Raw genomic sequence first — 57,777 nt, 5'->3', positions numbered from 1 at the left:
ATTTTATAGAAGGGATTTAAGCATCCACAGAGGGTGTCTGCAGAGTCCTGGACCAACCCCCTGAAGACACCGAGGGACAATTGTAGGCCCAGATATTTCCCCCCCTCTCCTTTTGCCTCTCTCCCTCAATCCCCGTGTACCTTGGGAAAGTTACTTTCACCTCTCCCAGGCTGCTTCCTCATTTGTGAAGTGTCTAATGACTCACTTCCAGTTGAGACAGAACCATGCTCAGAAAGTGTTTGGTTCCACGTGGGTTCCAACCTTGGTGTCCGGGGCCACTGTCCAAGCATTTTCTCATGGTCTGTCACTAAGGAATCTTCCCAAGAGCTTTGGAGGAAGTTGGCCCTGTGGTGGCCGTTGAGAGGGTAGGATGTGGCGTAATGTGAGTCAAAGAGCCTGGGCCAGCTGACCACCAACCCCACCCCTTTCCCCCTAGGGCTACGGCGTGTGCTCGGTGGGGCTGGAACGCCTGGCATACCTCCTCGTGGCTTATAGCCTGGGCGCCTCGGCCTCCTCGGCCCTGGGCCTGCTGGGGCTGTGGCTGCCACGCCCGGTGCCCCTGGTGGCAGGGGCTGGACTGCACCTGCTGCTCACTCTCAGCCTCTTCTTCTGGGCTCCCAAGCCCCGGACCCTGCAGCACATCTGGATCCTCTACACAGTAGCCGTGCTCTGGGGTGTGGGCAGTGCCCTCAACAAGACTGGGATCAGCAGTGAGTATAGCCGTGGGCTCTGGGTAGCTGGACAGGGGATCCAGGGGCTCCTCGGGGCAGTTGTGGGAAGCACAGACATCCAAGGGACAAACTTAGGGGCGATGGACACCCTGGAGGGCTGTCATGGGGCCTGTGCACTTGCTGAGGGCAGGTGGGGATCCCTATGTTGGGGGGGGGAAGTCCATGGACACTGCAGGAACAGATGGGGGCTGTGGACACCCTCAAAGCAGGTATTGAGTCACGTGCATGGACATCCTGTCGATTTCCAGGGCAGGCATGGGATTCAGGGTGACATTGTGTGGTTCCATGAGCTGAGTATGGGGCTCTATGGACACCTCTTCAGTTCAGTTCAGTTCAGTTGCTCAGTCGTGTCTGACTCTGTAACTCCATGAACTACAGCACTCCAGGCTTCCCTGTCCATCACCAACTCCCGGAGTTTACTCAAACTCATGTCCATTGAGTTGGTGATGCCATCCAACCATCTCATCCTCTGTCATCCCCTTCTCCTCCCACCTTCAATCTTTCCCAGCATCAGGATCTTTTCCAATGAGTCAGTTCTTCGCATCAGGTGGCCAAAGTATTGGACACCTCTTAGGGACCATGTAAAAAAAACACTGGGGAGGCCTTATTTCATACTAGGAGGCAGGGTCCACCTTGGCATAGTTTCCAGAACATTGGAAACATATCAAGGTCTGTGCCCCAGAGCAGGTCCATTGCATCCCAGAAAAATAACCAGGATGTGTCCATTAGGGGGCTCACCGGAAAAGTCCCTGATGCTTGGAAAGATTGAAGGCAAAAGGAAAAGGGGTCAACAGAGGATGAAATGGTTAGTTAGCATCACTGGCTCAATGGACATGAGTTTCAGCAAACTCCGGAAGATAGTGAAGGACAGGGAAGCCTGGAGTGCTGCAGTCCACGGGATCGCAGAGTTGGAGCCGACTGAGCGACTGAACAACAACGAACCACTAGGGGGCAAGCCAGGACCGGTTTACAACAGCTTTCTAAGCGCTCTTGCCAAGGGTTAGGACCAGCACAGGGCATCTGGGGATCCCCAGAAGGAGATCCGCAGCTCTGGGCCCCACCTGGCCCCTCTCCCCTCTCTGCCCTGCCCTGTCTGCAGCACTCCTGGGAATCCTGTATGAGGACAAGGAGAGGCAAGACTTCATCTTCACCATCTATCACTGGTGGCAGGCTGTGGCCATCTTCACCGTCTACTTGGGCTCAAGCTTGCCCATGAAGGTAAGGGCCATCCCTACTCGACCCCCCTAGACAACAGATACTTTTGAGTGCCCACCCTGGCCTCACAGACCCTGAAAGGCATTCTGGGTCCAAGGGCTAGGCCCTGGGCAAAGCCCACTGGTTGGCCCCACACCCATCACTGGTTTGTTACTTACTGCACCTCCTGCCAGCCTCAGTTTACCCGTGTCTGAAAGGGTTCATAGTTTGCCCTCTCCTTGTGGGCACATCCCAGCTGCCTGGTGGGTTGTTTGGTCACCTGTTCACTAGATGTTGGGCTCTGAGCTGGATGCTGAAGGTCCCTCTCCCTTCTTGACCCTCAAGGGTCCTGGCCAACTTTAAAAACAATTTAAAAAAATACTTATTTGGCTGCACTGGGTCTTAGTTACAGCACACAGGATCTTAGTTGGAGCATGTGAGATCTAGTTCCCTGGCCAGGGATTGAACCTGGGCCCCTTGCATTGGGAGCACAGAGTCTTAGCCACTGGACTATCAGGGAAATCCCTGGCCAACTTTTTTTTTTTTAATGACAGAATAGAGAATAGCAGGGAGTATGCCTGTGAATATGTGTGAATGTACTGCCTTATAATGTAAAATTATTTCTGACTGCCTGTTACAGTCAAACTCTGTACTACCCCGGGAGGCAAAAGGATTATCATTACAGGAAGGGAAACCGAGGCCCTGAGAAGTAGGGTGGCCATAAGGGACAGAGCTGGGGTTTGGGCCTTGCCGGCAGGACGGTACCCAGAGCTTGGCTGGCCCCCAGGAGGAGGGAAGGGCAGCCGAGGAGCTGCGGCGTGCCTATCCGGGCGAGGGGCGGGGCCGGCGGCCGCGGGTCCCCTGCATTTAACCCCTGTTGGCCCAGGCTAAGCTGACGGTACTGCTGGTGACGCTGGTGGCGTCCGCAGCCTCGTACCTGTGGATGGAGCAGAAGCTGCGGCGAGGCGTGGTCCCACGCCAGCCCCGCATCCCGCGGCCCCAACACAAAGTGCGCGGCTACCGCTACCTGGAGGAGGACAACTCCGACGAGAGCGAAGCGGAGGGCGAGCGCGGCGGCTGCGGAGGTGGCGGCCGGGGGGACTGCGCGGAGGAGGAGGTGCCGCCCGCGTGGCCACGACCCGGCCCGGAACCAGCCATTCTCTACCGCCGGCCCTGTCCCTACGAACAGGCTCAGGGAGGCGATGGGCCGGAGGAGCAGTGAAGGGCCAAGCGTGATCTCCGGCCTAGGTTTAACGCGTCTCAGGTCGGGGTCCGTCTGATTCCGCGCGCCAATTTCCGGAAGGACCCTCTGCTTGCCCCGCCCCGGGTTCAGGAACGCCCCTCCCAGAGCCTGGCCACCTGGAGCTTGGGATCCTCCCCGCAGCCTCTTCCAAGGCGGACTGGGTCCTCGAGACCCCTCCGCCAGGCCCAGGGTTCAAGAGACCGCACAGCGGAAACCATCCTCCGACCTTAGGGGCCGCTCTCCACGACCCACTCCCCGGCCCCAGCCCCGGGGCAGGGACCCCGCAGTCCCGCCCTAGCTCCCGGCTCCAGAACTGGGCTGATCGATGTGTCGCCTGCTTTGCACATCCTTCCCCATGGTCCGCCGAGGTGTACGACGACTTTAAGAAAATGGGCAATAAAGAGATTTTTGTATTATCCTGATTGGGAAGCGTGTCGTGGGTGAGCAGAGATGGCCCGGCGTGTGTGGCCGGGTGACCCAGCCGACTGGGGCATTGGGGTCGCCTGCCTTGAACTGAGATTGGGGAGGGAGGGTCCCCTAAGCCCTGCTCACCAGGCTGTTCCCGCTCCTGGAGGTACCGCCTCTGCCCACAGCCGCCGGCTTTTGCCAGTTCCACCCCACCCACTCAGGACAAAGAGGCGCCTGGGGGTCGTCAGTAGGGACCTCAGGGGAGTGTGATGGGGGCAGCAAGCCCCACGTTGGGCTAGAGGAGAGGATGGAGTCCCACAGCCCAGGTCCCTCTGCCCCCTCCTCTAGCATACCCAGCCCTCCTGTTCCACCCCCATCCTTTCCTTACCCCTTGGGCCGCTTCTGCCCACAGCTCCCCAAGGGATTCCTTTTGGGGCCAAGTCCATTTCTGAGCCGTGCGCGGGTCACCCCGTGTCTAGTATGGGCCTGGGGCATTGATGTCTGAGCCCAGCTAAACTTGGCTGCTGATCTTCCGGGGTGACAGCCTACTTTGTGATGTCCATGAGGGATGGGAGGCCCCCTATCCCCCGAGGTCGCCCACCACTGTGGGGAGAGGCAACCGAGATCCTACTGTGAGGAGAGGCAAGGGGACCACAGGAGGGTCCTAGAGCCCCCAGCTGCACCCCAGGAGATCGGTACCAGCAATGCTGGAGCCAAAGCATTCCTCCTCACACCACATCCACCCCGGCTGACTCCCAGACCCTTGTCCACACCCACCTCAGCATCGGTCTCCTAGCTTCTTCCACCATGGCCCTCTCTTCTCTGCCTCCCGCAGCCCGTGCTTGAGTTTGGTTCCAGGAACCTCAGTGAGCCCTGGAGCCAGGCTCTTGACCTCAGACAGGGGGTCAGCCCGTCTGAGCCACTTTCCTCCTCTGTAAACTGTATCTGTGGTGGCACCAAGGTCCCCAGAGCCTGTAGGAGACTCACAAGGGCACAGAGGATATTTTAAATTGTCTAAAATGTGGACATCTCCCTGCTCTGAGCAAATTAACAGGTTCAGTTGGTTCACAATTTCAGTGTTAGATGACACCACAAATCCTTTCATGTCATATCTTTGACAAGGTGGGTTTCCTGTGGTTTCGGGATAAAAAATGGACATGACCATGGAACAAGAAATGAGACCGGGGGTGTCCCATCTGATTCCAGGTTTGAGAAGCTGGCCGGTGCACATAGCCAGTTTTAAATCACGGTGGTTATTGTTGTCAAGTCATTACGTGGTATCCAACTCTTGTGGGACCCCATGGACTGTAGCCCACCAGGCTCCTCTGTCCATGGGATTTTGCAGGTAAGAATACTGGAGTGGGTTGCCATTTCTTTCTCCAGGAGATCTTCCCAACCCAGGACTCGAACCCGAGTCTCTTGCATGTGTCTCCTACATTGTAGGTGAATTCTTTACCACTGAGCTATCAGGGAAGCCCGGTGGTTATTAGAGAAGGAAATAAAAATACCATTTTTTTTTCCTTTCTATTGCTGTGTATTATTCAATATATTTTCTAAGTGACTACTAAGTTATTAGAACATACATACTTATTGATTGGACCTAAAATAATTCACAAATAGAACAGCTAGATATTTCTTTTGGCTTAGGAGCACCATGAATAAATTACTGAGACACTGAGGGTTTCAGGACCAGGGAACACTTGGGCAGCTCTGTGTTAGCAGAGGGCTGGCATGGAGTTACCTACAGGGAGGCCCTCGTTGGACCCTGGGCCCCCCTCCTGCCTTGTCCAGAGAACTGAAGCATCTTTTCTGGCCCCAGCCTGGGGATGGAGATTAAACCTATGGTCTGTGATGCCCCAGACCCTGCTCTGAACCAGCGTAAACTAGTCACCAAGTTGCTTTTGGCAGATTCGAGGATCCTGCCTTTATGGGAGGCAGCAAGGCCCACACCTCTCCACAGCCTCCCCAGCAGATGATCTCTAGACTCAGATAGATGAAGGGGCTGAAAACTGCCTGCCTCATACACAGACTTTCAATGACAATCATACCCAGACTGAGTCATGCGGGGTGACTAGCACTCTGTCCTCCCCGTTCCCAACAGCATCTGGCACGGAAGGCAGTGTTCTCTGATGGCAGATATGCTGACCTCCTTCTGGCAGGAGATGCTTGAGCAACCAGATGCTTGAGCCATAAGCAGGGCAGGGCATCATTTGGGAAAGTGTGGGCATCTGGGCATGCCAGGCAAGCGAGGGGAGGGGAAGACAATGGTTCTACAGCTGGTCACAGTTCCAAGTCATTTCCAGGGATGAGCCCAGGCACGCAGAGCGGCCACCTGAGAGGGAGCATGACTTTCAATGACATCCTTTGCGGGGGGGTAGGCTCCCCATCAGAAGACTCCACACCCCCTCTTACTGTTCCTGGCACATGGACAAGACCCACAGACAGACACATGGAACAGGCCACACCCATGACAAGCAACACACACACATTCACACCCAGAACAAACAGGATTACTGTCACGGCAGCAAGCCCCAGCAGGCCAGCTCTTACAGGGACACCTAATTAAGCCATCAGATGTGGATGCTCCATCCCTTGGCAGCTCCAGGTCTGGTTGTAAAGTACAATATTGATGTCTCTGTCACCTCTGGATAAGGGGACCGGGTGGCCATCTGGACTCCAAAGTGGAAAGTCAGACTCAGCATCATGGTCTTGGCTTCTGTGATTCTGTGTCAATCTGCCTTTGGGTAATTTTAAAAATTATATGATTCCAAGACTCCATAGTGTAAGATTTTAACTATCTTCTCAATAGCAGATGAGAGAGCTTGAAAGTCTCCTTCTAGATTCATCTAGAGATGCTGAATCAGAAGCAAACTGGGTTTGGGGACGTCCCTGGCAGTCCAGTCGTTAAGATTCTGTGCTTTCTAGGGCGTGTAGGTTCAATCTCTAGTCAGGGAACTAAGATCCCACATGCCATGGCATCCCATATGGCATGGCCAAAAAATAAAATTTGATAAATTCTGCAACTGAGGTAGGTCTACATTGGCAGGATACAAAAGTAAAGGTTGCTATTTAGAGGGTTTTAGAGTTTATATTCAGAAAAGTGAAAGTCGCTCAGTCATGTCCAATTCTTTGGGACCCATGGACTATACAGTCCATGGAATTCTCCAAGCCAGACTACTGGCATAGTCCTTCCCTTCTCCAGGGGATCTTCCCAACCCAGGGATCGAACCCAGGTCTCCCACATTGTGGGCGGATTCTTTATCAGCTGAGGCCTCAGGGAAGCCCAAGAATACTGGAGTGGGGAGCCTATCCCTTCTCCAGCAGATCTTCCCAACTCAGGAATTGAAGCAGGGTCTCCTGCATTGCAGAGGGTCAATCTAAATGCAAGTTTGCAAATGTGGACATTCTCCCGAGTATCTTGTTCAAGAGATGAGCCTTTTTTTATGAGAAGGCGGGATCTTATGAGAGTTGTTGAAGCTGGACGATTTGGCACAGGCTGAATCCCTTTGTGTTACATGTTACTGGTCATGAGGCAATACACATCGTGGTTTTGTTTTTACAGTTGGCAAACCCAGCAGCACAGCTCTGGGATCAGGAGCAGTGTGGCTGTGGTCCTGGCCGGTCAGGGTCCTGCTCTGGTGCTGATGGTAGCGCCGACTTCGGCTGGCTGAGAGGCCCGTGCTGCTCAGGGAGGGCCCAGGAGGGGTGGAACTGCTGCTCTCAGTGAAGCCGTCTTGTTTACTCTTATCCTGTGTTATCGCTCAGTCATGTTCGACTCTTTGCAACCCCGTGGTCTGTGGCCCACCAGGTTCCTCTGTCCATGGGATTCGCCAGGCAAGCATATTGGAGTGGGTTGCTGTTGTTTAGGGGACCCCAAACTGGTAATGACTCTGAAACAAGAATGGCCTCCCAGAGCATCACGGTCCTGGGAAGGGACCAAGGCTGAGGGTGGAGGTGGGAAGGGGTTGAGACTACGCCAGAAGACCCAGGTCTGACTTCACACTAGAGATGTCATCTTTACTGTAGCAAGGAGGCTTCTGTGGCCCACTTTCCTGGCCCAAGACATAAGTGCAGGGAATTTCCTCGGCGGCCCAGCGGTTAGGACACCAAGTTTTCACTGCTGAGGGCCTGGGTTCAATCCCTGGTCGGGGAACTAAGATTCCACAAGCCATGTGGCACAACCGAAAAAAAAAAAAAAGCCATTTGGACATTTATGTGGAAAGTGCTGCCAATAAAATATCACACCTGGGTTCTGGGGATCACTACCTGTGACTGAGGGCCTGTGGGCACAGGTTACCTGGGGAGCTCAGCTGGAGCTCACGATTTGTTGTTGTTCAGTGGCTCAGCCCTGTCTGACCCTCTGCGACCCCATGGACTGCAGCACGCCAGGCTCCCCTGTCCTTCATAATCTCCCGGAGTTTGCTCATACGCATGTCCGTTTAATCCGTGATGCTGTCCAACCACAGAGTAGGACTTACTTCAGAAAGACCTGTAGGGGCACCTTTCATCACACGCACTGAACTTCAGCGAGAGTCACAGAATTCCCACAAGGTTTATGACAAAGTTCGCCAGCTTGGACTGAAAGGACACAGACAATGCAAAAACAAAAAAGGCCATCAGAATGCCCCCTCCCAGTCCGTCGGATTCTACCGGCAGGAAGCAGACTGAGGAAACCACTCGGCTGCAAACACATGCTCGCTTTTATGAGAAAGGAAAGACTCAGATGACCAGGACCCAGAGATCAGAGCCGTGAGCCTTGCAGCATTCTTTCCAAACCTTGGAATCCGGTCAAAGAACTTCCCACGTGTTCCTGGCTGGATTTCAGAACTGCTTTGGACCAGCCCGGCCCACTGTGCCTCCCTTTTTCTTGCTCTTTGAGCAGGAATGCCTGTGGCAGCTATCCTGTACTGAGATTATAAGACTACAGCCAAGGCATCGGCCAGATTTCAGTCATCTCAGGGCTCTGATGGGAAAGGACCCACTTCCAAGCTCCCTCCCCTGGCCATTGGCTGGCTGTGGTTCCTTGAAGGCGGTTAGGTTGAGGGTCTCAGCTCCTCACTGGCTATTGACGGAGGCTGCCTACAGTTTCTGCCGTGTGGGCCTTTCCATAGGCAGCTGGCTTCATCAGAGTAAACAAGAGAAGAACCAAAAAGAGCATGAGCAGGTGGAATAATAACCTTTACTTTTGTGGAAGTGAAATTCGAATAACACAAAACTCACCATGTTATAGTTCAGTGGCATTTTCTGCACTTGGCATATTATGTAATCAACACCTCTCTCTCTCTAGTTTCAAAGCTTTTTCATCACCACAAGATGAAACATGTACCTGTATCCACAAAGCAATCATTCCCCATTTTTCCTGCCCCCAGACCTTGGCAGCCACCAGTCTGCTTCTTGTCTCTATGGATTTGCCTCTTCTAGACATTTCATGTAAAACAAATCATTCAACGTGTTCCCTTTGATGTCGGTTTCTCTTTTTCCACTTAACCTAATGTTTTCAAGTTCCATCCATATTGTAGCACATGTATAAGGAACTTCATTTTTTAAAAAATAGACTATTTGTTAGAGTTGTTTTAGGTTCACATTCCTTTCTAAGGTGGAATAATATTCCACTGTATGGATATACCCTATCCGTTTATCCATTCATCTACTGATGGACATTTGGGTTGTCTCCACATTTTGGCTGTTGTGAATAATCCTTCTGTGAACATTCATGAACAAATATTTGTTTGAACACCTGTTTTCAATTTGGGGAAGTATTTACACCTGCTGCTGCTGCGGCTAAGTCACTTCGGTCGTGTCCGACTCTGTGTGACCCCATAGACGGCAGCTCACCAGGCCCCACCATCCCTGGGATTCTCCAGGCAAGAACAGGAGTGGGTTGCCATTTCCTCCTCCAATGCATGAAAGTGAAAAGTGAAAGTGAAGTTGCTCAGTCATGTCTGACTCTTAGCGACCCCATGGACTGCAGCCTACCAGGCTCCTCCGTCCATGGGATTTTCCAGGCAAGAGTACTGGAGTGGGGTGCCATTGCCTTCTCCAGTCACGTGGTACCTATGCTAAACTTTTTGAGTAACTGCCAAACTCATTTCCAAAGCAGAGGCGTCATCTGACAGTCTCACCAGCAGTGTACGGAAATTCTAATGTCTGCACACTCTTACCAAGACTTGTTATTTTCTGGTTTTATGGGTTTTTTGGAGTTGTCATTTCATTATAGCTACCCTAGTGGATATAAAGTGGTACCTTATTGTGGTTTTGACTTGAAATTCCATAATGGTCAGTGAGACTGGACATCTTTTCATGTGCTTTTTGATCATTTGTCTATCTTCTTTGGAGATAGGTACTTTGCTATTCAGGTACTTTGCTCATATTTAAATTGGGTTTTTTGCTTCTTGTTGCTGAGTTGTGAGACTTCTTTATATATTCTAGATACATAACCCTTACCAGATTATATTGCAAATATTTTCTCACATTCTGTAGGTTGTCTTTTTACTTTCTTAATAATGTCTTTGATGCGTGAAAGTTGTAGATTTCTGTAAACCCCGATTTATCTATTTGCTCTCTTGTTGTTCATGCTTTCGGTGTCATATTTAAGAATCCATCGTGAAATCCAAGGACGTGAAGATTCACTCCTACTTTTTCTAAGAGTTTTATTTGTTTTAGCTCCTATACTGGGTTGTATAACACACTGAGTTAAGTTTTGAATATGGACTGAAGTAGGTATTCAACTTATTTGGTATGTGGTTAGCCTGGTGTCCACACACCATTTGTTGAAGAGGCTATTCTTTCCATAGCTTCCCTAGTGGCTCAGTTGATAAAGAATCTTCCTGCAATGCAGGAGACCCAGGCTTGATCCTGGGATGGGGAAGATTCCCTGGAAGAGGGAATGGAAGCCCATTCCAGTCCTCTTGCCTTCTTTCTTTCCATACTGGATGATCTTGGCATCCTTGTTAGAAATCAACTGGCCGTTGATATTTGGGTTTGTTTCTACACTCTCAATGCTATGTTATTGGTCTATCTGTCAGTCCTTAAGCAAAATGTCTTTGATTACTATAGTTTGTAATAAGTTCACACATCAGGAAATGTAAGGCCTCCAACTTTGTTTTTCTTTTTACATACATTTTTGGCTATTTAAAAAATGAGAGTTGGAATATACAATTACATATGAAGATGGGCTTTTCCATTTATACAAAACATTAGAGTTTTAATAGAGATTACATTGTATCATAGATCACTTTGAGGAGCATTGCCATATTAAACATTATTCCGTTTTTCATCTCTCAGGCCTTCACTTCCAAGGTGACCAAGAAAAAAATAAGAACAATAGTCGTGCCAAAAAGGGCTGTGGCCACGTGCAGCATACCCATGGCGCCAGCTGTGCCCAGTGTGTGCTCAAGGACAAGGCCATTAAGAAGTTCATCATTCAAAACACAACAGAGGCTGCGGCCATCAAGGACATTTCTGAAGCAAATGTCTTCAATACCTGTGTGCCTCCCAAGCTGTATGTGAAACTACAATACTGTGTGAGTTGTACCATTCATAGCAAAGTAGTTAGGAACCCTTCTCGTGAAGCCTGGAAGGACTGAACACCCCCACCCCAATTTAGAATGGGGGGTGCCACCCAATGCTGCTAAGTCACTTCAGTGGTGTCCGACTCTGTGCGACCCCATAGACGGCAGCCCACCAGGCTCCCCCATCCCTGGGATTCTCCAGGCAAGAACACTGGAGAGGGTTGCCATTTCCTTCTCCAATGCATGAAAGTGAAAAGTGAAAGTGAAATTACTCAGTCAAGTCCGACTCTTAGCGACCCCATGGACTGCAGCCTACCAGGCTCCTCCTTCCATGGGATTTTCCAGGCCCTATGACCTTTGCCAAATACCAAGTGGGGAGCTAAATCCTTAATGACCAAAGAAAAACTTCCCTCTGGAAAAAAGTAAAGTTAAAATTATATTTTTAAAAATATTAAGTTTTCCAATCCATGAACATGGGCTATCTTTCCACTCATTTATATATTCTTTAATTTCTTTCTGCAGTGTTTTGCAGTTCAGTGTAAAAAAATTTCCCCTTCCTTGGTTAAATTTATTCCTAGGTATTTTATTCTTTTGGATGATATTGTAAACAGAATTGTTTTTTAAATTTCCTTTTCAGATTGTTCACTGCTAGTGTATAGAAACACAGCTGATTTTTGAGTGTTGATTTTATATCCTGTAACTTTGCCAAATGTTTATTAGCTCTAGTAGTATGTGTGTGTGTGTTCTTTGGGTTTTTTTTTTTTTTTTTTAACCATACCACATGGGTTGTGGGATTTTAGTTCCCTGACCAGGGATCAAACCCAGGCTCTTGGCAGTGAGAGAGTGGAGCCCTAATCACTGGATCACCAGGGAATTCACCTTCTTTGGAATTTGTTTATATATACAATCATATCATCAGCAAATACAAATTGTATTACTTTTTAAAAAAAATTTATTTAGGCTGCACTAGGTCTTCATTGCTGTGAGAAGGCTTTCCTAAGCTGTGGCAAGCAGGGCTACTGTTTTTTGTGGTGCTCGGGCTTCTTTTTGCGGTGGCCTCTCGTGCTGCAGCGCATGGCTCTAGGCACACTCTAGGCACACTCTAGGCTTCAGTAGTTGTGGCTCGTGGGTTTAGCTGCTCCACAGCGTGTGGGATCTTCCCAGACCGGGGATTGAACCAGTGTCCCCCGCATTGCAGGCAGATTCTTTACCATCTGAGCCACCAACTCTATGAAACGTTCAATGACAGTAGAGGACGCCGCTGCTCACAAAGTTATAAACACACAGCAAACGTTACGATCTGATGAGGCTGGGTGGTGTGTGTGTGTGAATGGTCGTGTGTTATCCTGTGTATTTTCTGTATGCTAGACATATTACATAAGGTATAAAGAAAAAAAGAAGACCGTTTGCACCCCAGATGCTAGAGTTCTCCATATCCTGAAGTTTAGCGTGGTTAAGAGCTTGAGCTCTCAAGACCACGCATTTCTCTGGGTCAAGGTTCTCGAACAGTTTTCGCAAACTATGATTCAAGCCCGCCCTGGGACCATAGCCCCCAGCTGTCCCTTCCACCGTGACGTGAAGGGCAGGCAGGCGCCTCTGGCCCCGCCTCTGCTCCCTGCCACACCTCGCTTGCCCCCACCCCTCAGGCCTCTCACTGCCCGCAGTGCTTTGAAGTTTCTGGAAGCATCCAACCCGCTCCCATAATGACCTTCCAGTGACCTCGTGAGATGGGTGTCACCGTTGGCTGCTCTCTCCCCATTCTGTGGATGGGGAGACTGAGACTCTGGGCATTCTGGACAGGGTTGGTTCCCAGCTGGGGAGCTTCCCTGCAGAAAAGCCAGAAGGGAGGCTGCCAGGGGCCCAGGATCTGTCACAAAACTTACTGGGTAGCTTTTCCCAGGAATGACCAGGGAGGTACCATTTGTTCCCTCCAGGGAACCCAGTGCCACTTTCGAAATCCATCTGAAATTCGCAATCATTTGGAAACTAGTCAAGGTGCTGATGCCAGGGCCCATCCCACACCTGCGGGGGCAGAAGCCCAGAGCAGGACCCTGGCATCTTCAGGTCCCCAGGGCAAGTTTGAGGGTCCCCAAATTAACCTGTTGAGTCCCACTGAGACTGGAGTCCTGGAGTCCTGGGCACTGCTATTTCTTTCCTCCCCAAGGAGGACCCTTTGCACAGGGCACCCAGCCACTCGGCCCTCTCCCCTTCCTGCCTAAGGGCTTCCCAGGTGACTCAGTGGCAAAGAAACCCACCTGCCAATGCAGCAGATGTGAGTTCAATCTCAGGGTCAGGAAGATCCCCTGGAGGAGGGCATGGCAACCCACTCCAATATTCTTGCCTGGAGAATTCCATGGACAGAGGAGCCTGGCGAGCTACAGTCCATGGGGTCACACAGATTTGGACGCGACTGAGCACGCATGCACACAGGTATGAGTTCGGGGAGACACCACTCAGACAGAAGTCTGGGAGGTCTCACTGGAAGATCGTTGTCTGGAGTCTGCTGCTCTGTCCTGAGGTTTGTCACATCCAGTCCCTCCTTCCCCTCCCCTAGCTGGTAGTCACTTCCTGGAAAACACAGGAACTACACTGCCCCCCACCCAAACTCTGCAAGACCCCACCCCCCATCCACATGGGTCACCCCCTGTGACATTCTCATCAGGGGGATCATTCCTGTAAGCACCCAGTGTAACCCCAGACTTCCCCCTCTCTACCCCACCCCACCCCTCAACCATCACCGATTCTTTGCTTCCCTGGAGCAGCAGAATTTCTTTTAAGCCTTTCTTCCCCCTGAGAACTATTTTTTTACATTCTTTGACCATTTTTAAAAAATTAATATTTTCTGTGCCATGCCGCACAGCATGCAGGAATCTTAGTTCCCTGACCAGGGATCGAACCTGCCCCCTGCTTGCACTGGAAGCACGGATCTTAACCCCGGGACCACCAGGGAAGTCACAGAACTGTTTTCAAGAATCATTTAGTGGGGTGGCTCTGAACTAGGGACAATGTCATTCCCCTAGGGACACTTGGCAGAGTCTGGCGACATTCTGGTTTGTCATAACTACGGAGGTGTAGAGCCGGGGAAGGCCAGCAGTTGCAAAAGCTAGACCCGGGAGTGGAGGACACCCCTTCCCTGGAGCCCCACCAACACATGGGTTTCGAACTTCCGTCCTCCAGCACTGGGAGATTGTAACCCTGCTGTCTCCACCCACCGCCGTTGCTGTGGTGGTTGGTCAGTGCAGCCCCAGGAAACTGATCCGAGGCATTTGCAGAGCATCTCGCCATTGTTGCACTTTGCATTTCTCAGTTGCTGTGGAGGCCGAACATGCTTTCATTTGCTTGTGGGCTATGCAGGCTTCTTGTTGGTTCAGTTCAATGTGGTTTAGTTCATTTAGTTTTTTGTTGCTTGTTTTTGGCTGTGTGGCTTGTGGGAACTTAGTTGCCCAGCCAGGGATTGAACCCGCACCCCTGGCCATGATAGCGTGGAGTCCTAGCCACCAATCGTCAGGGAATTCCTTGGTTTGTCTCGCTTTAACAGCTTTGAGGTGAATTGCACAATCCAGTGGTTCCCAGGAGGCGGGCTGTACCCCCACCCCACCATACCCCACCCCCCGGCTCTTCGATTCTTCTTGCCAGCCCTGACTTCCCTTCTGGTGTCTTGCGTGGCTCCCACTGGCCTGGTTCCCATCACAGCCAAGGAGCACCTCACACGCCTGCCTGGGGTGCAAGCTGGTTCTCACGCTGTGCCTGGACCTGCTCTCCATAGCCCTCGGCCATGGAGTGGTCTTGATCTCTTGGGACAGGCTTGGGAGTGAAGGGCAGACAGGGGCAAATCACACAAGACGGATTAGCAGTGGGGCCTGAGTGCATTCTCCTGCTTCCTAGGACCTAGCAGGTGCTCTGGAAAGACTGGGGGAAACGTTAATAACCAATACTTACGAGCACTGATTTCGCGTCAGGAGCCGTGGTATCTATATCTATTCTTTCATCTTATCATGAGATCCTCTAATTGCAGTTGTTGCCCCAGGGAGGCTCAGGGAGGTTAAGCAACTTGCCTGTGCTGTGTGTATACTCACTCACTTTGTCTTTCTAACCCCATGACTTTAGCCCACCAGGCTCCTCTGTCCATGGAATTCTCCAGGCAAGAATACTGGAGTGGGTTGCCATGCCCTTCTCCAGGGGATCTTTCCCACCCAAGGATCAAACACAGGTCTCCCGCATTGTAGGGGGAATCTTTACCATCTGAGCCAGCAGGGAAGCCCAAGTAACTTGCCTAGGATCACACAGTAAATAGGAGAATAAGAGGAACAAGGAACAAGATGTGACACCCTGTGGCCACAGGGGCCCCTGGCCCATCCACGCTCTCTCTGCAGCTGCCAGGGCCCTTTCCTCTGCCCCGAGGATACCAGTCGGGCACATGAGGAGAGCGCAAATGAAGGAGCCCTTCGGGGTGGGAATGAAGGCACAGACATGAGGGTCTGGTGCGGGGACCTGGGTGACTCGAAGAGCTCTGCTGGCTGAGGGCATCCTGGAGGAGGCTGCCAGGGTCCCACTGACAAAGTTTGAAATGCTTTCAAACTGTGGTGCTGGAGAAGACTCTTGAGAGTCCCTTGGACTGCAAGGAGATTCAACCAGTCAATCCTAAAGGAAGTCAACCCTGAATATTCACTGGAAGGACTGATGCTGAAGCTCCAATACTTTGGCCACCTGATGCAAAGAGCTGACTCATTGGAAAAGACCCTGATGCTGGGAGAGATTGAGGGCAGGAGGAGAAGGGGACGGCAGAGGATGAGATGGCTGGATGGCATCACCAACTCAATGGACATGAGTTTGAGCAAACTCCAGGAGATAGTGGAGGACAAAAGAGCCTGAGGGGTTGCAGTCCACAGGGTCGCAAAGAGTTGGACTCTTAGTGACTTAGCAACCTTATCTTTTGCTCCTTAATTAGGTAACTTTCTTTTTTTTTTTTTAATCAGGTGACTTTCTGCCTGTCCTTCCCAGAAATCACAGCATCACCTGGAGTCACCTGGAGTTGCCAAACCTGTTCCGGGGGCCAGCTGTGTGTGAATCAGCAGGAGGCCAGACTAGCTGGAGCTTCAGTTTGGTGATTTGTCACTCAGGTGCCTCTCCACCGCCAGACGTGGGCACAGGGCATCCGGGGGACTGCACAGGCAGAGGCAGGGTGAGAGCGCACATCTGGAGGCAGAATGTCAGGCACAAAGCGCCCAGGTTCGGCAAAGCATCCAGGGTCGGAGTCCACACCAGGGTATGTGGGGTCGGGCCAGCAGCACAGGGTGGGGGAGTGGGGAAGACAAATGGGATCCCGACCCCATGGGGCCCCCAGGGCTGGGGGTCCGTGCGCCTGGGGCCTGGCTCAGCGCAGGGAGGTCGTGCTGCCCTGACCCCCGCTCCATGCCCCCACCTCAGACCCCAGTGACACCTGGGGGGTGGAGGCTCCCCAGGCCGAGGGAAAATGTGGATAGACAGGGGCCAGCCAGGTGTGACCTGGGCTGTGCTCAGGAAGTGCTGGAGGGGTTGGGACAGGGAAAGGGGGCAGTGCCTTGTAAAAACAACACTCACTGTTCATTTCTGATTTTGGGAGTGTTGCATTCTCATGGTAGAAAATTTGGAAGCTACTGAAAGATGTTGAGAAGTCAATAAAAAGTACAGGGCAGGACTTCCCTGGGAATCCAGTGGTTAAAACTAGCACACTTCGGTGCCGGTGGGGGAGGGACTGTGGAGTCACAGGACCCACGACTGAAGCTGCTATGTAGCCCCCATGAGGAGGGCTAAACCTAGGGCTATCCCTAACCCCCCTAAACAAGGGCTGACCTCAGCCCCACCAAGCCATCTGCCTCCTCATTTGATTGGGCAATGGTGGGGTGGGCCTGAGGATGTGGTCCCTGGGCTGATTCATTCTGGAGGTATTTAGCCCTAGAGAGGCTCTAGAGAGCCACGGACAAAGCCAGAGCTGGGCCGATGGGACCAGGCGCCACCGGAACTCCATCAGGGAAAGCTGGGTGGGGCGGGTGATGCTGGCGCCTCTGGGGCAGCTCTGGAACTTGAAGGCCTAAGAGTGCTCCTGGCCACCCTGGACCGAGGGTGGGCAGGGCGGGTAGCCAGAGGTGGCCCCGCAGTCCCAGCTGCTCCGGGACACGCTCAGGAGGAAATGGCCCTGGTTGTCTTGGCTCCGAGCCTGGGCCTGAGTGGGACTTCCTGATCTCCCTCTGCTCCTCTGCCATCTGGAGCAGGGACAGGGGTCTAGGTAGGACCACCCCGGGCCTGGCTGTGGGAGGGCACAACTCGGGTCCCCTTCCAGCCCAAGAAAGGGCCAGGATACCTGCCCTGCCAACCACAGGTGGGAGCAGGCAGGTCCTGGGTTCCCCCTAAGAGCTGAACTCCCGCTGCCCACCTGCTGAGGGGCCTCACCCACATGGCCAGCCTTCCCCCTCCCACCCAGCAGGACTTCCATGTCCCTGGTGTTCCCAGGCCAGGCCTGTGCTGTGCACGCCCACGAAGAAGTCTGTCCCCACTCCCCAGATGAGGAGACTGAGGCTGGGAGAGGAGGAGGGGGAGGTGCAGGGTGCCCAGTGGGGACGCTGAAACCTGCCTCACTCCATGGTCAGTGCTGAGGCAGAGGTCCTGGGCTCAGGCCTGTGAGATGTTGCTGGACCCTGAGGGTAGATGGCTCACATCGGCACACAGAAGAAAAGAGAGACACAGACAGACACAGAGAAACACACACAGACATGGGCAGAGAGACACTCAGACAGAGAGACACTCAGATAGAGAGACCTGGAGGCACAGGCGATGGTATGGTTTTGGGGCCCTGGTTGGGGTGCTCAGAGCCCTTTCTTGCTCCAAGTCCAGGTACTTCCCCTCAGAGGCCCTCCTGGGCTCCTTCTTCCCACCCCCATGCCCCATCTCCCTCCCCTCCCAGCCCTGCCAGGGTTCCCTTGGGTGTCAGATCAAGGCCAGATGGGCTCAAGGCTCCAGGCTGTCAGCTGCGCCTTCCCACGGATGCCCCGCCCACCCCATTGCTCCCTGTTCCAGGACCACCTCCCCAGGGCACAGGGAACAGTCCCATGCTCCGGGGCCCTGCGGCACACCCCAACCTCAGTTTCCCCCTCTGCCACTGCAAAGTTCTGTGGTCTCTGAGGCAAAGAACCCCTCGAGGCCCCGTGAGGGTGTCCGTGGGCCCACGTGGGTGCGAGTAGGGGCCTTGGAGGGGTGGTGGAGGTGGGGGCACCCCAACCGACGTTGCCCCCCACCCAGCAGGATGGACCCCTTCGCAGACACCCTGCAGCGGCTGCGGGAGGCCTTCGTCTCAGGGCGCACGCGGCCGGCCAAGTTCCGGGCTGCCCAGCTGAAGGGCCTGAGCCTCTTCCTGCAAGAGAACAAGCAGCTTCTGCAGGAGGCGCTGGCTCAGGACCTGTACAAGGTGGGTGGGGCAGGGGTGAGGGGAGGAGGGCAGGGGTGGGTGAGAGCAGGCAGGGGTGAGTGAGGACAGGCAGGGGTGAGGGGAGGAGGGCAGGGGTGGGTGAGGAGGGCAGGGGTGGGGGCTAGAGCCAGCTGCATCCCCAGCTCAGTCCTGTGGTTCAGCAGAGTCTTCCCTGGGCTGCTAGCTGCTCTACGTCAACAGTAAACCTGTGAGGCAGGTCTGACTGCTGTCCCATGTCACAGATGGGGAAAGTGAGGCACGTGAGAGTTAAGTCACTTGCCCAAGGTCCCACAGCCAGAAAGCGGCAGAGCCCAGGACTCATGCTCCTCACTGCAGTTCCCAGGGGCTGGCTGTGCTCACCCTGGAGACTGTCTCCGTGTCTACCCTGAGGACTCTTGGGGACCTCCAGCACTAGATGCGCTCCCCTCCCGACCCCGCCCAGGCCTAACCCCTGAATCTCACCTCCACCACAGACGGCCTTTCATTCGGAAGTTTCAGAGCTCATCCTCTGCCAGAACCAGGTCGACTTCGCTCTCAGGAACCTGCACACCTGGATGAAGGACGAGCCAGGGGCCAAGAACCTGGTGAGACCTCTGGCCAGGTGGGACAACTCCAGGGTGGCCCGGCCCAGGCCCTGGGGGAGTCACTGACTTTCTCGGGACCGCGGTCTCCTTGAGGGGACTCCACTGCACAGGCAGGTCGAGGGCTATGAGAGGTGGGCTTTGGGGTGATCCTTAGCGAGGCCTCACTGTCCATCCCACACCCCAGATGACGCAGCTGGACTCGGTCTTCATCCGGAAGGAGCCCTTTGGCCTGGTGCTCATCCTGTCTCCCTGGAACTACCCCCTGAACCTGAGCCTGGGGCCCCTGGTGGGCGCCCTCGCTGCAGGTGAGAGGACACCTCCACCCTCTCGCCCCCTGCCTGTCTTCCCAGCCTCCCCCAGAGCCAGGAAGGAGCAGGGAGCTGGCACCAGGTGGCTGAGAAGGCCTGCTTCCTGTCTGGCCACCATCCTTGGGGCTGTGTGGCCTCGGGGCCAATAGGGCACCTCTCTCAGCTGCACTAGGCCGGAGGACCGAATGGAGATGGGCGTGGCTACACATGGCCCCGCCCTCTCCCTGCCCCGCCCCGCCCCACAGGTAACTGCGTGGTGCTGAAACCTTCGGAGATCAGCAAGAGCACGATGAAGGTCCTGGCCAAGGTGCTGCCCCGATACCTGGACCAGGTGAGGGTGAGCCTGTGTCCCACATCCCCGCTCCCACCAGTGGGAGATCCTGCAGGGTCCCCTGAGCCGTGCATCCCTCCCGCCCCCTTGCAGAGCTGCTTTGCCGTGGTGCTGGGCGGGCCCGAGGAGACGGGGCGGCTGCTGGAGCACAAGTTCGACTACATCTTCTTCACGGGTGAGGGGGGCCCCGGCTGGTGTCCTGGGGAAAGAGGGATGTTGGAGAAGAGGCTGGAGAAGGCGGGGCAGGGAGGAGGCGATGGCCAGCGGTGTGGAGCATCCCTGATGGCAATCATCTGGGGCAGGTGGGCCTGGCAGGGTGCGGTCCTGGGGCTGCAGGGCGGGGACAGACCCCAGTGGGTGAGCCAGGATGGAGCCAGGAAGGTGGTGCCTGAACCATCCGGCCAAGAGCAGGTGAGTCAAATACCATGTCCCCAGGGAGCCCTCGAGTTGGCAAGATTGTCATGGCTGCTGCCGCCAAGCACCTGACGCCCGTCACGCTGGAGCTGGGAGGCAAGAACCCCTGCTACGTGGACGACAACTGCGACCCCCAGACCGTGGCCAACCGGGTGGCCTTCTTTCGCTGTTTCAACACCGGCCAGACCTGCGTGGCCCCCGACTATGTCCTGTGCAGTCCCGAGATGCAGGCGCAGCTGGTGCCCGCCTTGCAGAGCGCCATCACCCGTTTCTATGGCAACGACCCCCAGAGGTCCCCGGACCTGGGCCGCATCATCAGCCAGAAGCATTTCCAGCGGCTCCGGGGCCTGCTGAGCTGCGGCCGCGTGGTCATCGGCGGCCAGAGTGATGAAAGCGATCTCTATATCGGTGAGCCCCGCCCTCCCTGCCACTGTGCCGCACCCCCACCCCCACCCCAGGGAAGGCACCTCCACACTGGGGGCCACAGCTGGGCCCTGAGTCTGGGCTCTGAGGCTCCCACGACCCCACCGCTACAGCCCAGCCTGGTACCACGACTTTGTGACACTGGTGTTTCCTGTTGCTGGGGTCTAAGCCCACGACCCCACGACTCCACACTCTGGCCCAAGTTCTCCAAGCTCAGTTCAGTTCAGTCACTCAGTCGTGACCAACTCTTTGCGACCCCATGGACTGCAGCATGCCAAGCCTCCCTGTCCATCACCAACTCCCAGAGCTTGCTCAAACTCATGTCCATCGAGTCGGTGACGTTATCCAACCATTTCATCCTCTGTCATCCCCTTCTACCTTCAATCTTTCCCAACATCAGGGTGTTTTCCAATGAGTCAGTTCTTCGCATCAGGTGGCCATAAATTGGAGTTTCATCTTCAGCATCAGTCCTTCCAATGAATATTCAGGACTGATTTCCTTTAGGATTATTTGGGTCTCCAAGCTCAGACCCCAGAGTTCTAGGCTCAGCTTCCCAACTTCAGCCCCACGATCTGTTGCTCCAGGGGCTACACAATGCCAGGTGCTATGTGCCCACGATTCCGGTTCTCAGCTCCCACTGCCCGTCCTGAGCGTCCGCTCTGCTGTGAACAAAGAACCCTGGTCTCCTGAGCCGAACCACTCGAGGGTCTAACAGGCTGGGACCTGGGGCCTCAGACTCTGGGGTCTAAGATAGGGTCACCCTCTGACTGTGAGACCAAGGCTGGTTCTCTGGGCCCCACGGGCCCCGGTCAGGCTGGGGAGCCCCTCGTGGTCACTTCCCGGGGGCTGCGGGGAGAGTACCGTCCCTGGGACATCCAGGTCCCTGGCCCCTGACAGCCCGCGGGCCCGCCCACCATAGGCCCCGCCCGCCAGAGGCCCCGCCTACCACAGGGCCCTGCCCCTGGGCTGAGCCGGCCCCTGTCTCGGGCAGCCCCCACAGTGCTGGTGGACGTGAAGGAGACCGAGCCGGTGATGCAGGAGGAGATCTTCGGGCCCATCTTGCCCATCGTGAACGTGAGGAGCCTGGACCAGGCCATCGACTTCATCAACCGTCGGGAGAAGCCCCTGGCCCTCTACGCCTTCTCCAACAGCAGCCAGGTGGGGCTGGACGAAGGTGGGGGCAACAGAGGGGCCCAAAGGGGTGAGACTAGCCACCTCCCTTTTCCCAGCCCACTTACAAGGGTCAGGGAGCAGACAACTCCAGGGTGACTATAATCCAGGCCATTGGACGACGGCTCCCTGAATACAGGTGTCCCGCTGAGACAGGGGTGGGTTTGGTGAGGGCAGCACCAAGAACCTACCAACGGGTGGGTGGCCAGCTGCCTGCCCTGGCCGGGGCAGCCTCCACCCAGACAAGGAGGTGCCCTTTCTATCTGCCCTGCCCCAAACATCCTTCTTTTCCTAAACCGTGCAAAAGTTCTGTATGGGTGTGCAGAGCCCCTGAAGGCGGATGGGGTAGAGCAGAGGTGAGACCCTGCAGGCGGAGCCGGGCGGGCTGCCTGTCTGCTGCGGCTGCTAACCCTCACAGGCACTTCTCGGGACCGCGGGCTCCTCTTTATGAACTCAGAGGGGCGACACTTACTCAGCAGAGGATGGAGACCGGGGAGGCGCCTCTGCTCGCTGTGGAATGCGGAGCCTCCGCTCCACCCCTCACCCTGGCCTCCGCCTCCCACCAGGCAGTGAAGCAGATGCTGGACAGGACCAGCAGCGGCAACTTCGCAGGGAATCAGGGCTTCACCTTCCTGTCTCTTACCTCCCTGCCATTCGGGGGAGTCGGTGAGCCCCGCCCTCCTGACCCTCACCTCCCTGCCATTCGGGGGAGTCGGTGAGCCCCGCCCTCCTGACTCTCACCTCCCTGCCATTCGCGGGAGTCGGTGAGCCCCGCCCTCTTCACCCTCCAGCCCCAACTCCCAGGGAAGCCCAGGTGGGCGCGCCAGACCCAGGAAGGCTCAGTTTGGCCTTCACTCACGGTTCAACCTTGATCCAGCCCCCTGGCCTCTCAGGACCTCAGTTTCCCTCTCTGCAAAATGGCTCTTCACGTGGCCTGGCTTTCCCTGGGCTCCCTGCTGGGTGGTGGGCTGCTGGTGGTGGTGGCGGGCTCCTCGGCCTCGCCTTAGACCCTCACTTCCGTGCCCGTGCAGGCCAAAGTGGGATGGGAAGATACCACGGCAAGTTCTCCTTCGACACCTTCTCCCACCACCGTGCCTGCCTGCTCTCCCACCCGGGCCTGGAGATGCTGAACAACATCCGCTACCCACCCTATTCTGACTTCGAACAGAAGCTGATCACCTGGGCCTTGGGCAGCCACAGCTGCACCCTTCTGTGAGCACCCTGCCAGCCTCCAGGTCTCTGTCCACGACCCCGGGTGCTCAGTGGCTCCCAGAAGGCAGGGGTCCTGTCCAGGAGCAGAAAGGTCCTGCCCTTGGGGCTTTGTCTGAATAGACGCCCGGCTGGACAGACCTCTGGGCCACCAGTCCAGCCCCTTTCAGGACCAGAGTCCCCTCTGCAGCTTTCTGACAGATTTGTTGACCCTCTGCTTGAACATGTCTGGTGACAGAGAACTCACCCCCTAGGCTGAGCAGCCCTGGTGGTTAGGAAGGCCTCTCTCATGTCAGAACTATAATTAGGCTCCCGAAGTACAGAGTAATTTCTAACGGCTCCAGCCACACCTGGTTTGGGAAGCTGGGTTTGTCTGGGTCTCAGCCTCCCCACCTGCAGTGAAGAACATGGGTCCTTAGAGACGTCTGTGCCCTCCAGGCCAGCATCTGCTGTGCCCGTGTCTGTCCTCCAGGGTTGCACCTGCCCCCTCACCCCTCACTCCTCTCAGCTGTCCCGACCCAGGAGGGAGCCTCACTCCCATCTCACAGGCAGGAGCCAAGGCCCGGAGAAGGCACCGACTCCCCAGGTCACACAGCCTTTCGGGGAGGGGGGTGTTGGAGCCAGTGGGGGCTGGGGGTCCTTCTACTTCCTGGGGCTCAGAGGGGCAATAGCTGGCCCACCTCCGGACTGGTCTCACCGCTGTGGCTTGCACACGTGTTGGTACACCTAGCACAGGTGTGAACACACAGATCCTCAGACAGGCAGACACGGGTGCTCACACGCACTTACTCGCACACTCGGTTGGGGCTGGAGGCTGCTGTTTCTGGGGGCTCTTGTGCCAGTTCCCTGATGCCCTTCCATTCTATGAATACCTTCTGAGGGTGTGGAGAAAAGGGAACTCCCCTACACTTTTCTGTGGGAATATAAATCCGTGCAGTTACTATGGAGAACAGTATGGAGGTTCCTTAGAAAAACTAGAAATAGAGAAACTGATGACCCAGCGATCCCACTAGTGGGCGTATATCTGGAGAAGACTAATTCAGAAAGATACATACAGCCCAATACTCATCGCAGCACTATTTACAATAGCCAAAAGATGGAAGCAACCTAGATGTCCAACAACAGATGAATGGATAAACAAGATGTGGTACATATATACACAATGAAATACCAATCAGCCATAAAAAGTATGAAATAATGTCATTTGCAGCAATGTGGATGAACCTAGAGATTATCACACTAAGTGAAGTCAGTCAGACCAAGACAAATACTACAGACTATCACTTACATGTGGAGCCACAAAAATAGTACAAATGAACTTATTTACAAAACAGAAGCAGATTCACAGACGTAGTAGACAAATTTATGGTTACCAAAGGGGAAGTGGGAGAGGGATCCATTCGGTGTATGGGATTAACATACACACACTACTATATATAAAATAAGCCACAAGGTCCTACTATACAGCAGAGGGAACTATATTCAATATCTTATGCTAAACTGTAATGGAAATTATTTGAAAAATATATACATAAAACACAACATTGTGACTCGACTATGTTGTTTGGTCACTAAATCGTGTCCAACTCTGCGGCCCCATGGACTGCAGCACACCAGGCTTGTGGGCCCTTCACCATTTCCCGGAGCTTGCTTAATCTCATGTCCATCGAGTTGGTGATGGCATCCAGCCATCTCATCCTCTGTCATCCCCTTCTCCTCCTGCCCTCAATCTTTCCCAGCATCAGAGTCTTTTCCAGTGAGTCGACTCTGCATCAGGTGGCCAAAGTATTGGAGCTTCAGCTTCAGCATCGGTCCTTCCAATGAATAGTCAGGGTTAATTTCCTTCAGGATTGACTGGTTTGATCTCCTTGCTGTCTAAGGGCCTCTCAACTCTCCTTCAATCTAAAAAATAAATTAATAATAAAAAATACATGTATATATAAAAACACCTTCTGAGACACAGAAGCTGGACCTCAGCCAAGGGAACTTAACTTTCCAGGACCCCCTAATGCTGTCCTTCCCAGAGCAGGAGGCTCCACACCTCCTGGCAGGAAGCATCCGGGTCTCCAGAAACTGCCCCCCATAGCTGGGGGCTGCTGATCAGGCCCCCCTTCCTTCCCAGGAGGCCCAGCGGCCTGGGCGGGCCCCTTGAACAAAGGCTGTGGCTTCTGACTCATAAAGTGGGTCTCCGAGGTCCCTGCCCTGGGAGAAGCAGGAAGCAGGGAGCAGGGACCCTCAGGCAGGCAGACACACTCACCCACCGGCTCCCTCCACCACCGCTGCCCGGGATCGGCCAAGTCGCTGAGCTTCTGGAGCCCAGGTCTCGAGCCGCAGTGCAGCAGGAATGAGAGCTGTGCTCCCTCTGCGGGTCTCCAGGGTCCTGGCCTGGGACCCTAATGCTGAGGCAGCCCGAGCGTGGGTTGGAAAGGAGTTTGCAGGGACAGAGCACTGCAGAAGGGACTGAGTGGACAGCAGGGGACAGAGATGATGAGGGCGCTGCAAATGCAGCCCACCGCCCCCCTGACAGGCCAGGGAGAGCCTAAAGTTTTCTCCTGTTAGTCGCCAGTTTTATAGCCTCAAGACAAAATTCCTGCTAGGAGGTTAGGTGATTGGTTAGGGCGTGGAGAGAGACTGCTGGGGCGCACATTCTAGCCTAATTTGGGGTCAGGAAGCCTACAGTGATGATGGGCGGGGGGAGGAGGCTTTGGGCAACAAAGGGGATCTGTCGGGCCCGGAGCTGACCTTGCTTCTGGGCTCCGTGTCAGTGGCCTTGGTACAAGGCCTCCCACCTGTGGCCTTGGGGCAGGACTCAGCACCTAAAGAAGGTGTCTGCCCTCCCTTTGCTCCAGATCCCCGGAGGGCGCTAGGACGGACCCCCACCCCCCTGGATGACCCAGCCTCAGACTTCAACCCCGTCCACCCCCGCCAGCTACCTTATGGAGGTGCCAGCACCCCGACAGGCCCCACAGGCCCCGCCGTCCAGGTGGAGGGGGGACAGAAGAAAGCATGTGAGCTGGGCGCTGTAGAGAGGGCTGGACTGGAGGGAGCCCCGGCTGCTGGGCTGGCTCTGGAGCCAGACCGAGACCTCCTGGGAGGACAAGGGCTGGTCGTAAAGAAGGCCTGGGACCAGCTGCCCGGGGGAGACCCAGCCTCAGGGTCCTGGCATGGGAACCCAGTAGGCGCTGGGGGCTTAGTCTTCATCTTGCCCTCCCTGTGCCTTGAGACCAGCAGGACGATGGTGGGCTCAGATTGGACACCTGCCAGTTCGGGCCCTAGAGCAGCAGACCAGGACACTCAGGAGCTGGTGAAGACACGACTGAGGTCCGGGTCTATGTCGAGGTGGCAGCAGGCCACCAGCACAGGCAGGGTGGAGAAGCTGGGTCTCTGCAGCTCCCCCAGGGCCCGCGGCCGGTGCCCGGCCGGGTAGATGCCAGCCATCTCATTGCCGCGGTGGCCCTGTCACTGCCGGGGGTGGGGGGCAGGACCTCTCAGGCACCAGCAGCGAGCACGTGGCCAGTGTGGGGGCGGCTCACCTAGAGGGTGGAGCTGCTCAGGCAACCCTGGCACTGACGCTGGACCCAGTGCCGGGGAAGGCAGGCGGGGGCGCCTTGACAACCTGGACACTCCTCCCTCACCGTGGAAGGGAGAGGGTGTGGAGCAGGCACCACCCAGTTCACCTGCTGGGAGGGGCAAATACGGAACTCTCTCTTTCATTAAACCCTCTCGTGGATTCTGTGAGCATCCCTATGCGCATTAGCAGGAAGTCCAGCGTCTCCCTCTCCCCATCTCCCCTTCCTCGCTGTTACGGGAACTGGGTCATCCTGCTCTACAACTGGAGAGGAGGAGGTTGGCAAGAAGAGGCAGCCCACCAGCTGCAGCTCTATAGGGCCCGCCACATGGGGTCGCTGTTGAGCAACACCCCTGCCCGCCATGGGCCCTCGGGTCCTGCAGTCCCAGAGGCAGGGCCCTAGCCTGCTTAATAACTGTTCCCCAGGGAGAGCTGGACCTTATATAAGGCTAAACGCCAAAGAACTGATGCTTTGAATTGTGGTGCTGGAGAAGACTCTTGAGAGTCCCTTGGACTGCAAGGAGATCAAACCAGTCAATCCTAAAGGAAATCAACACTGAATATTCACTGGAAGGGCTGATGCTGAAACTCCAATACTTTGGCCACCTGATGCAAAGAGCCGACTCAATGGAAAAAGATCCTGATGCTGGGAAAGATTGAAGGCGGGAGGAGAAGAGGGCAACAGAGGATGAAAAGGTTGGATGGAATCACCAACTCAATGGACGTGAGCTTGAGCAAACTTTGGGAGAGAGTGAAGGACAGGGGAACCTGGTGTGCTGCAGTCCATGGGGTGGCAAAGAGTTGGATACGACTGAGCGACTGAGCAACAACAGCAGCAAAGCCCCTCAACTGGCCTTCAGAGGTGGGAGGAGCTTCAGCGAGGACCAGCTGTTGGCACTGGCCCTCCCGCCCTGTGCTCCTGAGCCCAGGGACCAGCCGGAGCAGCTTCCTCCGTGGGTTTCCATCTCAGGGGCCTCCACCTCTTTCCTTCGTCAGCCCTGCTCATCCCTCCTGGGGAAGCAGAGATCTGGCTCCCACAGCAAGCCGAGCCTCCCGCCGAGGGCACAGCAAAATGGGGGTGCAAAGAGAAATATTAGGAAGAGGCTGACATGTCAAAAATATGATCCTTTTTAAAGGACCAAATAACAGTGACAAGAAAAAGTCAGAACTTGGCTGGACTTCTCTGCTCTTATTACAGCTTCAGGTTTTATTTTGAGGTGTTACGTTACTTGTAACATTACGGTGGAGGAAACGCTGTCCTTTCAGTGTTTGGGGCTACAGACCCATCTTCTCTGCAGATGCTAAATAGTGATTTTGAGTGATTTCTCCCACAATTTAAGATTTTATTTAATACACTTTTATATTGTAGTTACTACGTGTCAGACACTGGTTTTTGTTCTGTTTTGTTTTGTTTTATGTGTCCGGATTATTCAGCTTATAGGATCTCAACTCCCCAGGGATCGAACCTGAGACCACCATAGTGAGAGCACTGAGTCTTAGTCACTGGACTGCCAGGGAATTCCCCCCAAACCCTGTTTTAAGCACTATTAGCTGTTTAATTTAAACCTCAGGATGATAGGAGGAGATCGTATAATCCCAGTTTTACAGATGGGAAAGCTGAGACCCAGAGAAGTTAAATGCCTTGCTCAAGATCACACAGATACCAAGGCTTTGAAGCCAGACTTCGCCATCCGCACCTGTGACCACCAGGGCACACAAGGGCAAGCATCTTTCTGAGGTAACTGGGGTCTCCATTTCTACACACAGCCAGCTGGCGTCTCAGCAGACACCCCGTTGCGTTGACTGAGGAAGTGAAGGGGCAGGTGGGCAGGGCCATCAGTGAGGGGCATCTCTTGGCAGTCCCTGCTGGGTTGCCCCCTTTGGGGCCAGGGCAGAGGTTGGCCCCAGCAGCCTTGGCCCCTGGGTCCTCTCCCAGGACCAAGCCTTCCGGCCACTGTGACTCATCTTCCAGATGTTCAGTGGTGAGGACGTGCTCTGTGAGGGGGAGCCCACCGCGTACCCCATTTCATCAACACGGCGCCAACCATGAGAGGGGCATTGTCTTCATCCAAACAGAGAAGCTCACGTTCTCCAGGTCTGCCCTGCCCACACTGGCCCCCCGCCCCAGCCTGGGCCCACAACCCAGGCCACACCTGCCTGGCCTCAGACCTCCCTTCTGAGCAGTGGGTCCTGAGACACAATCTGCAGCCCAGGGCCCCTCTTTGCCCCCCACTGTGTGCCACGTTTCTTGCCGAACCCGCACCTCCATGCCTCAGTTTCCCATTCTATAAAATGGAAGGTGTCCAGGGGTCCACAGCTCCTGTCCTCTCTCCTGTGCGGGAGAGGACCCGTCTCTGTGACCTCGGGATCTGGGGCAGGTCTGCCTCAGGGTGGTCTTAGACCTGCTGTGTGTTCTGTGGCCAGGGCTGACTGTCTCTGTGCCCACACTGTTTCATCACAGCCCAGGGGGAAGATCCCATAGTGCGTGGGGGTGGGGGTGGGACTTGAAGAAAGATTGCCCTGGGGCCAGCGGGGGGGCTTTCAGAGGAGGCCATGGTCCAGAGGAGGGCTCCAAACCCCCTATGTTCACAGGCCCACAGAGTCGATCTGGGAGGGCAGAAGTGTGTGGCTGTGTGTGTGCCCATGTGTGCAGGTGTCCAGGCATGTCTGCCCAGGCGCTGTATAGGTGAGCACACATTTTTCTGAGAGCCTCAGCACTTTGGCCCTTCTTCCAGAAGGATCCATATGTGGCTGGTGGCACAGCCCAGATGCGTGTTTCCAGGTGTGTAATGAGCCCAGTGCTCATGGGACTCAGGGGGCGTCAAGGCTGGGGAAGGGGTGCAGCTCAACAAGGCTCTCCCCATCTGGGACCACCTGCCCAGGTGCAGGGGTGCAGGGAGGAGGTACAGGTAGGGCAGGTAGGGTGGGGGAAGTCCCAGCAGGGAGGTTGAGACAGTCAGCGTCCGGGAGGAAGCAGGCCCAGTCCTGCCCTCTGTCCTGACCAGGCACTCTCTGCACTGTCCACCACAGGGCCATGCTGGCCGGGGCGGGATGGGGCCTGGGCATGGCCTCACCGTCCAGGCTTCCCCACCCCTGTGCCTGAGAGCTTCGCTCCTGCCTGACATGGGGGCTGGAGGAGCCCGGAGCTCCGTCCTCCCCAGCTCTCCCTGCCTGGGCCCTCTACACCCTCACCCGGCCCATCCATCTCCCCGCGGCCACTGCCGCGCTGCCTCCTGCTATTGAGCAGCGAGATGAGAAGGTGTGAAGGATATGGGGGCACCCGGGACAGGCTGGCAGGCAAGATGGATGAGGGGGCAGGGGGCCAGGAGGTGCCTCGGGCAGGAAGAGCGGACCGGCTGGGGAAGAGGCTGTGCAGAAGGGAGGCGTGCCTGCGTGTGTGTGTGCGCGCATGCGTGTAAGAGACAGCATGTGTTTCTGTGCAGAGGAGAATGTGCACTTGTGCACACGAGTGGTGGCAGGTCACTGAGTCTTGAGTCTGTGTGTGCCCATGGGTTGGCATGCCAGTGAGCTCACATACATGTGGCAGGCTTCCCATCTCACAGACCAAAGGCTAGTGCAAACACGCACACACACACGCACACACCCAGACACACACACACACACACACACCCCAGAAGCCAGTAGGCCCCCAGGCCCCTGGGAGTCCAGGCTGAGGGGGCGCCAACCCCATCACTTCTCCCATCTCCCCCCTGCCCCACCGTGGCTCCTGGGACAGGGTAGCATGGCTCCACCTCACTAGGCGGCCCCTGGGAGCCTCTGGGACTCTCCCTCACAAGGGCAGAGGACTTGCCGCATCCTGCCCAGCAGCAGACCCCAGGGCTGGGTCTGTGCCAGGGTTGGCCCTCACTCTCCCGGTGGGATTCCTCCCAGCCTGGCCCCAGGGACCTGGGGCATGGGGCGGCGGGGGTGGTGGTGAGGCAGCAGCCCCCCTGAGCTGAGGGAGGAGAGTTTGCCCCCAGTGTGTGGGTCCGGGAGGGGCCGGGGTGTCACGCTGTCCCCAGAGCTCGACTGTGGAGGAGCTGTGGGGTCCAGTCGACTTTGGGAACCGTGATCAGGCACGCTAGGCCCAGCCCAGTGCGCTCTCGAGCCTGGTGCCCCAGCCAGGGCCCTAGAGTGGGCCAACCCAGGGTTAGTCCGATGACCTGCGCTGGGCCACACCGCAGGAAGCAGCGTGGGGGGACCCCCCTCCCTTTCTGACTGGCCATCTGCATGTTCCCTGAATGCCCCACTCCAGATAGCCAGGGGCTGCTGGGGAAGGTGCCCGGTCAGGACTTGCCCCCAAGGCCTCTGACCTGGGCCAGCCTTCCCCGACCCTGTGGGGACCGTGTAGGCACCATCAGCCAAGATGGGGACAGCTTACTGCACCCCCCAGGCGGGGCCAGCCCATCCCAGGCAGAAGCGATTATGCACTTAGTTCAGTTGGGGAAACCGAGGCTCAGGGCTGTCAGGTCCTGCCGGTGTCACAGCTCATAGGCTGAGCGGTCAGGAGGACCTGGCCTCCCACCCCCCAGTCCAGGGTGGGACTCTGCTTCTGCTCATACACGTGGCTGCTGCCCCCTTGCCTTTCCGGCCCAAGGTGCCTGGTGATTGCATGACAGCAGCTCCCGGTCAGGGGTCTGGGTCCCGGGAAGAGGGCAGCGCCTCTGCCATTCAGCCTTCCATGCTTCTACCGCAGCTCCTCGACCTCCCCGAGGCCCTGTCAGCCCTGGCCCCTCCATTCAGCCGGGCCCAGACCCCTGCGGATCTCCCAGCCTGTCCTGGAGATGGGCCCCGGCCCTGCGTGCATCTGGGCCCATTGATCAGGAATGGCTGGGGGGCTCCAATGGGAGGGGAGGAAGCCAGGAGCAGGGACCGGGAGGGGGAGAGGCGGCCTCGCCACGTCAGCGCTTCCCCACCTGCCCTCCTCCCGCACAGCATCGCGCCTGCAGCTGGAGGAGCCCAGCCCGGGGCCTCGAGCAGTCCAGTCTGAGGGTGGCTTGCAGAAGGGGCTCTGCACACCCCAGAGCCGAGGTCCCACCTGCAGAGACCAGGTGCCTGGCTTGAGGAGAGAACCAAGACGTAGACGATCCAGGAAGGAAGGACAGACCTGCCAGGAGGCTGGGGACCGAGGGAGGGCCTGAGCACCGAGCGGTGCTGCCGATGGACCGGGAGACCAGGAGAGGCTGACCACCGGGGCGGCAGGCAGGGGCCCCAGCTGAACCACTGTCTCCAGGAACCGGAAGTCCGGGCTGTCCCATGGCAGGTAAGGGGCAGGCGGCCAAGGCAGTCCCACAAGTGGGTTCAAGCTCCGGGGTGGGTGGGGTGGGGCTGGGTCTAAGCTTAGGGGACCAGGGAAACCCTACTGTACCCAGGGCCTGGGCAAGAGGATGGGGCAGAGGCAGCCCAGGCTGAGGCCTCAGGCCCCACCAAGGCGGGGCCCATGCAGCCATCCAAGTGCAAATGTGGGAGTGCTGATAGGCAGCAGGATAGAGCCATTTCTGGGAGGTGAAAGCCTTATCAGGCATGGGGGACCTTGGGCCTGGCCCCTCCTTTCTATGGGCCTCACCCCTTGTGTATCAAGGTGGACAAGGAGCCGCAACTTCCCCTCCAAATCTGACTCCATGTCGGTGGAAATTGGCAATCAAGAGGTGTTGGCTTTCAGAGGAAGTGGGCAGAGGACAGGCCCCTCCCCAGAGTTACTGAGGGCTGCACAGGGCAGCATGTGAACCAGGAGGGGCAGGGTATAGGCTCAGAAGACTGGGGAGCCAGTAACCAGCCTGCGAAGCCCCCAGGCCCAGCAAAACCATGAGCCTCTTTCCCCTGGGACACATCACCAAAGACGCTGGGGCTGGCGTTGGTTATCTGGATAATGTACCTGCCCCAGCAGGACAGCTAAGTGATGGGCAGCTGCCCACCTGATGGCCTGGTCCAGGTGATGGGGGACATCGGCCCATCCACCCTTCATCTCTGGGGGATTTAGACCTGATATGGCCCGTCCCCTTTCAGTAAGACCCACCCATCCCCAGACTGCAGAGCTTCCAGGGACTTTAGTGAGGTGCCACTTCTCACACGTGGCTCTCAGGGCTGCTGAGGATGGGGCCACTGACCTTGGACCCCACACTCTCACCTGGTACCTGCTATGCACTGGCTCTGGCCAGGTGCTGCCCGCCTGTCAACTCATCACAGGAAACTGTGATCATCCCAGGAAACTCCCTCCATCCATGGATCTGTCCATCCATCCATCCATCCAGCACCATAATTCTACCTCTGCCCAGGGGATCACACAGTTTTACTAGGTTCTCAACCCATGTGGGGCTGCTAGAAATGAACAGTCTGCTTTTCAGGATGTCTTTTCTAGTTTTAAAATTTTGTGTTAAAATATACATAACATGGGTCTTCCCTGATGGCTCAGACAGTAAAGAATCCGCCTGTAATGCAGGACACCCAGGTCTGATCCTTGAGTCGGGAAGATCCCCTGGAGAAGGGCATGGCAACCCAATCCAGTATTCTTGCCTGGAGATTTCATGGACAGAGGAACGTGGCAGACAAGAGTCCATGGGGTCTCAAAGAGTCAGACATGACTAGCGACTAACAGTTTCTTTTTCACTTTTTCAAACATAACATCAAAACTATCATTTTAAGTATTTTTAAGTGTTCAGTGGCATTAAGCACATTCATATTGGTGTGCAACCATCACCACCATCTATCTCCAGAACTTTCTGCATCTTGCAAAGCTGAAACACTGTCCCCATTGAACATTAATTCATTCCCTCTCCCTGCCCCTGGCAACCGCCATCCACTTTCTGTTTATGAATTTCGCTACGAGGCACCTCTTATGAATGGAATCATACAGTCTTTGTCCTTTTGTGACTGGCTTGTTTTACTTAGCATAACATCCTCAAGGGTCATCCATGTCATGGTCTGCATCATAATACCCTTCCTTTCAAAGACTGAATAATATTTCCTTGTCTGGATACACACGTTCTTATCCATTCATCCATCAGTGGACAGACACTAGGTTTGCATCCACATTTTAGCTGTTGCGAACAATGCTGCTCTGAATACCAATGAACCCGTATCTGTTCAGCTACTTGCTCTTGGTTCTTTTGGGCATTCCAGTATTCTTGCCTGGAGAATTCCATGGATAGAGGAAGCTGGCAGGCTGTAGTCCACAGGGTCACAAAGAGTCAGACATGGGCTTCCCAAGTGGCACAGTGGTAAGGAATCTGCCCGCCAATGCAGGAGACTCAAGGAGTCAGACGTGACTAACACTTCCACTTTTTGTAGTAATTCTATCTTTCATATTTTGAGGAACCATCAGTGGTCTTCCACAGGGGCTACACCGTCTAACATTCCACCAGCAATGCACAAAGGTTCCAATTTCTCTACATCTTCACCAACACGTGTAACACTCTTTTGGTTATTGTTTTTGTTACTTGCTTTGGTTTTTGGTAATAGCCATCCTCGTAGGTATAAAGTATCTCATTGTAGTTAAAAGAAATTTTTTTTAATAAGAAGGATGGAGCCATGGCAAACTTTTGCACAAGCCATGTGCCAGGACTGCAGACCAAAAATGGGCTCTTTTATCTTTTTAAGATTTATTTTTGGCTGCTCTGGGTCTTCGTTGCTGCATGCAGGGGTCATTCTTTGTGGTGGTGCTTGGGCTTCTCATCATGGTGGCTTCTCTTCAGGCAGAACACGGCCTCTAGGGTCCGTGGGCTTCAGGAGTTACGACACACAGGCTTAGTTGCTCTGTGCCACGTGAGATTTTCCTGGACCGGGGATCAAACCCGTATCCCCTGCATTGGCAGTTGGATTCTTAACTACTAGGCCACCAGGGAAGCCCAAAAGAGGGGCTCTTAAGAAAAAAGTGAGGAGGCCAGAGAGGAAAGATGTTAAAACTGGCTTGGAGAATCCCATGGACAGAAGAGCCTGGTGGGCAACAGTTCATGGGGTCACAAAGAGTCAGACGTGACTGAGTGATTAACACAACTTCAGGGTCAGAGATAGGTAAGAGTCATTCACAGTAATTTGGGGATCTCCTTCAGCTCAGTGTTCCTTAAGCAGCAAGAGGAAGCCAGGTCTGCACAGAACTGAGAAAGACTCCCCCACCCCCACCCCCCCACAACCCCACCTGTACCATCATCCATAACAAGGTCCTTTCTGAAGGGCCTACTGCGTGTCAGGCCCTGTGTGTATCTTCATGAATCCTCATGTCAGCTCAATAAGACAGATTTAAGAACTCCTTGGGACAGATGTGGAAACTGAGGTTCCAGGAGGTGAAATAATTTGCTCAAGGCCACACAGCCTCCTGATGGCACAAAGATTCCCTGGGAAGCCAGACAGGTCCTGTCTCTGGCCTCCAGGAGCTTTAAGTGAACATTTACCTCATGAAGTGATGCTGAGTTAGGGATACTATGGGAACACAGGCCTGGCGATCAGGGAAGGCTTCCTGGAAGAAGAGGCATCTTAGTGCAGCCTGAAAGATGAAGGCTGGCCAGGTGGAGTGGCGGGGGGTGAGGAGAACAGAGGCCAAAGGCCCACATCCTGTCCTCTCTCCCCAGCCTTCCTCTCTGCTAGCCTTGGGGTATTTGCCCCCTCAGAGACCTACACACTGCCCACGACCAGCTCCAGCTGGGAGCCCCAGCCAGACTCCATGTTACCATCAGGCCCTTCCACCGGTTCCACAGGGGCCCCAGCGGTGGCTGAGCCCACTGAGCAGGGCCCCAAGAACCCACGTGTGTCCAGTGTGACGGTTCAGCTGGAGATGAAGGCTCTGTGGGAAGAGTTCAACCAGCTGGGCACAGAGATGATCGTCACCAAGGCGGGCAGGTATGAGCACGGGGGCGTGAGGGGGTGGTGGGAGGGGGGACAGGCTGGAACCATGCCGGGGCTGCTGAGCACCCCCTCCCGCAGGAGGATGTTCCCCACCTTCCAGGTGAAGATACTGGGCATGGACTCGCTGGCTGACTACGCCCTGCTCATGGATTTTGTGCCTTTGGACGACAAGAGATACAGGTCTGGGGCTTGCAGCTTAGACTTCAGGCACTGAGACGGGGAAGCAGAAGCCCACCCGCTCCCTGGGTGAACAGGGGCCAGTCGGAGCCATGTCAGGGGGTCTATCCCTGCCAGGCAGGGATGGAGGGGGCTAGCCCGGGGCGGCAGGCGTGACTGCGGGGACCCCAGACCGGACACCCTTCTGGAGCCTCTGGTTCCTCTTGTGCATACGGGCCAGCACGTGGGCAGTAGGGGACATGTTGACCCCCGTCAGTCTTGGCTCCAGGTGGGGGCAGCAGAGAGACGAAGTAGGCGCCCTGGGGTGCAGTCAGGGCGCCCTCGCCACCTCGCTCCGTCCCCAGGTATGCCTTCCACAGCTCCGCCTGGCTGGTGGCGGGCAAGGCGGACCCGGCCACGCCCGGCCGCGTGCACTTCCACCCCGACTCACCGGCCAAGGGCGCGCAGTGGATGCGTCAGATTGTGTCCTTTGACAAGCTCAAGCTGACCAACAACCTGCTGGATGAAAACGGCCACGTGAGGCCCGGGCCACCGTGGGGAGGGGCTGGGCCAGGACAGGGGACACTGGGGCCTGAGTGTGATGAAGCCTGGGGCCAGAACCGGCTGGGGCTTTGATGCCCAATTCCACCTGGCCAGGGGGTCGGACAGCAGAGGGAACTGCCCAGGCCCACCACAAACGCAGGAACACAGCATCGTTGACACTTTGTCCAAGGCAAAGATCAGGCTGATGTCAGGAGAAAAAGGAAACAGGGAAGGGGTCTCAGACAGAGGTGGCAACTGAGGCTATTTGAAGAGAAGTCTGATAGAGTGGAGGAGGGAGCCTGTGTATATAGAAGAGGGAGCTATGGCAGGCAGAGGAGCCAGCGAGTGCAAAGGCCCTGAGGCAGGAGGATACTGGGGAGTCAGAGGACCTGCAAGGAGGCTCCGTGTGGCTGGAGTGGAGCGAGAAGCGGCAGCGGGAGGGGAAGAGATACTAGGGGTGGCCTTCGCTGATCTGCAGGACCAGCTGGCTGTGGAGAGGATTCAGATCTTTACTCTGTGTGGGGTGGGAGACACGGATGGGGGGTGGTGGTTCTGAGCTGCAGCTCATGAGGGCTGCTATGTGGAAAATAGGCAGAGGCACCAAGTAGAGGCAGGGAGCGCAGCTGGGAGGTGGCTGCAGAAATCCAGGAGGAAGATGGTGGTGGTTGGGCGGCGTGGAGGCCACAGGGTAGGAGAGGTGGTCAGATCCCAAACCATCCTGTGATGGCTGGGATGTGGGAGTGAGAGAGGCCAAGCCTCCTGAAAGCTCAGACACAAAGGGGCCTTTGACTCAGAACTGCAGACTCGCAACCTCACACGCGGCACCAGCAGTTATGAGACGGGGCGGGGGTGGGGGGCCCTGGAGGAAGGGCGTCAGCCTCAGTGAAGGCTGGCTGCCGCCGCCTGCCCGCCCCACAGATCATCCTCAACTCCATGCACCGCTACCAGCCGCGTTTCCACGTGGTCTTCGTGGACCCGCGCAAAGACAGCGAGCGCTATGCCCAGGAGAACTTCAAGTCCTTCATCTTTGCGGAGACCCAGTTCACGGCCGTGACGGCGTATCAGAACCACCAGGTGCGTCAGGCCACAGTTCCCGACCTGACTCCCCTAGTCCATCACGTGGGAGAAACTGAAGTACCAGGTTCTTAGGCCCGACAGGCGCACAGAGCCCTGCTCATCTCTCCTTCTGGGACTCCATGGGCATCAGCCCACAGTCATTCCCCTGCCTTCACGCCCACTGTCTCTGTGGTTCCTGGACTGAGAGGCCCAGGGCCTCCAGATTGCGGGGATCCAGGGAGGAGAGGGTGGCTAGCCTGGGGCCCCACAGCCTCTCCCCAACTCAAGGCTGACCTCTAACTACACTCTCTCCTCTGCAGATCACCCAGCTGAAAATTGCCAGCAATCCTTTTGCCAAGGGCTTTCGGGAGAGTGACCCAGACTCCTGGTACCGTCTGGCCCCATCCTCTCACCCCATTTCTATCCCTAGGCATCTATTAAGGTCTCAGCTCCTGACCCTTCCTTCAGGCTCACAGCCACTGGCTTGTCCTGGGGTCCCACTGCCTGACTCAGACCATGACCCTTGCCCTGGGCTCCCCACCATGACCTCTGCCCCCATTCCTGCTTGCCCCACCTCCAGGCCTACATCTCCACGGGCTCCCCACCATGACCCCTGCCCCCATTCCTGCTTGCCCCACCTCCAGGCCTATATCTCCACGGCCCCTGCTCAGCGTCCCGACCCGGAGTCGCAGCAGCCTCAGCCCCCGCCTGCTGAAAGGCTCCACTGAGCGGGAGAAAGGTCAGCCCCCAGGCCCACAGACACTGTGGGACTGGAGCCCGCTGAGTGGGAAGGAAGGGAGGGGACAGGGCCACAGGGCCCTGAGGAAGGAGCTGTAGACTGCTCAGCAAGCTCACCAGGCATCTGTGTGGACAGAGAGGGGAAGCAGAAATGTCTGAGACAATTTTGGACCCAGGGCAGGGAGAACAGTTGGGTAGGGACTAGTTGTGGAGAGCAGGGGTGGTAGGGGGTGAGGGTGGAGGTCTGGTAGACTTCCTGGAGGAGGCGGTTCCTGAGCTGGGCCTTGGAGGACTGAGAAGGAGGGAGGAGGAGGGGAAGAAATTCCAGGCAGAGGCAAGAGCAAGCACAGAGGCTAAGCGCTGGGCAACTTGAGAAAGGAGAGCAGCAGGCTCTTAGACCAGTGGGCTGAAGGCGTGAGGGGAGGCCTGGGGTCCACTCAGACCACGCCCTCCCCCCTTAGACCCCAACAAAGCCTTCACCTCCAGGATCCCCGCGAGGCTCCACCATCAGCTGCTGGCCCGCCCTGAGGCACTGCTGGCCCCAGCCACCTACCCGCCCCTCACCTACCAGGGCCTGTACCCTGGAGCCTCAAGCCCTGTCCAACCAAGGGCCCGACCAACACCATACCCCCTCCCCAATATCCAGGCCGACAGGGACCAGGGAGGCCTGCCCCTCCCAGCGGGGCTGGGGCTCCTCGCCCCCACTGCAATGTGCCTGGGGCCTGGCCAGGACCCACAGTGACGGTGGGGGCCCTGTGGACAGAGTCCTCTCACCCTGGGGCCCACTCTCTTCAGCCTTACTTCTGCAGAGACCCCCCCGCCCCCACACCTCCCTTGACCAGGAGAGCAGGGCAGGTGGAAGCCCAGAGAGGAAAGCGACCTGCCCAGAGTTACCAGGCTGAGGTGGTGCCAGGCTTGGAACTGGACCCCCTATCTCCAAGCTGCCCCCTCTGCCCTGGGGGCGACTCCTCCAAACCCTGCTTTACCTTTCTCTTCCCTCCAACATTAAACCATACGGAATGGGTGGTCAGAGCACTTCTGTCCTCGGAGGTCAGGGTGGAGGGCCTCAGGAAAGCCCACACCTCAGAGTCTGGGCTGCAGACATCACAAAGCTCTGCTCCGTGCTGCTGGCATCCCAGGGAGCAGAGTCATGGTAAAGTTGGCAACACAACCTGAGTGGCAGGGCTGTGAGGGAGGTTGTAATCCTGCCCTCTGCCTCGCCGCCCAGATGAGGACCAAATCTGCAGCTCAGGGAGGCACTGCTCAAAGTCGAAGCAAAGCATGGGACACCTGCCATTTCACGTTTAAGTGCTGTGTGCAAAACCAGGGTGTCTGGTCCTTGGCGGGGGGAGGGGGGTTGCCACAGTCTGGCAGAGGGGTGCAGCACGCCACTGGCAGTGACCACAGGGGTCAAGGTGGGGGTGGCGCGATGAGTTTGAGAATTCAATCAAAATTCCAGGCAGGAGAGCTTCTAGAGAAAATGACCAGCACCTGTAAGAGTAGAAGTTGTGGAGGAGACGGGAGAGGAGAAGAGGCCAGCTCCTGGAGGTGGGAAAAGCAGGGGAAAGGTCTGGGGCTGGAGTGGGTCCCCTGGAGCGAGAGGGCTCAGCTCATGCCACCCAGCGGAGCCAGGAGATAGGGCCCGGAGGGTGGGGAGGCATCTCTACCCGCTAAACGCCGACTCCAAACATCCTGCAGCACTTGCGGGCGCAGAGAAATGCGGGGCCTCAACAATCAGACACCCCAACTCCCAAACCCCGCGGTCAGTACGGCCTACCCCGGGCGCCGGCCAGACACGAGTCTAGTTGCACTAGGCAGGGGACACTCTCCAGACCCGTCGGGCCAGCCCCGCCCCAGCCCCGCCCCTACCTGCCCCAGCCCCGCCCCTACCGGAAGCCCAGGCTCGCCCCTACCGGAAGCCCAGACTATCGAGTCACGCCCCTTCCCGCCCCGCCCCAGGCCAGGCCCGCCCCGCCCCAGGCCCTCTCCTACCGGAAGCCCAAGCCTGCCCCTGACGGAAGCCCAGGCTATCGAGCCCCGCCCCTTCCCGCCCCGCCCCACAATTCTCAGAGGGGCCCCTCCCCTGCCTGAGTCCGCCCCTTGGTCGAGCCCCGCCCTCGTAGGCGTGGCCTGTGCCGTTACCGCTCCCCACCAAGGCGGTCAGACTCCTCCCACGGCCCGCCCGCCAAGTTCCCGAGAGACCGCCCCGAGTGTGCTCGCCCGAACTTCTTCCCTCGCGCCGCCCGGTGCCCTCGGTGTCCCCGCCGCGCTGGACCGGACATGCTGCCCGACTGCCTGTCGGCGGAGGGCGAACAGCGCTGCCGGCGGTTGCTGGCGGGAGCCACGGCTCGGCTGCGCGCGCGGCCTGCGGCGGCCGCGGTCCTCGTGCCGCTGTGCTCGGTGCGCGGGGTCCCGGCGCTACTCTACACGCTGCGGTCCAGCCGCCTGGCCGGGAGGCACAAGGGTGACGTCAGGTACACCTGCCGGGACCTCCTCTCCCTTCTAGGAGGGCGCCGCTAAACCCCGGAGACCGCCGGGTCGTGGGCAAGGCACTTAGCCTCCCCGAGCCTTGGTTTCCGCCTCTGCAGAATGGGTCTAAGTAGAGCCCGTCGGCCAGCCGGCTGTGGAGGCAGTCAACTATTCACATCCCTCCGCCCGGAACCTGGCGCCGCAGGTACTCCTGCCCCGGCGCCGCCGCGCGGATCGCTCGAAGCGCGGGCGCGGGACATACGGTAGCTCAGCTGATAAAGACTCCGCCTGCAATGCAGGAGACCTCGGTTCGATTCCTGGGTCGGGAAGATCCCCTGAAGAAGGGACAGGCTACCCACTCCAGTATTCTTGGGCTTCCCTGGTGGCTCAGACGGTAAAGAATCCGCCTGCAATGCAGGAGACCTGGGGTTCGATTCCAGGGTGGGGAAGATCCTTCTGGAGGAGGGCATGGCAACCCACTCCAGTCTTCATGCCTAGAGAATCCCCATGCACAGAGGAGCCTGACGGGCTGCAGTCCACGGGGTCACAAAGAGCCGGACACGACTGAGCGACCAAGCACACACACTGAAAAGGCAGAACTTCGCCTCTTGCCTGCGACTGCAGGAGGATTCCCCTCCGGGAGCCAAGGGGGAGCGCGGGGCGGGGCTATCTGGCTTCCCGCACAGGCCGCGACCCCCCTCCCCCGGCGGAAACGGGGAACACCCTAGGGTCGCTGTCAGCACCTCTGGGGCGACCCACGATAAGCCCAGTTAGCGTGTCTAAGCCCCGGGGCTTCTCCCCCTTACTCCTGTTGTTCAGGGAGGTAAACCGAGCCTGCAGAGGCCGTGGGGCTTACCCAGCCCTCTCTGCAAACTAGGGGCAGGGACGTTTTTTTTAAAGCGAGTCCCTGCCGCAGCGGCCACCCCCAGCCCTTCATGGCCCCAGTGGCCCAAGAAGCAGGCTCCCTCTACCTGTTCAGTTTCCCAGGCGGCAAGTGTGACCCCGCCGACCGGGACGTGGTGCACACGGCCCTGAGGGAGACGCAGGAGGAGCTGGGCATGGCTGTGCCCGAGGAGCAGGTGTGGGGAGTCCTGCGGCCAGTGCACGACCGGGTAAGCCCTTCAGGCCCTCACCCCGCTCGGCCTCTCTGCTTGCCCCGGGTTAGGAGCAGGGCGCTCAGGGACCAGGAGGGTGGCTGTGGGGACTGTGGTAGTCACCGAGGGCGGTGGGGTCCCAGACAACCTGCCCAGCCGTTGTGTTCCAGCCTCCCACACCCATCGGGACGGGGCCAGGGGCATTTGATTCCCCTTTCACAGGGGATCCTGAGGCTCAGTCCTGGGATGGAGGTGGCTCCAGGTGAACCAGCTCCACTCAGCTTGGTGGACAGAGGTTGGGGAGGGTGTTGAAGGCTAGGCAGGGGAGATCTGAGGGTGGTAAAAGTAAGGGAGAGCAACGGCCCAGAGGCCTGAGTGGGTCTAGTGTGTTGAGGGGGCCTGAGCCAGTCAGCATGGCTGGAGCAAGTCCATGAGCAGGGCCGGGTGGACCCAGCCTGCACAGCTATAGGCCCCAGAGGCCTCCCCTCAGGCTCCCCTGGCCCAAAGCCCCGCCAAGCCCAGCCCAGCCCTGCCCTGACAGCCTGCTCCCCTCCCACCACAGGAAAAGGCCACAGTGGTGCCAGTGCTGGCTGGCGTGGGCCCGGTTGATCCCCAGAGCCTTAGGCCCAACCCCGAGGAGGTGAGTGGGGGCATCTGGAGGAAGGGGGAGGGTGGGTTGTCCTGATGGGGGAGGCTGCAGTGGCCAGCGCTCTGTCTGCCCTCTCACTGCCCCCTGCCCACAGGTGGATGAAGTGTTTGCCCTGCCCCTGGCCCATCTGCTGCAGGAGCAGAACCAGGGTTACACCCACTTCTGCCGTGGTGGCCACTTCCAGTACACGCTGCCCGTATTCCTGCACGGGCCACACCGGGTCTGGGGGCTCACAGCCGTCATCACTGAGTTCACCCTGAAGCTGCTGGCCCCTGGCGTCTACCAGCCCCGCCTGGCTGGCCCGGAGCTGCCCCGGGGCTGAAGGCCTGGCCCCGAGCGGGCCCTGCCTCTGCCCGGCCAGGCCGGCTCCTCTCCAGGACTGAATAAAGCCTTTCCCAACACCGTGGCAACTGCATCTTCTGCACTGGAGCCCTGACCTTGGGCAGAGTCCATGGGACAGCTGGCCTGCTGGCTGGGGCACTTTGGGATAATCACGCTGTCACCTGCTATCGCACATACTGTGTGTCTGGCATCTTTTCTCTCATTTCACCCTCGCCACGGCCCTGTGAGGTGAGACCACGCTGTCCCTGGGTAGTGAGATGGGATCAGGGAGGGCAGACACCTTGCCCAAGGTCACCCCAGTTTGGGATTTGAACCAGGCCCTGTCTGGCACCAGAGCCCAAACTCCTAGCCACTACAGCCACCGCAGAACTGTCTTCCGAGCCTGGCTGACGCTGTGCCGGGCAGCAGCCATCCAGAGAGGAGCCCTGCATGTTACTGCAAACCTGTGACGTGCCAGGCTCTCCCTGTGCCAGGAGCTGTGCTGGGGCCACATCTGTGCAGCAGCCAGATGCTATCCTGCCCTCTAGGGGTGCTCAGTCTCGGGGCAACCTTAGACCAGGCCACATAGATAATCATGTGATTACACATTAATTACTCACAGATGTGTAATGGAATTACATATCCATCTTGTAAATCTCTGTGAGTTGAAGAGGTGGGCAGTCTGACCTGGAGATGGTGGACTGGGCAGTATCAGGTAGGACAAGGGATAGAAAACGCCACTCAGTGGCTGAGTTTGCCAAAGGAGGAATTCAGTTCAATTCAGTCAGTCGTGTTGGACTCTTTGCGACCCCAGGGACTGCAGCACACCAGACCTCCCTGGCCGTCACCAACTCCCGGAGTTTACTCAAACTCATGTTCGTTGAATCAGTGATGTCCTCCAACCATCTCATCCTCTGTTGTCCCCTTCTCCTCCCGCCTTCAGTCTTTCCCACATCAGGGCCTATTCCAATGAGTTGGCTGTTCCCATCAGGTGGCCAAAGTATTGGAGTTTCAGCTTCAGCATCAGTCCTTCCAACGAATATTCAGGACTGATTTCCTTTAGGATGGACTGGTTGGATCTCCTTGCAGTCCAAGGGACTCTCAAGAGTCTTCTCCAACACCACAGTTCAAAACTATCAATTCTTTGGCGCTCAGCTTTCTTTATAGTTCAACTCTCACATTCATACATGACTACTGGAAAAACCATAGCTTTGACTAGACAGACCTTTGTTGGCAAAGTAATGTTTCTGCTTTTCAATATGCTAAGTTGGTCATAACTTATCTCCCAAGGAGTAAACGTTTTTTAATTTCATGGCTGCAGTCACCATCTGGAGGAAAAGTGATTGCAAACTCCACAGACAGACTAGCTTCAGGCATAGCTGGATCCAGGAGCTCCAGGTGCTCTTCTTTCCTTGCTTTCCACTGTATCAGCCTCACCCTCGGGAGTATTCTCCACTCCCCAGAGCTGAGAGGCGAGGAGAAGACGACAGCTGTAGGACGGAACAGTACCAGCGTCAGCATCCCATCAACAGAAAACAGCTTCTCTTTCTGGGCCAGTCTATCCCAGAGTTACACTTTCTTGGCTGACTTTGGTCCACAAGACCTTCCCTGAGCCTGTCACTTGGCTGCTGGACTTGGAATTCATTGATCAGCCGGGTCTGGGGCACAGGCCTGGGGAACAGGGTGAACCTCCTAGAATGAGAGTAGGGAAGGGGTGGCCCCCCAAAGGACCCCTGGAAAGAGAAAGGGAAGGTGAGCAGGCAAAAGGCAGCCACATTCCCCTGCAGAGAGTGACCTTGAGACCATAGATAAACAGGAGCAGGGCAGGTCAAAGGGCAAGGGAGGGAAGTTGGGGCAAAAGTGCAACCCAGATTAGGACTTGAGCCCACAGTCTTATAATTGGAGTCACTTACCTGGTGTCTCAACGTACTGAGGCTCAGGGTCTTGTGTTTCAGCACAGAAAGAATTCAGTGAGAGACAAAGTGCTAGGCAAGAAGTAGATTTATTAATATAGAACGCTTGTGAGAGAGGAGACTCTGCCCCAAGGATTAAGTGGGTTACATTTTTATAATCGAAGGAAAGTTGGGGCGAGGGGAAAGACTGCCTTCTCATTCTTCGAGTAGACCTCAGGCTTTCATCACTAGGTGGTCTTCCCTGATAGCTCAGTTGGTAAAGAATCCACCTGCAATGCAGGAGACCCCAGTTCGATTCTTGGGTTGGGAAGATCCACTGGAGGGGGGATATGCTACCCACTCCAGTATTCTGTCATGGAAAATTCCATGGACTGTATAGTCCATGGGGTCCCAAAAAGTTGGATACGACTGAGCAACTTTCACTCTTCATCACTAGCTCCTCCTTCACATCGGACAGGAGAGTATCTGACCCTAGAAGGTCAAACTAGGACTGTCTCAGTGCTTACTTAAATCAGCAGAATAATTTTTTTCTTTCACTTAATGACCTGAGGCATATCTCATGCTTCCATTTATGGCTTTATAGTTAAGCAAGCCTGCTTCGTCCCATGATGTTCTGATAGCTTTCTTGAGTGCTCACTAACTTGCAGCAGTCCCCCAGAGTTCCCTGGGTTCCCTCTGTCTCTAGTCCCCTACTGGGACCTCTGCAACTGCTTGTGTAACTATCCTTAGTCTATCCCTCTTAGAAGGAGGGTCATTGACTCAACGGACCTGAATTGGAACAATCTCCAGAGATAGTGAAGGACAGGGAAGCCTGGTATGCTGCAGTCCATGGGGTCGCAAAGAGTCAAACACGACTGAGAGACAGAACAACAATCAGAAGAAGCAACACTGTACAAAGCTTGGCGTGTTCAAGGAAACGTGGGGGCAAAGGGGCCCACCGTTCAGGGGGCCGTAGCGAGGGGCGAAGCCTCAGTGGTGGGTTAGGATTTTATTCCAAGCTGGGAGAAGGGGGAGAGGAGCCGAAGTGATGGGTTGATGTTTTAAAGGCTTGAGTGGCAAGGGGACCAGGTTGCCTTACCCCTCCTGTCTCCATGGAGCACTCCCATCTCGCCTCCCCACTCCCCGCCCCTCCCCCTCCCGGCATGACTCCCCCCCCCTCCCCCAGCCCCCTCTCTCACCCCCCCTTTCCCCCCACCCTGCCTCCCCCAGCCCCCTCTCTCACCCCTCCTTTCCCCCCACCCCCGCTCCCCCAGCCCCCTCTCTCACCCCTCCTTTCCCCCCACCCTGCCTCCCCCCAGCCCCCTCTCACCCCTCCTTCCCCCCCACCCCCGCTCCCCCAGCCCTCTCTCACCCCCACTTTCCCCCCACCCTGCCTCCCCCCAGCCCCCTCTCTCACCCCTCCTTTCCCCCCACCCCCGCTCCCCCCAGCCCCCTCTCTCACCCCTCCTTTCCCCCAACCCTGCCTCCCCCAGCCCCCTCTCTCACCCCCCCTTTCCCCCCACCCTGCCTCCCCCCAGCCCCCTCTCTCACCCCTCCTTTCCCCCCACCCCCGCTCCTCCAGCCCCCTCTCTCACCCCTTTCCCCCCACCCTGCCTCCCCCCAGCCCCCCTCTCTCACCCCTCCTTTCCCCCCACCCTGCCTCCCCCCAGCCCCCTCTCACCCCTTTCCCCCCACCCCCGCTCCCCCAGTCCTCTCTCTCACCCCCCCTTTCCCCCCACCCTGCCTCCCCCAGCCCTCTCTCACCCCTCCTTTCCCCCCACCCTGCCTCCCCCACCCCCCTCTCTCACCCCTCCTTTCCCCCCACCCTGCCTCCCCCCAGCCCCCTCTCTCACCCCTCCTTTCCCCCCACCCTGCCTCCCCCAGCCCCCTCTCTCACCCCTTTCCCCCCACCCTGCCTCCCCCCAGCCCCCCTCTCTCACCCCTCCTTTCCCCCCACCCTGCCTCCCCCCAGCCCCCTCTCACCCCTTTCCCCCCACCCCCGCTCCCCCAGTCCTCTCTCTCACCCCCCCTTTCCCCCCACCCTGCCTCCCCCAGCCCTCTCTCACCCCTCCTTTCCCCCCACCCTGCCTCCCCCACCCCCCTCTCTCACCCCTCCTTTCCCCCCACCCTGCCTACCCCAGCCCCCTCTCTCACCCCTCCTTTCCCCCCACCCTGCCTCCCCCCAGCCCCTCTCACCCCTTTCCCCCCACCCTGCCTCCCCCCAGCCCCCTCTCTCACCCCTCTTTTCCCCCCACCCTGCCTCCCCCCACCCCCCTCTCTCACCCCTTTCCCCCCACCCCCGCTCCCCCAGTCCTCTCTCACCCCTCCTTTCCCCCCACCCCCCGCTCCCCCACCCCCCTCTCACCCCCCCACCCCCCGCTCCCCCAGTCCTCTCTCACCCCCCCTTTCCCCCCACCCTGCCTCCTGTTGCCCTCACACCTCTTGTGTCACCTCTGGCCCTCCAGCCTCCTCCCCTGGGAGCAGAGCCACATGATGGTGGTGAAAATAACTCTCCGACAGAGTGCGAACTGTGGGGGGAAGGGACCCTTGGGGTGGAGGGCAGGGAGCTGCGGGCTCCTGGGCTCTGGGGGGGCCCCGAGTCCCGCCCCTTCTGCCTCCCCCACGGCCACCCGCTGGCTCTCACGGGTCACCTCAGTCAGCGCCCAGCAGCCACCCAGGCAGGTGCAGGGGCTCTCAGAGCGGTAAGTGGCCCCGCCGGCCTAGCCGCTGGCACACGGGGTGCCCCCCCCTAGGCTGGAGGCCCCCACCCCACCAGCCTTGACACTGTGCTCTGTCCTCAGGTCCCGACTGCCTCCTAGGACCCTCCACGACGCCCTCAGTGATGCCCGTTGGCCCTGTCTGGGTGGGTCAGTGCCGCCCCCTCATCTGCGGTCCTCGGGGGCTCCTCTGAGTCCCTGCCCATGCCTGCGCCCCCATGGCGGGCCGGGGGCGGGTGAGCATGCAGGAGCACATGGCTATCGACGTGAGCCCAGGCCCCATCCGGCCCATCCGCCTCATCTCCCACTACTTCCCGCACTTCTACCCCACCGCTGAGCCTGCCTTGCACCCCCCAGACCCACGCCCTCCAGTGACCCCGGTCCGCTCTGCACCCCAGCCCCAGCTGGACCCAGAGCCAGAGGGAGACTCAGACGACAGCAGTGAGTGGGGGCCGGGTGGGGGAGGGACACTCTGGGCTCCGCCCATCCAGGAAGGGGGTCTGGGGCAGGCAGGCCAGGCTTCAGACCAGGGAGGACCATGAGGCGTGGTGCCCGGCGGGGGTTGATGCAGACGCTGACCTGCCTGCCACCTGCCCCTAGCCGCCCTCGGCACCCTCGAGTTCACGCTCCTTTTTGACACGGACAACAGCACCCTGCACTGCACAGCTCACCGTGCCAAGGTGAGGAGGGGGCGGGCGGCGTCCCCGGGGCTCGGGCCTGCGCCCCGGGCCTCTCCCACAGCCACTCTCCCTTCCCAGGGCCTCAAGCCACCAGCCTCTGGCTCCATGGATACCTTCGTCAAAGCCAACCTGCTGCCCGGAGCCAGCAAGGTGAGGGCGAGATGCAGGCCCCCACCGCTGACCCTCGGCCAGGTATCCAGCCTGGAGCGCCCACCTGGTCTGCCATGCCCCTCCTCCCCAAGGCCTCCCCCCTCAGGCAGGGGCCCCCCATTGCTGGGACGGGGGGGACCCAGGTGGGGCGCCGGGGCCCGAGGAGGGCTCTGACACTCCCTGCTTGGCCCTCAGGCCAGCCAGCTGCGGACACGCACGGTTCGGGGCACGAGGGGTCCTGTCTGGGAGGAGACGCTCACCTATCATGGGTTCACCCTCCAGGACGCCCGGCGCAAGACCTTGCGGTGAGGACGGGGCCTGGGCCACGAGGAGGGGCTGGGGTGGGGGTGGGGATGGGGGACTGGCCTGGCCAGGCTGACCCAGGTGGCCCCCAGGCTGTGTGTGTGTGAAGACCCATGGCTGCGGCGACGGAGGCGGGCGCCTCCCCTGGGAGAGCTGCGGGTGCCCCTGAGGAAGCTGGTGCCCAACCGGGCCCGGAGCTTCGACGTGTGTCTGGAGAGGCGGAGGCTGGTGAGTGGGGCTGGCGCACAGGGTGGGGCTGGGTGGGGGTGACAGGGAGGGAGACCCAGGCGTCGTCTGGCCCAGGTGACTGGGCTCTCTGCTGTTTCAGACCAAAAGGCCCAAGAGCCTGGACACAGCACGCGGCATGTCTCTGTATGAGGTCAGTGAGACGTGGGACCCGGAGGTGGGTGCTGGGCAGGGCTCTGGGCCCAGGGGAGCTCAGAGAAACTGAGGCCTTTTCTCTCTCTGGGCCCATGAACACTCATAGTCTCAGGAGCACAGGCCAGCTTGAGACAGAGGCTGGAGCTGGGCAGTTGGTCAGTGGCCTGCATGGGCGGTTCAGTTCTCAGTATGGGCGGTTCAGTTCTCAGTATGGGGTGGGGGGGTTGTGAGTGCCAGCCAGGGGCCAGGGGGCTGCTGTCGGGGGTTGGGGGGGCGTTCTGGGACGGGAAGGGCTTGTAGTAGGGCTGCTCTCCTGGGAGGGCTCCCTAGCCTGGACTTGACTAACCGACAGTCGCAGGCTCCCACTGGGCTGCGTGGGCTGCTGGGCCCACGGCTGCTAGGCCTGCCCCTGGGGCAGCACAGGCAACGCTCCTGGGCTGGGCGCTCTGGACTGGCCCTTGTCAGGAGGGGTGAAGGTGACCACAAGGGATTGGCAGAATGAAACCAGAGACCTGGCCAGAGCCACTACAGCCCACGGGCCCCAGGGACCCGCAGAGCTGGGGCAGGGCCCTCCCCGCCCCAGCTCCCCCAGGACCTAAGGGCCAAGCGCTGCTGCCCTGCCCCCTAGTGGAGCCTGCGACTGTCGGTTAGTCAAGTCCAGGCTGGGGAGCCCTCCCCGGGGAGCAGCCCTACTACAAGCCCTTCCCATCCCAGACCCTCCACCCCCACCTGACAGCAGCCCCCTGGCGCCTGGCTGGCACTCACAACCCCCCCACCCCATACTGAGAACTGAACGCAAGGCAGATGGGCTTTCTGCAAATCACATTAGGGTGGGAGAAGCACATTCTTTCCATGGTATCCTCCGAGTCCTTCTGGAAGCACCAGGGGCCGGGGTGGGGGGTGGGCGGGGGGGGGCAAAGGGCATTCAGCATCTGACTCCCGGGGTGTGGGGTGTGAGGGGGGAGGGTCTTGCAGCTGACGAGGCCTGTGTGCACTTTGAGGAGGGACAACCCTCTGGGAGCTGCTTCCAGGCTTCCCCGAGAGGCTTCCCCAAGAGGGAAGAGACAGGCCCCTAATGGAAGGCCACCTAGGAAGCTCCTACACGTTTGTGACCCTCAGAGACATCAGTTCCCTCCCCTTCCATGACAAACAGAGCCGCAAGTGGCCGATCACGAGACCCGGACAAGCCCCCTCCCCTTCTCAGGCCCGAGGGTAGAGTGGACCTGGAAGTCTCATTCCAGGGAACTAAGTCAGTGACAGTATCGGGAAACTGGACCACGACATCGGACACTGGCCCCTGATTTATTTGAGGCCAGTCTGAGTTCTCCCGCGGGGCTGACCCAGCCTACCCTGTGGGCGCTGGGCCACCAGGCTGACCCGGCCTACCCCTGCAGCAGGAGGTGGAGGCAGAGCTGGCCTCGGAGGAGCGCGGGCGTGTCCTGCTGTCGCTGTGCTACAGCTCTCAGCGGGGGGGCCTGCTGGTGGGCGTGCTGCGCTGCGCCCACCTCGCCCCCATGGACGCCAACGGCTACTCGGACCCCTTCGTCCGCCTGTGAGTGTGAAGCAGGTGGCCGGGTGGGCAGTGGGGGTTCCTCAGAGTGCCCCCATGGCTCACCTCTCTGGGGCCACACCGAAACCAACCTCATCTCTCCCAGTTTCCTGCATCCCAACACAGGGAGGAAATCGAAATACAAGACCAGCGTTCGGAAGAAGACCCTGAACCCCGAGTTCAATGAGGTAGGCTGGCCCGAGAGAAGGCAGTCCCGGCTGCTGGGGGAGGGGTCGGCATCCTGTCTCACAGTACAGGCCCCAGCCACCCTGGGCCACTTGCCTGAGTCTGTCCCTGAAGCTGTGAAGGACTAAGGCCGCCTCCTTTTCACCGCGTCCCCTGCAGGAGTTCTTCTACGCAGGCCCACGGGAGGAGCTGGCCCAGAAGACGCTGCTGGTGTCTGTATGGGATTACGACCTGGGCACGGCTGACGACTTCATTGGTGAGCGGGAATTCGGGGGAGCTAAGTTGGGGGGTGGGACTCCCACCTGGCTCCTGACCTGTCCCCAAACCCAGGTGGAGTGCAGCTGAGCAGCCGGGCCGGCGGGGAGCGCCAGCAACACTGGCGCGAATGCCTGGGCCACAGTGACCGCAGGCTGGAGCTGTGGCACCCGCTGGACGGCGCGCCCCTCCAGCTCAGCGACTAGTGGGGCCCCCAGCCTGGCCGGCTCAGTGCCCCTTCCCCAGGCTGACCCACAGCCTCTCTGCAGAGCTGGAAGGCGCTGGGCTGCTTCACTCCCGCTATCCAGCCCCTGGTCCGTTGTTTCCTTCCTTCCCCACTTCCAAATTCACCCCACCGTCAAATCACGAAGCAAGAATAAACCTCTCCTCCCAACCAGACCAGACAGTCCGTTTTTTCCCTGCCATCGCCTCACAGGGCAGAATGGGCGCTGCTCTCCTTGCTCCCACCCTCCAGAGGCCTGCACAGGGCCAGGACCAGGTCTGGACCCCAGGCCAGTTTTCCCCTCCCCACTCTTGATTGCTGCACTGAGGGATAAATGCTCAGGGAGGTCTATGACAGGGGCTTCCCTTGTGGCTCAGTGCATAAAGAATCCGCCTGCAATGCAGGAGACAAGGATTCAATTCCTGGGCCAGGAAGATCCCCTGGAGAAAGAAATGGCAACCCACTCCAGTATTCTTGCCTGGAAAGAATCCCCTGGACAGAGGAGCCTGGCGGGCTTCAGCCCAAAGGGTCCCAAAGAGTCGGACATGACTGAGCACGCCCAGTCTGCGACAGGTTGACACACAGGAGTCAAGGTGTCAACTCTCAACATGACCTTGTCCTGACCTATTCCCCGCCGTCTGAGAAACAAGCCTCTGTGAGTCACAGGCTGCAGCAGCAGCATGCAGGCAAGCAAGGCCACAGAGAAGATGCAACGAGAGAGTGGGTATCGCTAGCTTTATTGTCCAGCCATCCAGACAGACGGACACCAGCCCCGTGGGCTCAGAAAGCTGCTTGCCTGGCCTGGTGCTGCTGGGCAAACTGCTGCATCCGTTCCTCGAGCTCCGGCCGGAAGTGTCGGATCAGGCCCTGGGGTGGGGGTGGGGATGCAGGGAGCGCTGTGTGAAGCAGGGTGTGAAAGCCCCGCTGCCCCCCCAATGCCTGGGCACTCACCCCCCGTGCCCCTCGTGGGGCAGCATACCTGCACGGGCCACGCAGCCCCATCGCCCAGGGCGCAGATGGTGTGGCCCTCGATCTGCTTGCTGATCTCCCACAGAGAGTCGATCTCTGCCGGCCGGGCATCTCCCCTCACAAAGCGGGCCATCACCTTGTTCATCCAGTCCACACCTGTGCCAGGGCAGCAAGAGATGGCCTGCTGACCCCCCGGGCCGGGGTGCAGGGGATGGAACCCAAGGGGTGCAGGTCATGGGGTCGGGGGGCTGAGAGAAGCCACAGCAAGCTGGGCGCCTGCAGCAGTGCATTCAGGGTCCGGAGCCCACGCCACCTGTGCCCCGTGCCCCACCCACGCCACCTGTGCCGCGTGCCCCACCCAGGCCCGGCATGAGCCACAGAGAAACCCTCAGCCTGCCCAGCACGCCTACCCTCGCGGCACGGGGTACACTGGCCACAGCTCTCATGCTTGTAGAACTCGATGAGGCGGGCGATGGCTTTCACAATGTCCGTCTGCGGAGACAAGGGGCAGTGAGGAGGTGCCCGAGCCTGAGCCTCAGCCCCTGGCGGCACACCCGCCCGATTCCAGCAGTGCTCTAGCCACCTCCACTCACCCCAGGCATCCTGCGCTGCCAGGCTCCATGGCCGTTCCCCATAGAGAAGCCTTGCCCCCCAGCCTCTCCCACCTCCCTTATCTTGGGTGACAGGAATCGGGACCCAAGAACTGGCGGGTGTCTGTGAGAAGCTCGGGCTGGGTTACTAGCCAGGCTGGCCTAAGGCAGGCACTGGGTGGGAGCGTGGGCAGCCCTTCCTTACCGAGCGGTCCATGACGATCACGGCAGCCGTGCCCAGCCCCGTCTGCGCCTGGATCAGCGCGTCGAAGTCCATCAGCACCGTCTCACACACGGACTTGGGGATCAGCGGGGTGGACGAGCCGCCAGGGATCACAGCAAGGAGGTTGTCCCAGCCACCCGTGACACCCCCTGGGGCCCCAGCCAGTCCCCGAGAGGATGGATGGTCAGGGCAGGGGCCGGCACGCCTGTCAGCCCCCACCCCAGCCCAGGCCCCCGAGGCCCGCCCACCCCGCTGGGTGGCCCCGGGCCTCACCGGCGTGCTTTTCAATCAGCTCCTTCAGCGGCACAGACATCTCCTCCTCCACGGTGCAGGGGTTGTTGACGTGGCCAGAGATGTTGAACAGTTTGGTGCCCGAGTTGCGCTCTCGGCCGAAGCTGGCAAACCAGGCACCCCCACGGCGGCAGATGGTAGGGGACACGGCCACAGTCTCCACATTGGCCACAGTTGTAGGGCAGCCAAACACTCCTGCGGGGGGCAGGGTAAGAACCTGGTGGATGTCACATCCCTGGTGGCTCGGTGGCAAAGAATCCACCTGCCAATGCAGGAGACGTGGGTTCAGTCCCACGTGCTGAGGGGCAACTAAGCCTGAGCGCCACAGCTACTGAGCCTGCCCCCGGGCCCGGGAGCTCCACCGCTGAAGCCCACGCGCCCTGGAGCCTTTGCTCGGCAGCAAGAGGCCATCGTGATGAGAAGCCCGTGTACCAGAACTAGAGTGGCCCCGTTTGCCACAAGGAGAGAAAAACCTGCCCAGCAACGAAGACCTGGCACAGCCAAAAACACATTTTTTTTTTTTAAAAGAAAACAAACCAGTGGCTGCTGGAGGTTGGGGACAGTTGGGGTGGGTCTCCTGGAGGTGGCATCTGTCCAGGATCTGCTTCTGCGGCAGAGAGCCCTGCTTCCACCCGTGTTAACTCTCGTCCCCCGGGAGCCCGATCCCAGCTGTGCTGCATCTCTGCCACCCTGCCCCAAGTTCCCGGGGGGTAGGAGCGCACCCGGGTGTGTGGCCTGTGCCCTGGGGCAGGATGAGACTCCTGGGGGCACTGGTGCAGCCTCTATGTTGTTCCCACCTACTCGGTGTCAGGCCCCCCAGTGCAGAAGGGACTCAGAAATTCCCCAAGAATGATAAGTGGCGACCTGAAGCCAGATCCCAGGTTCCACAGGACAAGGCCTGGGACGAGGCCAGGCGCCAGGTCGTACCCACGTCTGCAGGGAAAGGCGGCTTCAGGCGGGGCTTGCCCTGTTTGCCCTCGATGGACTCGATGAGCGCCGTCTCCTCCCCGCAGATGTAGGCCCCGGCCCCACGCACCACAAACACGTCGAAATCGTAGCCGGAGCCGCAGGCATTCTTGCCAATCAGACCAGCCTCGTAGGCCTCTCGGATGGCTACCTGTGGGACAGGGGTGTACAGACACAGTCCCCACGTGCCCAGGAACACTGCGTGTGGGAGGGCGGGGTACAGGCCCAGGGAGCTCATCACCATAGTCCAGGGCCAAAGCTCCCTCTGGACACAGGCAGAAGACGTGCTGGGAGAAGGGTAGGGATTTTTACAATGTGTGTGCTGCTTGTGTGATAACATTTAACAAAATCTCTAACTATATGTACTTTTTAAAGACTTTACGGAAATAATGAAAATTTCAGCAAGTAGTTTCTTTAGGTAGTCTATGGGAGATTTTTCTTTGGTGTGTGTGGATTCCTGTCTTTACAATGAATGAGTACTGCTTCTGAGTAGAGGAAAGGACCCTGGAGGCTGATTTTTAAATACGTAATAACACACATAATGCTACCATGTGCCAGGTTATGAACCTAATAGAAAAGTGAGGCTTCGGCCCTAGACCAATTACTATAGGCGTCACTGGGCTGAGAATTACTGACGTGACCTCTTGACCCTTCAAGAAAAATGCCCACGTGTGAGTTCTCCAGCCTACCGCCACCCCAGGAGCCCTGGAGCCCTGGAAGACCTCCCAGGCTGAGGCTCTGGGACACAGAGCGAGACAGAGGCTTTGGGGTGCACGTCCCACTCAGGACACAGGCCAGCTCAAGAGATCCCCACCCTCCCAGCACAACTCCAGATAGATCCCACGTGAGAACCTAAGAAGAACTCTGCCTGGGTTGGGGTATGAGAGTGCCCACTCAGCACCTGGCCCTCCCCCTGCCCACCTGCAGATTGGAGGCCTCGTTGTAGAACTCCCCGCGGATGTAGATGTAGGCGGCACGAGCGCCCATGGCCCGGCCCCCTACTAGGCAGCCTTCCACCAGCTTGTGGGGGTCGTGGCGGATGATCTCTCGGTCCTTGCACGTGCCTGGCTCCCCCTCATCCGCGTTCACCACCAGATACTTGGGCCTGTAGGGGCCAGCAGGGCAGTTGGGCCACAGGGCCACCAGGGTCAGGCCTTCAACCGTATGCCACCCCAGTCTACCAGGAAACCTCAAACAGGTTTTATCTGACAGCCAATCCTTCTCTGTCCCCGCAACAAGTCCCCAGGGCTCTGCTTGCTCACCACCAACGACGGGGAGCTCACTGCCTAGTCCACACTGGGGCAGCTATGAGCACAGGCAAGGTCTTGGTTCTACTCAGCCCAAATGCTTCTCCCAGTGCTTTCTCAAGAGCCCACAACTGCTTTTGGTCACGATGAGCATTCCGTGAACCTCCATCATATCTCTGGAGCCAAAAGGAGGCAGAGCTGACATTTATCATTTACTTTCTACACGCAGACCAAAGGGCAGGCCAAAAGCTGGAAGGCACAGTATCTCTCTAATCCCTGCACAATACAATACACATTTACAGAACAGAATACTGAGGTTCAGAAATACTGCCCAAAGCTATATGATTAAATGGCAGAGCCAGGAACTGATCAATTAAGTCTGCTGGGTTAAAATCTTGGGTAGACTCTGCTGCCCCCAAGACTCCTGAGGAAGACGATGGAACCGAGTCCCTGCTACTGGAGCTCTGGTAAGGTTTTCCTACTCCATTCACTCTTGGTTTCCAAGGAAACAGCCCCAAGGCCCAGATAAGCCCCAGCCATCCAGAGGTGCAACCCCATTTCTGCCTGCCTACACACACCTGCCATCTGAGGGCTTATTCATGAAGCTCCATTTAAGGCCAGTGGGGAAGCCAGCACCTCCACGGCCCCGCAAGCCCGACGTCTTGACCTCACCCAGGATCCAGTCAGGCCCCTTCAGCAGAATCTCCTTCGTCTTGTACCAGTCACCTCGACTCTGGGCACCTTTAAGCCTGGATAGAAGGAGAAGGCGATGGCACCCCACTCCAGTACTCTTGCCTGGAAAATCCCATGGATGGAGGAGTCTGGTAGGCTGCATTCCATGGGGTCACTAAGAGTCGGACACGACTGAGCGACTTCACTTTCACTTTTCACTTTCATGCATTGGAGAAGGAAATGGCACCCCACTCCAGTGTTCTTGCCTGGAGAATCCCAGGGACGGGGGAGCCTGGTGGGCTGCCGTCTATGGGGTCGCACAGTCGGACAGGACTGAAGCAACTTAGCAGCAGCAGCAGCAGCAGCAGGGTGGGGAAGGCAGTGAGGAGGAGGCCCTGCCTGGGGACCCACCAGCCTAAGGGCACCATCTCACCTCCAGTCATGGCGGCCATACAGGTTGGTGAAGATCCGGTCTTCGTCCTTCAGCGAGCCAAATGAGGTTTTCTTGGGCGCTGTCTGGGGACACAGAGAGTCAGTATGCCCAGGAGAGCTCTGGGATTATGAGGGGCCAGGCCAGGAGCTACAGATTTTTGGGTCCCCTAGTTAAGGAGGGTTGGACTGGGAGGAGGGCAGGGGCCAAAGCTTCAGAACCCTTCGTACGGTCATAACTACCATTACCACTTAGTAAGCACTTTCTGTTAGCAGGCACTAGGCTAAGCTTTTTATATCCAAGATCTCATTTCATTCTCCTAACCCTGAGATAGGAATGATTTCCTCCATTTCACAGAAGAGGAAACAAGACTCAGAACAAAATGAGCTTACAAAAGGCACACAGCCTGAAGGAGCAGATGGAATCTAAGCACAGGTCTGTCTGTAGCCAAAGCCCACACAGGATCCACAGAACAGACTACAGCCCTGAACCCAGCGTGATGTCACGTCTATTTATTTACTTGTATGGCTCTGCTGGACCAAAACTTAATTTGGCCAAAGTCTTGTTTATATGACTAAACTCTGCTGGAGACAAAACGTGTTTTCTGAAGGAAGAGGAATGCTTCACTGAGGCTGGGACACAAGATGATGGCGGGAGACCCGCTCGGGATAAAGCTGTTGAGGAGAGATGGCTCTGGAATCCCATGAGACATAGAGAGAACCCCAGCTGAGGGCTAAGGGGACCTCGCTTCCAGACACCCAACCCCTTAAGGGCCAATACAGGGAGCAGAACTTTGGACGAGGAATGAACGGCCCTCTCCAAAGCTGTTTCTGCATCTGTAAAATGGGGCAGTGACCCCTTCACGCGCTACAAGGTTGTAGCGAGGAAGGAATGAGACAAGGACGCTTTGCCACCTGCAAAATTCTCCATTAGGTCGCGCAATTGTTAAATAAGGGGAAGCCAAGGAGCCGGAGGGCTAGGGGGCCGGGGAGAATCAGCCTCCCGTTTGGAACCCGTCCCCTCCTACATCGGCAACCTTCCTGTCAGACGGGGGAGATGAGAGGCTTCTCCAGAAGGCACTACGGACCCAGGTATGACGCGCGCAGACGCGACAGCGAGACCCGGCCCGCGAGCGCCCCTGGAACGAGCCAGGTCGGGCCTCACCGTGTCGCCGCTGAATCGCACAGACACCCGCGCGGGGAGCGACCCGCCGAGCAGCCGCCGTGCCGCCAGCATCGCGGGGAGGGGCGGGGAAAGGCAAGCCAGTGACCGCCCGCTGTCACCTTCACAGCTCTGAGGCTCAGAACCCGGCACGACCGAGACGCTAGGCGGCGCACAGGAAGAACGTCACACGCGCCCTGACAGGGCGCGCCCCAACTTCCCCGCGCCGCTCCCGCCCCGCCCTTGGCCCTGCCTCCTCGAGGGAGCGCGGAGAGGCCGGAAGTGCCCTGTCTGGCGCTGAGGCTGCTGGGAGATGTAGTCCCGTGGGCCTCCGGACCGCCTTTCTCCTGTCGCGAGGCTGGCATTTATTTACTGTCTTGCTCGCCGGCTCTGTTCTTTCGCATTTGCCTCCGGACTCTCAGCCTTTGAGCCCACTATGCAGCTGGACCCTCCTGCCTGCCTTGTACTGCTCTGGCCCTGTCCCAGCCCTGCC

General features: G+C 57.8%; 6 protein-coding genes across 15 annotated transcripts in view; 5 read left to right on the top strand and 1 right to left on the bottom strand.

Annotated features, from left to right (window-relative positions):
- UNC93B1 (unc-93 homolog B1, TLR signaling regulator) overlaps positions 1–3,590 on the top strand; it is a 10,091-nt gene extending 6,501 nt beyond the window's left edge. Inside the window, exons 9-11 of the mRNA XM_070783153.1 lie at positions 437–710; positions 1,831–1,949; positions 2,812–3,590. Of these exons, the coding sequence (XP_070639254.1) occupies positions 437–710; positions 1,831–1,949; positions 2,812–3,147 (729 nt within the window). The 3' untranslated portion in view covers positions 3,148–3,590. The remainder of the gene's footprint in view (positions 1–436; positions 711–1,830; positions 1,950–2,811) is intronic.
- Positions 3,591–16,100: 12,510 nt separating this feature from the next.
- On the top strand, positions 16,101–24,751 carry LOC109554325 (aldehyde dehydrogenase family 3 member B1-like). Of its 2 annotated transcripts, none has more exons than XM_070782479.1 (10): positions 16,101–16,353; positions 18,366–18,528; positions 19,002–19,112; positions 19,297–19,417; positions 19,666–19,751; positions 19,845–19,926; positions 20,187–20,573; positions 21,580–21,746; positions 22,325–22,473; positions 22,790–24,751. In XM_070782479.1, exons 1-10 carry the CDS (start codon positions 16,295–16,297, stop codon positions 22,914–22,916), a joined length of 1,452 nt encoding a protein of 483 aa, XP_070638580.1. In that variant the 5' UTR covers positions 16,101–16,294; the 3' UTR covers positions 22,917–24,751. The 2 variants fall into 2 exon arrangements, with proteins under 2 accessions (XP_070638580.1, XP_019810268.2); XM_019954709.2 differs by having other exon boundaries at positions 16,111–16,353; positions 22,325–22,424; positions 22,790–24,749.
- A 7,405-nt stretch (positions 24,752–32,156) lies between these two features.
- TBX10 (T-box transcription factor 10) lies at positions 32,157–38,871 on the top strand. Its single transcript, XM_070782809.1, has 8 exons — positions 32,157–32,202; positions 35,100–35,367; positions 35,452–35,553; positions 35,895–36,066; positions 36,991–37,146; positions 37,449–37,516; positions 37,773–37,867; positions 38,328–38,871. The coding sequence occupies exons 1-8, from the start codon at positions 32,157–32,159 to the stop codon at positions 38,606–38,608; spliced, it is 1,188 nt and encodes a 395-aa protein (XP_070638910.1). The 3' UTR covers positions 38,609–38,871.
- Positions 38,872–40,043: 1,172 nt separating this feature from the next.
- NUDT8 (nudix hydrolase 8) lies at positions 40,044–42,484 on the top strand. 2 transcript variants are annotated; one of them, XM_019955256.2, is made up of 4 exons: positions 40,044–40,340; positions 41,315–41,447; positions 41,992–42,069; positions 42,173–42,484. In XM_019955256.2, exons 1-4 carry the CDS (start codon positions 40,147–40,149, stop codon positions 42,398–42,400), a joined length of 633 nt encoding a protein of 210 aa, XP_019810815.2. In that variant the 5' UTR covers positions 40,044–40,146; the 3' UTR covers positions 42,401–42,484. The 2 variants fall into 2 exon arrangements, with proteins under 2 accessions (XP_019810815.2, XP_070639216.1); XM_070783115.1 differs by lacking the exon at positions 40,044–40,340 and adding an exon at positions 40,349–40,729.
- Positions 42,473–50,911, top strand: LOC109554142 (double C2-like domain-containing protein gamma). 8 transcript variants are annotated; one of them, XM_070783110.1, is made up of 12 exons: positions 42,473–42,648; positions 47,093–47,154; positions 47,366–47,449; positions 47,609–47,688; positions 47,767–47,880; positions 48,034–48,143; positions 48,234–48,369; positions 48,470–48,520; positions 49,917–50,074; positions 50,178–50,259; positions 50,417–50,513; positions 50,588–50,911. In XM_070783110.1, exons 1-12 carry the CDS (start codon positions 42,530–42,532, stop codon positions 50,716–50,718), a joined length of 1,224 nt encoding a protein of 407 aa, XP_070639211.1. In that variant the 5' UTR covers positions 42,473–42,529; the 3' UTR covers positions 50,719–50,911. The 8 variants fall into 8 exon arrangements, with proteins under 8 accessions (XP_070639211.1, XP_070639215.1, XP_070639213.1 ...); XM_070783114.1 differs by having other exon boundaries at positions 47,093–47,158; XM_070783108.1 differs by lacking the exon at positions 42,473–42,648 and adding an exon at positions 46,692–46,993 and having other exon boundaries at positions 49,920–50,074.
- Positions 50,912–51,453: 542 nt separating this feature from the next.
- On the bottom strand, positions 51,454–57,463 carry NDUFV1 (NADH:ubiquinone oxidoreductase core subunit V1). The gene is made up of 10 exons (XM_019955146.2): positions 57,288–57,463; positions 56,127–56,209; positions 55,600–55,770; positions 54,696–54,879; positions 53,736–53,925; positions 52,791–53,003; positions 52,500–52,666; positions 52,115–52,196; positions 51,715–51,860; positions 51,454–51,602 (listed from the first exon to the last, which is right to left on the bottom strand). The coding sequence occupies exons 1-10, from the start codon at positions 57,357–57,359 to the stop codon at positions 51,516–51,518; spliced, it is 1,395 nt and encodes a 464-aa protein (XP_019810705.2). The 5' UTR covers positions 57,360–57,463; the 3' UTR covers positions 51,454–51,515.
- Positions 57,464–57,777: the final 314 nt, after the last annotated feature.

The sequence above is a fragment of the Bos indicus genome, chromosome 29 (assembly GCF_029378745.1).
Source record: "Bos indicus isolate NIAB-ARS_2022 breed Sahiwal x Tharparkar chromosome 29, NIAB-ARS_B.indTharparkar_mat_pri_1.0, whole genome shotgun sequence".
Classification (NCBI taxonomy): domain Eukaryota; kingdom Metazoa; phylum Chordata; class Mammalia; order Artiodactyla; family Bovidae; genus Bos; species Bos indicus.
Note: the sequence above shows the minus strand (reverse complement) of the source record. Positions and strands in the feature narration are given on the sequence as shown.

What these genes read in the sequence shown, in the direction of transcription:
- LOC109554325 (XM_019954709.2), top strand. Translation starts at nt 16,295, where the DNA reads ATGTCAGGCACAAAGCGCCCAGGTTCGGCAAAGCATCCAGGGTCGGAG. An exon ending in TGGCTCAGGACCTGTACAAG is followed by an intron (nt 18,529 to 19,001) that starts GTGGGTGGGGCA and finishes CCTCCACCACAG; the next exon opens with ACGGCCTTTCATTCGGAAGT. An exon ending in CGACTACATCTTCTTCACGG is followed by an intron (nt 19,927 to 20,186) that starts GTGAGGGGGGCC and finishes CCATGTCCCCAG; the next exon opens with GGAGCCCTCGAGTTGGCAAG.
- TBX10 (XM_070782809.1), top strand. Translation starts at nt 32,157, where the DNA reads ATGTCGGTGGAAATTGGCAATCAAGAGGTGTTGGCTTTCAGAGGAA. An exon ending in ATCGTCACCAAGGCGGGCAG is followed by an intron (nt 35,368 to 35,451) that starts GTATGAGCACGG and finishes CCCCTCCCGCAG; the next exon opens with GAGGATGTTCCCCACCTTCC. An exon ending in CTCCACTGAGCGGGAGAAAG is followed by an intron (nt 37,868 to 38,327) that starts GTCAGCCCCCAG and finishes CTCCCCCCTTAG; the next exon opens with ACCCCAACAAAGCCTTCACC.
- NUDT8 (XM_019955256.2), top strand. Translation starts at nt 40,147, where the DNA reads ATGCTGCCCGACTGCCTGTCGGCGGAGGGCGAACAGCGCTGCCGGCGG. An exon ending in TGCGGCCAGTGCACGACCGG is followed by an intron (nt 41,448 to 41,991) that starts GTAAGCCCTTCA and finishes CTCCCACCACAG; the next exon opens with GAAAAGGCCACAGTGGTGCC. An exon ending in TTAGGCCCAACCCCGAGGAG is followed by an intron (nt 42,070 to 42,172) that starts GTGAGTGGGGGC and finishes CCCTGCCCACAG; the next exon opens with GTGGATGAAGTGTTTGCCCT.
- LOC109554142 (XM_070783107.1), top strand. Translation starts at nt 46,782, where the DNA reads ATGATGGTGGTGAAAATAACTCTCCGACAGAGTGCGAACTGTGGGGGG. An exon ending in CACCGCTGACCCTCGGCCAG is followed by an intron (nt 47,881 to 48,033) that starts GTATCCAGCCTG and finishes CTTGGCCCTCAG; the next exon opens with GCCAGCCAGCTGCGGACACG. An exon ending in CACGGCTGACGACTTCATTG is followed by an intron (nt 50,514 to 50,587) that starts GTGAGCGGGAAT and finishes CCCCAAACCCAG; the next exon opens with GTGGAGTGCAGCTGAGCAGC.
- NDUFV1 (XM_019955146.2), bottom strand. Translation starts at nt 57,359, where the DNA reads ATGCTGGCGGCACGGCGGCTGCTCGGCGGGTCGCTCCCCGCGCGGGTG. An exon ending in AATAAGCCCTCAGATGGCAG is followed by an intron (nt 54,880 to 55,599) that starts GTGTGTGTAGGC and finishes TGGCCCCTACAG; the next exon opens with GCCCAAGTATCTGGTGGTGA. An exon ending in GCCTTTCCCTGCAGACGTGG is followed by an intron (nt 53,004 to 53,735) that starts GTACGACCTGGC and finishes TGCCCCCCGCAG; the next exon opens with GAGTGTTTGGCTGCCCTACA.